General features: G+C 45.2%; 2 protein-coding genes across 2 annotated transcripts; both read right to left on the bottom strand.

The window, feature by feature from the left end:
• Positions 1 to 52,855: 52,855 nt before the first annotated feature.
• On the bottom strand, positions 52,856 to 54,421 carry LOC123040484 (L10-interacting MYB domain-containing protein). Its single transcript, XM_044463322.1, has 3 exons — positions 54,087 to 54,421; positions 53,585 to 53,890; positions 52,856 to 53,494 (listed from the first exon to the last, which is right to left on the bottom strand). Exons 2-3 carry the CDS (start codon positions 53,888 to 53,890, stop codon positions 52,991 to 52,993), a joined length of 810 nt encoding a protein of 269 aa, XP_044319257.1. The 5' UTR covers positions 54,087 to 54,421; the 3' UTR covers positions 52,856 to 52,990.
• A 13,084-nt stretch (positions 54,422 to 67,505) lies between these two features.
• On the bottom strand, positions 67,506 to 70,861 carry LOC123040483 (increased DNA methylation 1). Its single transcript, XM_044463321.1, has 5 exons — positions 68,819 to 70,861; positions 68,410 to 68,722; positions 68,191 to 68,277; positions 67,993 to 68,092; positions 67,506 to 67,909 (listed from the first exon to the last, which is right to left on the bottom strand). Exons 1-5 carry the CDS (start codon positions 70,092 to 70,094, stop codon positions 67,718 to 67,720), a joined length of 1,968 nt encoding a protein of 655 aa, XP_044319256.1. The 5' UTR covers positions 70,095 to 70,861; the 3' UTR covers positions 67,506 to 67,717.
• Positions 70,862 to 72,089: the final 1,228 nt, after the last annotated feature.

Below are 72,089 nucleotides of genomic sequence, written 5' to 3'. Positions count from 1 at the left end.
TATCAAAACCATGGCACTATGTATAACAAACAACATACGGGTAAGATAATTATTATACGAGTAACTATATATCCAAATCACACAACATCAATTTTTTATATAAAATTTGATGAACAAGAGGCTCACCACAAGGTGGTGCCGGCGACGGGACGGTGCGGGCGATCGACGGTGGTTACGACGGAGATTTAGAAGGCACTAAGTAAACCACACCTACATATGCAAACTAAGTGTTATTTTAACCTCAAATTGCATATAAATCAAATACTAGCACATATATATATTTCCTCCCAAATTACTAAACTCACAAATTAATAACTATATAAAGCATTGCAAGAGCTAATCTAGCAATGAGAGATGAAAGGACAAAGTTGCTAACCTTTGTGATCATTTGAATGGATGGGGGCCTTCAAATCTTGACAAATTTTGGGCAAAATGTGTGATGAGCTCGAGAGGAAGAGGGGAAGAACAGAGAGGAGAGGGGAAAGGGGAAGAACAGAGCGAGCTCGGGTGGACGAAGGGTTTATGTAGGACGACCTTTAGTACCGGTTCGTGCCAAGAACCGGTACTAAAGGTGCTGGAGGGGGCCCAGACTGACAACATCCTGCCACCACTCTCATTAGTACCGGTTCGTGGCACGAACCGGTGCTAAAGGTTAGCCACGAACCGGTACTAATGAGAGCGGCCCGGCTAGCCGTTGGAACCGGCACTAATGTATACATTTGTGCCGGCTCAAATACAAACCGGCACTAATGTGCTTCACGTTTGACCCTTTTTCTACTAGTGGGCCCACGCAAAAGGGGGTGACTTATAAGTTTTAAGTTGGGGTGGAGCAACTTATGACTTATAAGTTGGGGTGACTTATAAGAGGGTGTTTGGTTACAGGGACTTATTGGTGTAGGGACTTAAAAAAGTCCCTTTAAGTCTCATCTAAACCAAACAGGAGAGACTTATAAGGACTTAAAGTGGGCATTTGGGACTTATAAAATAAGACTCTCAAGGAGAGTCTTATAGGGATTTATAGTTGTAATATGGTCTTTTAGTCCATGTTAAGTCCTAGGAACCAAACAAGTAGGGACTTTTTAGGGACTTATAACTTATAAGTTGGGACTAAAAAAATCCTAGGACTTATGAACCAAACAGGGCCTAAGTTAGGTCTGTTTGGCAAAATAAGTCACTTTTTTCACTTTTCGACTTATAAGTTGGTGACTTTGAAACCAAACAGGCCCTAATCAATGGCATGTGCATGCGCCGTCTTTATTCATCCCTTGATTAAAGAAAGACAGCGGGTAATCGCACCATTTTGGCGTGTGCTGCGTAAACGCCCGTGCTAGTATGTGTGCCATCAGTGGCGGAGCTGGGGGCGGGGGGCCAAATGCTACAAAATCTCTAATCTAAGTCTCCCTAAAAAAACTCTTCAGTAATTCATCCAAGGCTGGGGGACAACGCCCCCTGGCCCCAACATAGCTCCGCCACTGGACACCAGGGGCAAGGACGGGATAACAAAAGGCACATCTCGGAATCTTCCGGTGATTGGGCCATCTTTCAACATCACCAGGGTCGTGAACGGCCTTGTCGGCGAGCTCCTCGCCGGCCCACTGGACGCCACGACGGGCGAACGGGCACTGGACTGCTGTTTCGAGGTGGCAGCGTTCATCGGCACTGGGTCACCTCCAGTGATCTTCGCCGTGCTGCCCACCATTGGCGGGGTCGTGGCCGTCCTCGTCGTGGTGGCGGCCGCGGTGGGCGTCATCGCCGCCACGGCCGCCGCCACCCAAGCTGCTTCTGCGGGCGTCGTCATCGTCATCACCTGTGGCGTGGCCCTCGCTCACACCAAGGTGGCCGCCTGATGGCTTACTGTAATAAGTTTGTGATGAACCTAATAAAGTGGTGACAATAATCCACTCTAGTAGTGCAAACAAACAACTGGGATCAGTCTAGTAGTGCAAACAAACAACAGCTTTTTGTGGCTTACACTTCTGTAGTGCATCAAGGACGATTGTATGGATCGGTTCATTGGGCTCTCACGACTGGCTCCAACTGGAAAAATTGGTCCCTGTTGGGTGTTTCCTTCCACACGAAAAACAGGTTTTCCATGCCCTTTCCTGAAAAGTTAATTGTTCTTCGCGGAATATTAATTTTTTGAAGTTCACAAATTCAATTTTAAACAATGTACACAAAAATCCGAAAATATTTATTATCTTAAAAATCATTAATTTGGAATTGAGCAAGGTTGTCCGTACACCATGCAATAGCAAGGTTAACCCCTTCCATGAGAGTTGCAGCGTCAGCCTCTAGGGCATTCGCACACCTTTGGATAAACCTGCGGACATGAAGGTAATTGATCCAGTGCTTCTTCAAAGTCTTGGGTTTCAACAAAGTGTTGCTCCGGTAAGATGGGGGGCCTAGAGGCCGTAACGAGCTCTGCTCATGGCGCATTGATGGAGAAGGAATTGGAAGAAAAACCGCGCCGTGACTTGCCATGATGGATCCAACAGGGGATTTGTGAGGCTTGTCCAACGAAGGTACACTCTACAAGAGGTTGGATCCACAATGTGATGATTGTCGGGAGTTAACATAGAGAAGATACCCTCCACAGGGTGTTGCCTCTTGGAGCCAACCATAATCACATTAGACCGAAGACCACAGGGTGTTCCACTCGGGTGCAGAATGGTTGCTTCATCTATTGGCCGAGCAAAACAGCGGTGTAAAAGACATGATTATCATGATCATATGGAGAATATGGGATCCACGTAATGACTTGGTTCATAGTAAGGACATTCCTCCTACGGAAGTGTCTAAGACCTTTTTGAGCAGCTACCTCAATTCAATACAAGACGTGAAGCATCAGCGTACTGAACAAATAATAAAAGGCAAATATTCCGTCGCTTCAGGAAGTGGAGTTTCTACACCCACGAGCAAATGCTCCTGGTGTGAACAGTGAAATAAAAAAAAGTCAAAAAATTCTGAATTTTTTTGTGGTATGCTTATACAAATGTTTGTTGTGCACGTAAAATTTCATCGCGAAATCACATTGGTTAAAGGTGTGGTAAAAAAAAACAATATCGATGCTCTAAAAATGTTACTTACAAAAGCATTTTGGAGCTTTGATTTTGTTTTTTTGGCACGACTTCCATGAATGTGATTTCGTGATGAATTTTTTCATGCACAAGAAACACTTGTGAAAGTATGTCATAAAAAAAATTTCAGATTTTTTTGAATTTTTTTTTGATTTTACTGTTCACACCAGGAGCATTTGCTCCTGGGTGTAGAATGGTACTTTCGGTCGCTGATTCCCTTTAGGCGACCATTGTCCGACCGCGTCCACCTGATCCACCATGAGTACCGCCACCTTCCGGCTGGCTAGCCCTGTCGGTGGATGGCTCTTTCTCGCCGGATGACGGTATGGTCGGTGCAGGCATGGTCCTCAGGAAGTGCACGGGTGAGGTTATTTTTGCTGCATGTCGTTTGTTGCTCTTCTGCAATGATGCACTTGAAGCGGAGATACATGCAATCCGGGAAGGGATGTCTCTAGTCCTCCAATGGTCTAACCTTTGGGTCATGGTGCAGTCAGACTCTATGGAAGCTCTTTCATCTTTGTCTAATGCATCCCTGGCCTGGCCAAGTCACCTCATGGCCACTTGGCCGATGAAATCAAGTAGCTCCTTCTAGAGCGGGAGTTTATTCCGGTTAAGATAGCTCGTTCTCAAAATAGGTTATCACATTGTCTAGCTAATTATACTCGTACGGCTCGTAGTACCGCTTGTTGGTTACAACGAGCTCCTCCTATTATTCATGATCTTGTATTAGCTGACTGTAATCCTGTTGCTATGGAATAAACTCAGTTTTATCCTTGAAAAAAAAACTCCACCGGCAATGAAGAACAAGCAGACCCCACAAATGACACACCAGTACACAGATTCGGGGTTTCCCACGCTCTTGCTGCTGTATCTGTCGACACAGTGCACAGGAGCCCACTGTGATGCCGACCGAACAAGGGAAACTATGGATCTCCTTTTCTCATTTACCCTAGCAAAATCCATTGGTTAGGATAAACTTGGGTTAATTAATGGATATGTATTGGAGAAACGTACCATCATTAAGTGGTGACCAATATATGGTTGTGAACATCGATATTTTTAAATTCAAATATTTGAAAACAAAAATAATGTTAGGACGTGTTGGAAAAATACTCGAGCTTTAGGAAGGAAAAAACAGTGAAAACATTATGTGTTGGATAAATGGAGTACAAAGCCCAACACAACTATCCTCCTTGTATGGGTAAAAAATCTGTACGTGTATATGTCAAATGTTCGTGAGAAAAAGAACTCGCCACCATCCCCTCATGTAAGTGCATCTAGTGCCCCTTAGTGATTTTGGTGTATTGAAGACTTATAGGTTAAGGGACTAATGCGTTTGTGAGTGTACACAGGTCTATAAGTCTATGAGGAGTTTGATATTTACAAGGAAAGTCGACCCCTAAAAATGAATATCTTCGACTGAAGCTTTTGGTATTTCTGAAGACTTTCATGAAGACTTTGAAAGTGAAGAAATTGGTGTATCCGTGAAGACTTGATATTCATGCGAGGAATATGAAGCTTGAAGACTTTCGTTTTCATAGTTTTGCTTTTCTCCTTCTTGAGTCATAGGAAACACCGTACTATTAAAGGGGGTCGAGGAAATAATAAGGAAAAATTTCCAAGTGATGCTCAACTCAAAATCCTACACCTACCAAACCCTTCGAGTGAAGCCTTTGGAAATCTCATACAGTTTAGTCAATTTCTTCAGTGACAGAGACGAAGTTCTTCTGGTCGCTGAGGAATTTGTTCTGACTGAGGAGTTAGGAATTCGCCAGTGCGGATTGCCTACACAGTGAGAAACATGATAGCCCTAAGGAATTTGATAGTCAAATTTCCGACCGTTGCTGTGCTACGCGCCAGCTATCCCAAAATATCTTATCCACCTAACGGTCATATCAGACAAGGGCATTTATGTCTTATCGTGTCGGGCTGCTCCCTAGGCTATAAATAGCCGCCCCCTACAACCACTAGTTGGTTGGCTACTCCAAGAGAAACTGACACTTGTCATTTGAGAGCAACCCATCCTCCGAGGACTTTGAGCGAAAATCATCGAGTGAGGAAAAACCCCAAACCCAAACACCTACAAACCCAAAGTGATTGAGCATTAGTGAAAAGATTGATCATGCGTGGATCCGACGCTTGTTACCTTTGAAGACTGTGCTTCTTCCAGACGGTTAGGCGTCATGGTCTAGAGCATCCAAGAGGAATTGTGGATCGCCGAGTGACCGAGTCTGTGAAGGTTTGGAAGTCGCCTGAAGACTTACCACGAGTGATTGGACGAGGTCTGTGTGACCTTAGTTCAAGGAGAATACGGTGAGGACTTGGTGTCCTGAGCTGCGTGCTCAGCGACTGGGTGTCCGGGACTGTGTGTCCTCGAGTTTGAATACTCAGCCGCTCCAACCAGACGTACAACTGAGACAGTAGTTGGAACTGGTCTACCAAATCATTGTCTTCGCCAACCTTACTAGTTCTATTTCCTCAACTCTTTCATTTCCTCAGTACTGTGTTGAGTGATTGTTCATATCTGTGTTTGAAGACTTTGACTGAAGACTTTCTCAATTTCCTCAGTTCAATTTCTTCAGTCTGTTTGTCTTCATCTTGTGTTATCCTGTGTTTACACTTTCTGTACTCTGTGCTTGTCTTCATTTCATCATGATGACTATGTCTGTATCCTGTTATGCTTACTTCTGAGTACTTATTCCGCTGCAAGTAGTTCTTCGCTAAGGAATTTCCTCACCGGCAAATTCCTCAGTGAATAATTCATAAAAATCGCCTATTCACCCCCCCCCCTCTAGTCGATATAACGCACTTTCAATTGGTATCAGAGAAAGGTACTCCCTTGTTCTGTGTGATTTTGGTTTAACCACCTGGAGTTTTAGTTATGTCGACCGCAGGTATGATCAAGGTCTCCGCTGGGTGTCCTACCTTCGATGGCACGGACTACCCCTACTGGAAGAATAAGATGCGAATGCATCTTGAAGCAATTGACAACGATCTCTGGTACGTTGTGGAAAATGGTGTTACCTCAGTCGCACCTTCTCTGAATGCTGCTGATGTGAAGAGATTCAAGCAACTCGATTCTCAAGCGAAGAATATCATATGTGGTCATCTGAGTAAAGGGAAGTATGGTAGAGTGAGTGTTTTGGAAACTGCTAAGCTTATCTGGGATAGGCTCTCCAAAGTAAATGAAGGAGTCTCAACTCAACGTGAATCTCGTGTTGACGTTCTTCGCAATCTCTTCAACCGCTTCAAAAAACTCGACAATGAAAATGTTTAGCAAACCTTCGATCGCCTCACTGACATCTCAAATGAGCTTCAAGCGCTTGGCGCCACTGACATCACCGACCATGAGGTGGTGAAGAAATTGCTGAGATCACTAGATTCCTCATTTGATACTCTGGCACTAATGATTCAAGAGCGAGCTGATTACAAGTCACTAGATCCCGCTGATATCCTCGAGAGGCTAAATACTCATGAGTTCCAGCTTGCTGAAAAGAGAGATCTCTATGGTTCAAGCTATAGCAAACCACGTGCCCTGAAGGCCAAGACTGTGTCTGAATCTGAATGTGAAGATTCTTGTAGTAGCCTTGGTGATCCTGAAGAATTGAGCCAGGAGCTAGCATTGCTCGTGAAGAAGTTCCAGAAGTTCTCAAGACGTGGTCGCTTTGGAAAATCCTCAAGAAGCAGTGATTCCTCATCAAGTGACTATAAGAGAAGACTTTGCCACAAATGCAAGAAACGTGGTCACTATATTCAGGATTGTCCTCAATGGGAAAAGGAATTAAAGAAGAAGAAATACAAGGATTACAGTTCTGATGACGCTAAGAAGAAGAAGAAATCTTCAAAATCTTCATCATCAAAATCCTCGAAGTCTTCATCTCACAAGAAGAGCAGCTCCAAGAAGGCTCGGGCATTCATTGGCAAGGAAATGGACTCTGAAGCTGAATCTGAGGAACATGAGGAAGAGGAGGCATCTAAGGAGTCAGAGTCTGGTGTGGTGAGTCTGGCTCTAGCTACTGCTTTCGTCAGCAAGTCTATCTTCAACTCTGAAGAAATTGACCGCACCAACAAGGCTGACGAAGATAATGATGACTACGCTCCCACCTATTGCTTCATGGCAAAGGGTGCCAAGGATGATCAGCCCAAAGCCAATGAGTGGGTTCTAGATAGTGGATGTATGAATCACATGACGGGTGACAAGAGTCTATTGATGGATGCTCCTTTATCACCGTCACATCTGAAGCATATCATCTTCGCTGACAAAGGCAAAAGTCAGGTATTGGGTCTAGGTAAGGTTGCGATCTCAAAGGATCGACACATGGACAAAGTCATTCTTGTCGAGTCCTTAGGATACAACCTCATGTCTGTCTCAATGCTTTGTGATCTCGATATGGTTGTTTTCTTTGGCAAGTATCGTTGTGTTGTGATCATGGAAGCTGACAATTCCAAAGTCTTCGAAGGCTTTAGGAGAGGAGATCTATATATTGTTGATTTCTCTACAGGACCACAACCAGCCATGTGCTTACTTGAAAAAGCTTCAGAAGGCTGGCTATGCCATCGACGACTTGGTCATGCTGGCATGAGGAATCTGAACACGCTCGCGAAGAAGAAGCATGTCATTGGCATTGAGAATGTCAAATTCCTCAAGGATCACTTATGCGGAGCTTGTGAAGCTGGAAAGATGGCAAAGGCCAAGCATCCAGCGAAGACTATCATGACCACTACTCGTCCATTTGAATTGCTTCACATGGATCTCTTTGGTCCTAATCATTATTCTGCTGTTTCGAATGATGCATCTCTATATGGCTTTGTTATTGTTGATGACTACTCTCGTTACACATGGGTACACATTGTCACTTACAAACATGAAGTGCAGGAAATCTTCAAATGATTTTCCTCGAGGGCTTCAACCAACTTTGGTGTGAAGATCAAGCACATCAGAACTGACAATGGAACCAAGTTCAAGAATTCCGGTCTTGATGGCTATCTTGATGAACTTGGTATTACTCATGAGTTATCTGCTCCTTATACTCCTAAGCAAAATGGCGTTGTGGAGCGCAAGAACAGAACCCTCGCTGAAATGGCTTGCACTATGCTTGATGAATACAAAATGCCTCGTCGTTTTTGGATTGATGCAATTGATACTGTGTGCCACATCATCAATCAGGTATATCTTCACAAATTCTTCAAGAAGACTGCCTATGAACTCCTCACTGACAAGAAATCCAATGTGAGTTATTTCAAAGTCTTCGGTGCTAAATGTTGGATTAGAGATCCTCATCACAATGCTAAATTTGCACCGAAAGCACATGAAGGTTTTATGCTTGGTTACGGAAAGGACTCGCACACCTACAGAGTTTTCAACAACGTTCTTCACAAGGTTGTTGAAACTGTAGATGTGCGGTTCGATGAAACTAATGGCTCGCAAAGAGAGCACATACCTTCTGTGATAGATGAACCAGCACTTGAGGATTCTATCAAGTTCAAGGCTACTGAGGATGTTATTCCTACCGAAGAATCTATTGAAGAATTCATTCCAGAACGTGATGAAAATCATGCTGGTGCACCTGATGAAAATGCTAAAGAAAATGGTGCTGAAGAAAATGCTGATCAAATTCCTCAATGACAACCAGCTCATCCTCGCATTGCAAAAGAAGTGCAAGTTGAAAAGATCATCGATGACATTCGAGCGCCAGGTCCTCTCACACGCTCAAAAGCTTCTCATTTATCTAACTTTTGTGGGCACTATGCTTTTGTATCTATTACAGATCCCACTAAGGTAGATGAAGCATTTCTGGAGCTTGCGTGGATTCAGGCCATGCAAGAAGAATTACATTAGTTCGAGCTCAACAATGTCTGGGAACTGGTCAAACGTCCAGATCCTCGCAAGCATAATATCATCGGCACAAAGTGGATCTACCGCAACAAGCAAGATGAAAATGGCCTTGTGGTGAGGAATAAGGCAGGACTTGTAGCTCAAGGCTACACACAGGTTGAAGGAATTGATTTCGATGAAACTTTTGCACCTGTTGCTAGACTTGAGGGCTATTCGCATATTACTTGCTTATGCTAACCATCATAATATTATCTTACAACAAAAGGATGTGAAAAGTGCATTCCTCAATGGTAAGCTTGAGGAAGAAGTATATGTTGCTCAACCCCCAGGTTTTGAAGATCCAAAGAATCCTGACAAAGTCTTCAGACTCAACAAGGCCCTGTATGGCCTCAAGCAAGCCCCTCGGGCGTGGTATGACACTTTGAAGGAATTCTTCATGAAGAATGGCTTCACACCCGGTTCACTCGACCCTACTCTCTTTACTAAATCTTATGATGGTGAACTATTTGTGTGCCAAATATACATTGATGATATTATCTTTGGTTGTACTGACCAACATTATAGTGATGAATTTGCCTATATGATGAGTGAAGAATATCAAATGTCTATGGTGGGAGAGTTGAAATTCTTCTTAGGTCTTCAAATTCGTCAACAGCACAATGGCATATTCATATCTCAGGAGAAATACCTCAAGGAAGTTTTGAGGAAATTCGGCATGCAAGATTGCAAAGGCGTCAAAATTCCTATGCCCACAAATGGCCATCTATGCACCGATGAAAATGGTATTGACTTTGATCACAAGGTATACCGCTCCATGATTGGTTCATTATTGTACTTATGTGCATCTAGGCCAGATATAATGCTTAGTGTTTGCATGTGTGCCCGATTTCAAGCTGCACCGAAGGAATCACACCATAAGGCTGTGAAGCACATTCTTCCATATCTAGCTCACACACCAACACTAGGATTATGGTACCCCAAGGGCTCTACTTTTGATCTCATTGGATATTCTGACTCTGACTATGCTGGTGATCGTGTGGACCGCAAGTCTACATCTGGTACTTGTCATTTTCTTGGATGAGCTTTGGTCTATTGGTCCTCGAAGAAACAGAACTGCGTATCTCTTTCTACTACTGAAGTTGAATACATTGCTGATGGTTCTTGTTGTGCTCAATTGCTATGGATGAATCAAACCCTCAAGGACTATGGCGTCAACGTGAAGAATGTGCCTCTCCTCTGTGACAATGAGAATGCCATCAAGATTGCTCACAACCCAGTTCAGCACTCGAAGACAAAGCACATTCAGATTCGTCATTATTTTCTTCGTGATCATGTGTTGAAGGGCGACATCTCCATCGAGCACGTGAAGACTGAAGAACAGCCAGCCGATATCTTCACAAAGCCCTTGGATGAGAAGAGATTTAGCAAATTGCGGTGTGAGCTAAATATTCTAGAATCTTCGAATATTCTTTGAAAAGGACACACATCCTAACACTTATGCAATACTGATGACTTAGATGTGCAACACATGAAGAAACGTTTTTCTTCAACCAATGAAGAATAACACTCTAAGTGTGAAGAAATTAATGAAGAATTTGATTCTCAGAACCCTACGACAATTGTACGCGGTGTCTGAAATCATCATTCTTATACGGTGGGTCACGTCACCACCAAAGTTGAAAATCATCATTTTTGAAATTCCTCAGTTTTTGAAATTCTTCAGTTTTTCAAATTCTTCAACTTTGCAAAATCTTCACTGGTTCCGATGTTTTTCTTCATTGGCTATATATATATATATATATATATATATATATATATATATATATATATATATATGAGTTTATGTCCTCTACAGCATTCACTTATGGCTAATTCTTCAAGTTGCATTTTCTGCTAAGTGAATGTGATCGGTGTTGGGGAACGTAGTAATTTCAAAAAAATTCCTACGCACACGCAAGATCATGGTGATGCATAGCAACGAGAGGGGAGAGTGTGTCCACGTACCCTCGTAGACCGAAAGCGGAAGCGTTATGACAACGCGGTTGATGTAGTCGTACGTCTTCACGATCCGACCGATCCAAGTACCGAACGTACGGCACCTCCGTGTTCTGCACACGTTCAGCTCGATGACGATCCCCGGACTCCGATCCAGCAGGGTGTCGGGGATGAGTTCCGTCAGCACGACGGCGTGGTGACGATGATGATGCTCTATCGGCGCAGGGCTTCGTCTAAACTCCGCGACGATACGACCGAGGTGGAATATGGTGGAGAGGGGCACCGCACACGGCTAAGGAACGATCCGTAGATCAACTTGTGTGTCTATGGGGTGCCCCCTGCCCCCGTATATAAAGGAGTGGAGGAGGGGAGGGCCGGCCCTCTCTCTATGGCGTGCCCTAGGGAGTCCTACTCCCACCGGGAGTAGGATTCCCTTTTTCCTAGTCCAACTAGGAGTCCTTCCATGTAGTAGGAGTAGGAGACAAGGAAGGAGAAAAGAGAAGGGAAGGAAGGAGGGGCGCAGCCCCTCCCCTTAGTCCAATTCGGACTAGGCCTTGGGGGGGTGGCCTGCCCTAGGCAGCCCCTCTCTCTTTCCCGTATGGCCCAATAAGGCCCAATACTTCTCCTCCGTATTCCCGTAACTCCCCGGTACTCCGAAAAATATCCGAACCACTCGGAACCTTTCCGATGTCCGAATATAGTCGTCCAATATATCGATCTTTATGTCTCGACCATTTCGAGACTCCTCGTCATGTCCCCGATCTCATCCGGGACTCCGAACTCCTTCGGTACATCAAAACTCATAAAATTGTCATCGTAATGTTAAGCGTGCGGACCCTACGGGTTCGAGAACTATGTAGACATGACCTAGAACTATTCTCGGTCAATAACCAATAGTGGAACCTGGATGTTCATATTGGTTCCTACATTTTCTACGAAGATCTTTATCGATCAAACCGCATAACAACATACGTTGTTCCCTTTGTCATCGGTATGTTACTTGCCCGAGATTCGATCGTCGGTATCCAATACCTAGTTTAATCTCGTTACTGGCAAGTCTCTTTACTCGTTCCGTAATACATCATTTCATAACTAACTCATTAGTTACAATGCTTGCAAGGCTTAGGTGATGAGTATTACCGAGAAGGCCCAGAGATACCTCTCCGACAATCGGAGTGACAAAACCTAATCTCGAATTACGCCAACTCAACATATACTTTTGGAGACACCTGTAGAGTACATTTATAATCACCCAGTTACGTTGTGACGTTTGGTAGCACACAAAGTGTCCCTCCGGTAAACGGGAGTTGCATAATCTCATAGTTGCAGGAACTTTGTATAAGTCATGAAGAAAGCAATAACAACATACTAAAGGATCAAGTGCTAAGCTAACGGAATGGGTCAAGTCAATCAGATCATTCAACTAATGATGTGATCTCGTTAATCAAATAACAACTCTTTTGTCTATGGCTAGGAAACATAACCATCTTTGATTAACAAGCTAGTCAAGTAGAGGCATACTAGTGATACTCTGTTTGTCTATATATTCACACATGTATTATGTTTCCGATTAATACAATTCTAGCATGAATAATAAACATTTATCATGATATAAGGAAATAAATAATAACTTTATTATTGCCTCTAGGGCATATTTCCTTCAGTCTCCCACTTGCACTAGAGTCAATAATCTAGATCACATCACCATGTGATTAACATCGATAGTTCACATCATCATCTGATTAACACCCATAGTTCACATCGCCATGTGACCAACACCCAAAGGGTTTACTAGATTCAGTAATCTAGTTCACATCGCTATGTGATTAACACCCAAAGAATACTAAGGTGTGATCATGTTTTGCTTGTGAGAGAATCTTAGTCAACGGGTCTTTCACATTCAGATCCGTTATGTATTTTGCAATTTTCTATGTCTACAATGCTCTGCACGGAGCTAATCTAGCTAATTGCTCCCACTTTCAATATGTATCTAGATCGAGACTTAGAGTCATCCAGATTGGTGTCAAAACTTGCATCGACGTAACCCTTTACGATGAACCTTTTGTCACTTCCATAATCGAGAAACATATCCTTATTCCACTAAGGATAATTTTGACCGCTGTCCAGTGATCTACTCCTAGATCACTATTGTACTCCCTTGCCAAACTCAGTGTAGGGTATACAATAGATCTGGTACATAGCATGGCATACTTTATAGAACCTATGGCCAAGGCATAGGGAATGACTTTCATTCTCTTTCTATCTTCTGCCGTGGTCGGGTTTTGAGTCTTATTCAATTTCACACCTTGTAACACAGGCAAAAACTCTTTCTTTGACTGTTCCATTTTGAACTACTTCAAAATCTTGTCAAGGAATGTACTTATTGAAAAAACTTATCAAGCGTCTTGATCTATCTCTATAGATCTTGATGCTCAATATGTAAACAGCTTCACCGAGGTCTTTCTTTGAAAAACTCCTTTCAAACACTCCTTTATGCTTTGCAGAATAATTCTACATTATTTCCGATCTACAATATGTCATTCACATATACTTATCAAAAATGTTGTAGTGCTCCCACTCACTTTCTAGTAAATACAGGCTTCACCGCAAGTCTGTATAAAACTATATGCTTTGATCAACTTATCAAAGTGTATATTCCAACTCCAAGATGCTTGCACCAGTCCATAGATGGATCGCTGGAGCTTACGTATTTTGTCAGCACCTTTAGGATTGACAAAACCTTCTGGTTGCATCATATACAACTCTTCTTTAAATCCATTAAGGAATGTAGTTTTGTTTATCCATTTGCCAGATTTCATAAAAATGCGGCAATTGCTAACATGATTTGGACAGACTTAAGCATCGCTACGAGTGAGAAAATTTCATCGTAGTCAACACCTTGAACTTTGTCAAGAACCTTTTTCGACAAGTCTAGCTTTTTAGATAGTAACACTACTATAAACGTCCGTCTTCCTCTTGAAGATCCATTTATTTTCTATGGTTTGCCGATCATCGGGCAAATCCATCAAAGTCCATACTTTGTTCTCATACATGGATCATATCTCAGATTTCATGGCCTCAAACCATTTTGTGGAATCTGGGCTCATCATCGCTTCCTCATAGTTCGTAGGTTCGTCATGGTCAAGTAACATGACCTCCAGAATGGGATTACCGTACCACTCTGGTGCGGATCTCACTCTGGTTGACCTACGAGGTTCGGTAGTAACTTGATCTGAAGTTACATGATCATCATCATTAGCTTCCTCACTAATTGGTGTAGTAGTCACAGGAACAGATTTCTGTGATGAACTACTTTCCAATGAGGGAGAAGGTACAATTACCTTATCAAGTTCTACTTTCCTCCCACTCACTTCTTTCGAGAGAAGCTCCTTCTCTGGAAAGGATCCATTCTCAGCAACGAATGTCTTGTCTTCGGATCTGTGATAGAAGGTGTACCCAACAGTCTCCTTTGGGTATCCTATGAGGACGCATTTCTTCGATTTGGGTTTGAGCTTATCTGGATGAAACTTTTTCACATAAGCATCACAACCCCAAACTTTTAAGAAACGACAACTTTGGTTTCTTGCTAAACCATAGTTCATATAGTGTCATCTCAACGGATTTAGATGGTGCCCTATTTAACGTGAATGCAGCTGTCTCTAATGCATGATCCCAAAACGATATTGGTAAATCGGTAAGAAACATCATAGATTGTACTATATCCAATAAAGTACGGTTATGACGTTCGGACACACCATTATGATGTGGTGTTCCAGGTGGCATGAATTTGTGAAACTATTCCACATTGTTTTAATTGAAGACCAAACTCGTAACTCAAATATTTGTCTCCGCGATCAGATCATAGAAACCTTATTTTCATGTCACAATGATTTTCCACTTCACTCTGAAATTCTTTGAACTTTTCAAATGTTTCAGACTTATGTTTCATCAAGTAGATATACCCATATCTGCTCAAATCATCTGTGAAGGTCAGAAAATAACGATACCCGCCGCGAGCCTTAACACTCATCGGATCGCATACATTAGTATGTATTATTTCCAATAAGTCAGTTGCTCGCTCCACTGTTCCGGAGAACGGAGTCTTAGTCATCTTGCCCATGAGGCATGGTTCGCAAGCATCAAGTGATTCATAATCAAATGATTCCAAAATCCCATCAGCATGGAGTTTCTTCATGCGCTTTACACCAATATGACCTAAACGGCAGTGCCACAAATAAGTTGCACTATCATTATTAACTTTGCATCTTTTGGTTTCAATATTATGAATATGTGTATCACTACGATCGAGATCCAATGAACCATTTTCATTGTGTGTGTAACCATATAAGGTTTTATTTATGTAAACAGAACAACAGTTTATTCTCTTACTTAAATGAATAACCGTATTGCAATAAACACGATCAAATCATATTCATGCTCAACGCAAACACCAAATAACATTTATTTAGGTTCAACACTAATCCCGAAAGTATAGGGAGTGTGCGATGATGATCATATCAATCTTGAAACCAACACACATCGTCACTTCACCCTTAACTAGTTTCTGTTTATTCTGCAACTCCCGTTTCGAGTTACTACTCTTAGCAACTGAACCAGTACCAAGTACCGAGGGGTTGCTATAAACACTAGTAAAGTACACATCAATAACATGTATATCAAATATACCTTTGTTCACTTTGCCATCCTTCTTATCCGCCAAATACTTGGGGTAGTTCTGCTTTCAGTGACCAGTCCCTTTGCAGTAGAAGCACTTAGGTCCAGACTTGGGCTTCTTCACTTGAGCAGCAACTTGCTTGCCGTTCTTCTTGAAGTTCTCTTCTATCCCTTTGCCCTTTTCTTGAAACTAGTGGTCTTGTTAACCATCAACACTTGATGTTCTTTCTTGATTTCTACCTTCATCGATTTCATCATCATGAAAAACTTGGGAATCATTTTCATCATCCCTTGCATACTATAGTTCATCACGAAGTTCTACTAACTTGGTGATGGTAACTAGAGAATTCTGTCAATCAACATCTTATCTGGAAGACTAACTCCCACTTGATTCAAGCGATTGTAGTACCTAGACAATCTGAGCACATGCTCACTAGTTGAGAGATTCTCCTCCATCTTTTATCTATAGAACTTGTCAGAGACTTCATATCTCTCAACTCGGGTATTTGCTTGAAATATTAACTTCAACTCCTGGAACATCTCATATGGTCCATGACGTTCAAAACGTCTTTGAAGTCCCGATTCTAAGCCGTTAAGCATGGTGCACTTAAACTATCAAGTAGTCATCATATTGAGCTAGCCAAACGTTCATAACGTCTGCATCTGCTCCTGCAATAGGCCTGTCACCTAGCGGTGCATCTAGGACATAATTCTTCTGTGCAGCAATGAGGATAAACCTAGATCACGGATCCAATCCGCATCATTGCTACTAACATCTTTCAACACAATTTTCTCTAGGAACATATCAAAATAAACATATAAAAGCAACAACACGAGCTATTGATCTACAACATAGATATGCTAATACTACCAGGACTAAGTTCATGATAAATTAAAGTTCAATTAATCATATTACTTAAGAACTCCCACTTAGACAGACATCTCTCTAGTCATCTAAGTGAACATGTGATCCAAATCAAATAAACCATAACCGATCATCACCTGAGATGGAGTAGTTTTCAATGGTGAACATCACTATGTTGATCATATCTACTATATGATTCACGCTCGACCTTTTGGTCTCCGTGCTCCGAGGCCATATCTGCATATGCTAGGCTCGTCAAGTTTAACCTGAGTATTCTGCGTGTGCAAAACTGGCTTGCACCCGTTGTAGATGGACGTAGAGCTTATCACACCCGATCATCACGTGGTGTTTGGGCACTACGAACTTTTGGCAACGGTGCATACTCAGGGAGAACACTTCTTGATAATTTTTAGTGAGAGATCATCTTAAAATGCTACCGTCAATCAAAGCAAGATAAGATGCATAAAGGATAAACATCACATGCAATCAATATAAGTGATATGATATGGCCATCATCATCTTGTGCTTGTGATCTCCATCTCCGAAGCACCATCATGATCACCATCGTCACCGGCGCGACACCTTGATCTCCATCGTAGCATCGTTGTCGTCTCGCCAACTATTGCTTCTACGACTATCGCTACCGCTTAGTGATAAAGTAAAGCAATTACATGGCGTTTGCATTTCATACAATAAAGCGACAACCATATGGCTCCTGCCAGTTGCCGATAAGTCGGTTACAAAACATGATCATCTCATACAATAAAATATAGCATCACGTCTTAACCATATCATATCACAACATGCCCTGCAAAAACAAGTTAGACGTCCTCTACTTTGTTATTGCAAGTTTTACGTGGCTGCTACGGGCTGAGCAAGAACCGTTCTTACCTACGCATCAAAACCACAACGATAGTTTGTCAAGTTGGTGTTGTTTTAACCTTCGCAAGGACCGGGTGTAGCCATACTCGGTTCAACTAAAGTGAGAGAGACAGACACCCACCAGTCACCTTTAAGCAACGAGTGCTCGCAGCGGTGAAACCAGTCTCGCGTAAGCGTACGCGTAATGTCGGTCCGGGCCGCTTCATCTCACAATACCGCTGAACCAAAGTATGACATGCTGGTAAGCAGCATGACTTGTATCGCCCACAACTCACTTGTGTTCTACTCGTGCATATAACATCAACGCATAAAACCTGGCTCGGATGCCACTGTTGGGGAACGTAGTAATTTCAAAAAAATTCCTACGCACACGCAAGATCATGGTGATGCATAGCAACGAGAGGGGAGAGTGTGTCCACGTACCCTCGTAGACCGAAAGCGGAAGCGTTATGACAACGCGGTTGATGTAGTCGTACGTCTTCACGATCCGACCGATCCAAGTACCGAACGTACGGCACCTCCGTGTTCTGCACACGTTCAGCTCGATGACGATCCCCGGACTCCGATCCAGCAGGGTGTCGGGGATGAGTTCCGTCAGCACGACGGCGTGGTGACGATGATGATGCTCTACCGGTGCAGGGCTTCGCCTAAACTCCGTGACGATACGACCGAGGTGGAATATGGTGGAGGGGGGCACCGCACACGGCTAAGGAGCAATCCGTAGATCAACTTGTGTGTCTATGGGGTGCCCCCTGCCCCTGTATATAAACGAGTGGAGGAGGGGAGGGCCGGCCCTCTCTCTATGGTGCGCCCTAGGGAGTCCTACTCCCACCGGGAGTAGGATTCCCTTTTTCCTAGTCCAACTAGGAGTCCTTCCATGTAGTAGGAGTAGGAGACAAGGAAGGGGAAAAGAGAAGGGAAGGAAGGAGGGGCGCAGCCCCTCCCCTTAGTCCAATTTGGACTAGGCCTTGGGGGGCGCGGCCTGCCCTAGGCAGCCCCTCTCTCTTTCCCGTATGGCCCAATAAGGCCCAATACTTCTCCTCCGTATTCCCGTAACTCCCCGGTACTCCGAAAAATATCCGAACCACTCGGAACCTTTCCGATGTCCGAATATAGTCATCCAATATATCGATATTTACGTCTCGACCATTTAGAGATTCCTCGTCATGTCCCCGATCTCATCCGGGACTCCGAACTCCTTCGGTACATCAAAACTCATAAAACTGTCATCGTAACGTTAAGCGTGCGGACCCTACGGGTTCGAGAACTATGTAGACATGACCTAGAACTATTCTCGGTCAATAACCAATAGTGGAACCTGGATGTTCATATTGGTTCCTACATTTTCTACGAAGATCTTTATCGGTCAAACCGCATAACAACATACGTTGTTCCCTTTGTCATCGGTATGTTACTTGCCCGAGATTCGATCGTCGGTATCCAATACCTAGTTTAATCTCGTTACTGGCAAGTCTCTTTACTCGTTCTGTAATACATCATTTCATAACTAACTCATTAGTTACAATGCTTGCAAGGCTTAGGTGATGAGTATTACCGAGAAGGCCCAGAGATACCTCTCCGACAATCGGAGTGACAAAACCTAATCTCGAATTACGCCAACTCAACATATACTTTTGGAGACACCTGTAGAGTACCTTTATAATCACCCAGTTAAGTTGTGACGTTTGGTAGCACACAAAGTGTCCCTCCGGTAAACGGGAGTTGCATAATCTTATAGTTGCACGAACTTTGTATAAGTCATGAAGAAAGCAATAGCAACATACTAAATGATCAAGTGCTAAGCTAACGGAATGGGTCAAGTCAATCAGATCATTGAACTAATGATGTGATCCCGTTAATCAAATAACAACTCTTTTGTCTATGGCTAGGAAACATAACCATCTTTGATTAACAAGCTAGTCAAGTAGAGGCATACTAGTGACACTCTGTTTGTCTATATATTCACACATGTATTATGTTTCCGATTAATACAATTCTAGCATGAATAATAAACATTTATCATGATATAAGGAAATAAATAATAACTTTATTATTGCCTCTAGGGCATATTTCCTTCAATCGGACCCTTCCCCCTCTATGCTATACTCAATCCAATCTATTCACAAATTCTTCATGTGCACTCTATTTGAAACTCGTTCAAAATCTTCACTGTGTCCTTGACAGCTGAAGAATTTGCGAACAGAACTTTAAAACTAATCTTATCCAAATTTTTGGTTTTACCGCTCAAACCGTTCAGGATTCCACGAAAGACTTATCTATTCACCCACGATCTAACACGATCTCCACTTCTCAGTACGTGGGTGACACATGTCAAGCGAAGAGAAGGGTCAGGGGCACGTTCGTCCTAAATCTTCGGGCGAACAGTTTTAACTGCGACTATAAATACCCCCTCTTCCCTTCCTCACTTCCTTTACCCCGCTCGACCGCTCTCTCTCTCTCTCGCTCGAGCTCCTCAAACCCTAGCGCCGCCGCTACTCCATCGTCGCCGGTGAGGAAGAGCTTCACTGCCTCGACCTCGTCGCCGTCGTACTCGCGCCGACCGCGGAAATCTTCACTCCGCCGCCGCCGTAGCTGTCTTCCTCCGCCAAGTTAGGGCGTGGAAGATCTACACCGACGAACTTCACTGTTCTTCTTCCCAGTTCATCGTGTTCTTCATCAAGGGTAATTAAAAGGTACTTTTACTACCCCTTTTTGATTCGAAATTTCACAACAAAATCTTCAAAGGTGTTTTATTTTCAAATCCTCACACACCAAACACCTCACTAGTCATCTGTTCTTGATTCGTTTCTCTAAGCATCATTTTTCTTCAAGATTCCTCAATTGTGTGGATCCTCGATCTATACAACTCTGGAACCTAAGACAAAGAACGCTTAATGAAATTCTTCAAGGCTCATCTGGTCAAATTCCTCAAACTTGTTCTTTTTGAAAAACCTTCTGAGAACGCATATGACCTCTCCAAATTCCTTGCAACTATACTCTGTTCACAGGTACTCATGTCCGCTGCTGAATCACTAGGTTCTCATCAACTTAACTCATTTGCAGTGTTCCTCGAAGAAAAGTTGCATACTTCTTCAGAGAATTCCATTGTTCAAATTCCTCATCTGAAGAATATGGCTGATGGTAAGAAGCCGCAGAAAGGAGGAAAGAAGCCTGAGGTCATGACTGCTTTTGAAATCCCTGAGGACATCTATGCTGATTATTGCACACCTGATGAGGCTAAATACGGAAAAGAAACTAAAAATCAGCGCAAGGTGCGCATACAGTAGATTGAATGGAGATGGGCAAGAGAATGGAGGGAGTACAGATATGTGACTCCAAAGTATATGAAGAAATTCGCACTTAATCCTCCATGCCCAAGAGCTCCATTGGCACCTGGCCAAGAAGCTGACCTCACCAGCATCAATCGTGGTGAGGACTTTCCTGAAGAATGGGTCAAACGCCAAGCTAAGTTGGCAAGACAAGCCAAAGAAGCAGTGAAGAAATTTAATGAAGACTCTGCTGCTGCTACTGCCACTGAGGCCTTTGTCAAGCCAAGAAAATCAATGGCAAAGAAGCCCGCTCACAAGCCAAGTGCTTCACTAACTATGCCCTCACGGCCAAGTTCCTTAGCAATGCCCTCACGGCCAGAATCTTCAGAGCCCTCACGGCCAGAATCTTCCAAGCCCTCACGGCCAGTTCCAACTACTGCTCCTGCTCCTCCAAAGTCCTCAGCTGCTCCGGCAAAGTCCTCAACACATGTACATCTGGCAATGTGCCAAAGGACTACATGCATCTCTATTGCCTCTGGTGCCTCAGCGAGTTCCTCAGCTGCACCAAAATCTTCATCAGGCCCCACTCTGCTGAAGACTAAGGCAACGGCTGGTCGAGGTCCTCGGCCAAGTCCGAAGAAGAAACAGGTTGCCTTCCAAGTGCCATCAGACGATGAAGCTGATGATGATGAACTTGCAGAAATCATCAGAGACCGACAAGCAAGGGCCGCTAGAGCCAAAGGCACAAATGTGCCACTGCTTTTGGATCCAAGGGCGATCCTTGATTACATTGATCTCTGGCACAAGGACCCAAACACTCCTATGCCTGATTTCAATCTGACTCCTGGTCAAAGTCACATGCTGACCCATTTCATCACTGAAGAGAAATGGACATTTGAGAAGGCTAGGCAGATCAAGAAGACTCAGTTCAGAAAAGCGAAGTTCCTGAAGAATAACGTTGTCAATATGACACCTGATGAACTCCTGAAAATCCAAGCTAAAATCAAAGCCCTCGGCGATGATTTCAATGCTTACTATGCTGATTGGCAAGGAGCCAAAGTCAGGTTTATGAAACTGAATGAGAAATTCACAAATGTTGCAGCCCCATCACAACAAAAAATTCCTCAAGCTGAAGCGTCTGCTCAGCCAACTGAAGAACATGCCAGCACCGCTGATGACATTCAGACTACTGAAGAAAATGCTAGTTCCAGGGCTGATGACTCCATTCCATCCGCTGAAGAAATTGCCAGGGCATCCACTAGTGGTGCGGCTGAAGGAACTAAAGAAGTCAGGGCAACTGCATCAGTTGCGCCTGAGGAAATTCAACCAGATTCCTCAGCTCCTCCTGCGCCTACACCAACTCCAATTCTTGCATGTGCATTCGATGTGAAGAAGACCAAGGCTGCAGAGCGAGCTGCAGTGTAGAAAAGGAAAGCATCAAGTGCTTAAAAATCTTCAGCTCCAAAGAAGATGAAGCCTATGACCAGCTCACTGGAAAATCCGATTGATGTTGTTCCAATTTCCACCATGCCATCAAAGGACCTTGTTCCTTTTGATGAGGAATATGTGATCCCTAGCAGATCTACTGAAGAACCTCAATATGCTGCTTCGTCGGAGCAGGTTGATGAAGAAATTGAAGTGGATGCGATCCCTTCAACGCCTGTTACTTCCTCGCCAATGCCTCAGTTCACAGCTGAAGAGGCTGGCGTTGAAGAAATTGAAAATGAAGACGTGGACATTGGCTGCACAACGCCCGTGATGAATGGTGACTTTTGGGAAAGTCAGCACCCCAATTCTCCACTCTTCACCCCACTGCAACAAATACCTCAGTCCCTTGCACCAACAGTTCAAATGGGCTCTGAAGAAACTCATCCCACCTCATCTGTTCATGAAGACATTCCAGCCGCTAGTGCTGATGAAGCTGCTGTTGTTGAACCTTTGAACACGCAGACTGCTACTGAAGAGGAACCAGAAATTCCTCAGCCTGAAGAACCTGAGATTGCGATTCCTGAGGTTGTGATGCAACTCACTGACACTCCAGTACCCAAGACAACGGATCCATTCTCAAAGAAGCAAAAGTTCAAGGCTGAAGATTTCTTCAGCGAGCATGTGTTCTTCACTGACTACAACCCCAATGACTCTGCTCGCATAAGGAAGAGGCGTTTCTGGACTGCTAGTCAAGCCAATTTCTATTCCTCAGTATTGTTCAACAAATACAAAGTCTTCGATCATGAACACATTCCTCATGTAGACATGGAGTCTCTGCCGTGCTTCGAGCCAGTCCTCAGTGTTCTTCACGATGCAGGACTGCTAAATTTCTGCACTGACATCTGTGATTGGAATGAAGAACTCATTCTTCAGTTCTATGCAACGCTGCACATCACAAGAAACTCTGAAGATGTGAATTCATGGGTGCTGGACTGGATGTCTGAAAATACTCACTACAAGGCACCAGCAACTGAATTGCTTCGTGCCCTCCCACTCAGTCCTCCCCTTGACAGTGCTCGTTGCGTCTACAGTGAACCTGAGCTTTCAAATCATTTCATGCAAGTGCTGATGAAGCCTTTGAAGCCAGGGCAGGCTCCTCGAACCAAATTCCTCGTCAAGGAATTACTATATGTGCCTCGGACTGTCTATCGAATTCTGACGAAGACAATGAGTCCTATCAAAGGCCACGACTCAAATGATGAAGAAGTCGTTGGCATCATGAAGAACATGCTTTTCAATATCATTCATGGCGTTCCCGTCAACTTCCATGATTTCTTCATGAGGACTCTGGCGAATATTGCAATGTCACCTTTTGAGCTGAAGCCGTATGCACAATGGATTATGAGATTCATCAGGACAAGGGCTTCACTGAATTACAAAGCTGACACTTTGAACCATGGCAGCTACTTGCCTCCGATTACAGTCCTCAAACGGACATTTTCCTCAGTTGATGACAAAGGAAAGGCTACCGCTGTGATAGATGAAGGCATTCGTCCATTGGATGGTCAATTTCGCAAGGCTGCATCCTACTCCACCAATGATGACTCTACCGCACATGACTCTGCCGCAAAGCAAAATCCTCAAGCCACAGCACCCAGGGTGATGACTGATCGTGAGTTACTCCTCAGTCTTCATCAGAAGGTTGATCGCAATCATAAATGGGTCAAGCGTCAGTTTGGTTCAATTCTTCACAACATGACCTCAACACATAATGCAGTGAAGAAAAACCACTACTACCTCCATGAAACATTCAACCATACCTAGGTTGTTCTATCACATGTCTACAGCGCTGAAGATCTAAAGAATATGGGTCTCAAGAAAGAATTTGACTGGTCTGCATCTCCACCGAAGAAATTCAAGAAGGTCAAAGTTCCTTCCTTGGTGGCAAGCTCCTATTCTTCATCCCGTGAGACTGATGAAAATGAAGACTTAGACGACACTGCGGCAGGCCCTACTACAACAACCGACCCCAACAACGCTGGCGCTCCTCCATCAACTTGATATTCTTTAGGGGCGTTAGTCCTCAGTTTCGAACCATTTGGTCATTCGATGACAAAGGGGGAGAAATTTGAGTTAGCCTTCAAGCGGGTCTATTATATGGGCATTTTTTTGCTAAGTTACAACTCTCATTCTTCTGAAACTTTATTGGATCGAGTTGTAATTTTAAACCCTATGGTGCTCTGATGCTTTTGATGCACTGTGATCTGATACTCCTGATGCGTTATTCTGCATGCTTGTTCTTCATTAATATTATTGCACGCATGCTGAATTTCATTAGGCACCATATTTCATCATGCATTTCAAATTCTTCATATTATATGTCAAATGCGAGTACGAATTACAAGATATAGGGGAGATCTCCATGATTCAACTCTTCAAGTGGGCATTGCTTCAAAAGTAAATTCCTCACTATGCACATCTTCAGGGGGAGTTCTTCTATATCTTGCAATAAAATTCCTCAATATCAGTACTTACACTTCACATGTTTATCCCCGTTGAAAACTTAACCTATATTGTCATCAATCACCAAAAAGGGGGAGATTGTAAGTGCATCTAGTGCCCCTTAGTGATTTTGGTGTATTGAAGACTTATAGGTTAAGGGACTAATGCGTTTGTGAGTGTACACAGGTCTATAAGTCTATGAGGAGTTTGATATTTACAGGGAAAGTCGACCCCTAAAAATGAGTATCTTCGATTGAAGCTTTTGGTATTTCTGAAGACTTTCATGAAGACTTTGAAAGTGAAGAAATTGGTGTATCCGTGAAGACTTGATATTCATGCGAGGAATGTGAAGCTTGAAGACTTTCGTTTTCATAGTTTTCTTTTTCTCCTTCTTGAGTCATAGGAAACTCCGTACTGTTAAAGGGGGTCGAGGAAATACTAAGGAAAAATTTCCAAGTGATGCTCAACTCAAAATCCTACACCTACCAAACCCTTCGAGTGAAGCCTTTGGAAATCTCATACAGTTCAGTCAATTTCTTCAGTGACAGAGACGAAGTTCTTCTGGTCGCTGAGGAATTTATTCTGACTGAGGAGTTAGGATTTCGCTAGTGCGGATTGCCTACACAGTGAGGAATATGATAGCCCTGAGGAATTTGATAGTCAAATTTCCGACCGTTGCTGTGCTACGCGCCAGCTATCCCAAAATATCTTATCCACCTAACGGTCATATCAGACAAGGGCATTTATGTCTTATCGTGTCGGGCTGCTCCCTAGGCTATAAATAGCCGCCCCCTACAACCACTAGTTGGTTGGCTACTCCAAGAGAAACTGACACTTGTCATTTGAGAGCAACCCATCCTCCGAGGACTTTGAGCGAAAATCATCGAGTGAGGAAAAACCCCAAACCCAAACACCTACAAACCCAAAGTGATTGAGCATCAGTGAATAGATTGATCCTGCGTGGATCCGACGCTTGTTACCTGTGAAGACTGTGCTTCTTCCAGACGGTTAGGCGTCATGGTCTAGAGCATCCAAGAGGAATTGTGGATCGCCGAGTGACCGAGTCTGTGAAGGTTTGGAAGTCGCCTGAAGACTTACCACGAGTGATTGGACGAGGTATGTGTGACCTTAGTTCAAGGAGAATACGGTGAGGACTTGGTGTCCTGAGCTGCGTGCTCAGCGACTGGGTGTCCGGGACTGTGTGTCCTCGAGTTTGAATACACAGCCGCTCCAACCAGACGTACAACTGAGACAGTAGTTGGAACTGGTCTACCAAATCATTGTCTTCACCAACCTTATTGGTTATATTTCCTCAACTCTTTCATTTCCTCATTACTGTGTTGAGTGATTGTTCATATCTGTGATTGAAGACTTTGACTGAAGACTTTCTCAATTTCCTCAGTTCAATTTCTTCAGTCTGTTTGTCTTCATCTTGTGTTATCCTGTGTTTACACTTTCTGTACTCTGTGCTTGTCTTCATTTCATCATGATGACTATGTCTGTATCCTGTTATGCTTACTTCTGAGTACTTATTCCGCTGTAAGTAGTTCTTCGCTAAGGAATTTCCTCACCGGCAAATTCCTCAGTGAAGAATTCATAAAAATCGCCTATTCACCCCCCCCCCTCTAGTCGATATAACGCACTTTCACCTCAATATACAACGTTATTTTTTTCTCGAATACGCACGAATGTGCGTACTATCTCTACCTAATAATAAAGTAAATTGGGTTTCCGCGGTCCGTCACGCACTTTTGCAGAAAACCCCCTATATTTTTCATGAATTAACCCGCAGTACACACTTAATAAGTAATAACTGAACCGTTATTTTACATTTCTACGAAAACCCCCCTGACGTATTAGATAATTCACCCGCCGATCATATATAAGTCAAACAAATGTTTTTCTAAATTATTAATATCTTTTAAACCGTAACTCCAATTTTAACATGTTATATATGAAAATTGATTAGAAAAATATGTAGAATCAGAATATGATGTTATTTTGTTTGTTAAATATTTCTTAAATATTATTTTGGAAGATATTTAAGTCAAACAAATATTTTTCTTAATTATCCATATCTATTAAACCGTAACTCCAATTTTAACATGTTATATATGAAATTTGAATAGAAAAATATGTAGAATTTGAATATGATGTTATTTTTATCTATTAAATATTTGAAAATATTATTTTAAAAGAAAACTTGTAACCTATAGGGCACGTCCGTTTTTCTTTCGTACCACGACGATCTGGATTGCAAATAAACAACCACTAAAATCATAAAGAGACCAAAGAAAACATTGATAACCACACATGAGCACCTCTGAAAAAACTGGCAGGGGAAAAACAACATTCAAACACACTTTGGTTTGTGTGAACATTGAGGCCACTGAGGGTGAGAAGGAGGATAAGCGGCAACATAAAAATGATGCCTCGCTAAAATAAAGTGCATGAACATATTATGGTTATTTGGTTAAGAGTGTGTTATTTTTTTTTCTTCCGTTGCAACGCACAGGCTCTTTTGCTAGTATATTAAAGAAGAAGAGCCAAGACAGCTCATACAACGCCTTTCAGCAACGTGCTAGCAGCTAGCTGGATTAAACACCAACAATGCCTCTATGTATACATGGTTGTTCATTTCCGACCAACATTATGCGTAGCCTAGCTGCACTAACCAACAAGGCCACTCCAAATTCAGAGGAAGCAACAGCAATGAAATTAACCAAGCATCGCAGTTGAGCAACACTGCATCAGAACATGTTTTTAGAGAGCACCGCACCACAAACTGAGAGGACGTTGAAATCCTTCCATTCCATGTTTTGTTTTCTTGAGAGCAACAAACTTGGAAAACCGGCAAGGCTAACATGTGTCTTACCTCCCTCCTTCGTTCTTTCATTGTTGTCGAGCAATCAATCCCTGACAGTAAAGGAAGCAGGGTCAGATTAAGGATGTCGATACGAAATGCTATGATTCATCAACATGGTCTGCTTGCTCTCAAAATCAACTCTCTGGAGTTGTCCATATTACAGAACCTTCAGACCGCCACAAGTAAATTTTGAATTACAAGTTACAGTGATTCAATCAGAAAACAAAAATGACTAAAAGATGACGCAGCTCGATGGCGCCACGCCGACCTGAGCGCAGCTCGATGACGACGGCCCGGCCAGAGGAAGGAGAGTGGATCTGGGCGCGCCGCGTCACCTGCTCGGGCACGGTCGAGGTGGATCTCCCTCCCTCTTCTCGTGGTCGGGTAGGGGAGAAGAGGCGTTCCTCGGGAGGGAGCGGGATGGGGAGAGGAGGCGACATGGCTGAATGACTGACTTTGTTCCTCCCAAGTCAAGTCTTCCTTCTTGATTATGATTATTATTGGTGGTCATTTGGATTACCATCTCAATCAATCATCTCCATCTCTTCTGATTGGTCACGCGGAACCTCTCACGGATCGATCCCTCCCACCGTCGAATGTGGGATAGGAGAATTCCTTCAAAGAAAGGGTGAGGATTGATTCCCCCCTCTCTCTTCATCGTGGGGTTGAAAGGATGTGATCCGTGTGTTAGTGGTTGGGTCGATGGCTGTGTGGGCTCTCCTTTCCTTTCGTTTCGGTGGGAAGAGAGTCCTTCCAGTCTTTTCTGATCGGTCGCTCGCGGCTACCCACGGATTCCATCCCTCCCAGATCGGTCGATCTCATCCGCAATTCACATGCACAACGTGAATTCATGAGCTGAGTCTCTCACATCAATATGTTAGTGGTTCTTTGAAAAAAATTTATCTCTTATTAGTTGAGAAACTTGCAATGCTTTCATCCATTATAATAATTCTTGAATGGACATAGGTACAAAAAAATTCTATCCGTGAGAAAGCCTCCTAAGGGCAACATCCAAAGTGGACCCTTAAAACGTCCACACACATTTGGACCGTGTTGTCCAGGCACAGTTCGCCGTCCAACGCGGTACCTATCAGTCCGCAGAGCGATCCGGACGTCTGTTTTCCTGCAAATCTAAACCAAACAAAGGGTCTGATGCGGGAGTCCGGATATCCCCATGACGAATCAAAATCCATCACGTACCCACGCACTGTGTCCTCTCCTCTCTTCTCTCTCTCTCCTTACATGAAATGGCAGAACTGTGTCCACGAGATTAAATTGTTATGTAGTCATGGGTCTTGAACATTCCGATACTGACAATTCATATCTCATGTGACGAAATCCTACACCACATCTGGCGTCGGTGTAGGTACCCACATGGTGAATCTTGTAATGTTAAAAAGACTTTTAGGTGTAGTTGAGCCAATATAGTTAGAGGGAGAAAGTTTAGCCAAGTAAGGAGAATTGGATCAAATCCATAATTGTCTCTGTCAACTCTTTTCTTTCTTTGGTCCTTCACTACCGGGGCTAATAGCCCTGCAATCGAAAATGTGAGTAAGTTTTTTTTTGGTAGTGAAACAAATGTGAATAAGTTACATTGATCTCATATGTGGACGGGCGTCATACTCTAGTGTCCATGGTGACCGTGCATATGAGATGCAAGATGAAAGATGGCCCATATGTTGACGAGGACGCCGGTGAGACGGGCATGTTGCCGGCGTGCCTCCGTCTGACCAGCCGTCCTACGGCAGTGAGAGCAACCTGGCGCGGAGAGGAAACAAGCAAGGCCCTACGACGGCTAGAAGCGAGGGAGTGGAAAAGGGGCGGGGAGGTTATTTTTGTCATGATGATGAATCAGAAGATGTGTGCTTCCCCTCCAAAAAAAGAAAAAGAAAAAAAGAAGCTAGTTATTTTTTCAAGGTATTTACTAGCTAGTTATTACTCCCTCCGTTCCTAAATATATTTTTTAGAAGAAAAGGGCTACGCCCCTGTTCCATTTCATGTAGAAATGAAACAAAAGATCAAGAGTATATTACATCAGGTAGCTCATGACGGACAGCAGGCACGCTGCCGCAGTAAAACGAAAGCGTCACAACGCTACTACAAAGCCAGAACATAACTAAAAGCTAGAAAAGGAAATAGCAAACAGCAGCTACTGCTCTGCGAAGGTAGACGGTGATACTACAGGCTCACTGCCAAAGACCAGGGCTAAAAGGTGTCTCCACACCTCAGCCAGGATCTGGCCACAGCAACAGAGGAGGGCTTCTCACTTTCTTCTCCAACTCTTTCGTAGCCCACACCAGCTTGTCCCTGGCACATCCTGAGGAGAGGCACTCCCACGTAGATAGATTTGACGCCGTTCTCCTCCGGATAGCCTGCAAACCAGGCCAACCAACATTATTGAAAACCATGTTGTTGCGAGTTTTCCAGATCGCCCACAATCCAGCCGCATGGACAGTGTTGATCGCAGCAAACATGTCCCCCCTGAGCCAGTATGAGGAGATAGAAATCATATTGATGTCTTCTCTCACTCCAGTAACGGCACAGATGGCTTTCCAGAACTCAACAGCAACAACACAGGCACTGAATAAATGAAAACAGGATTCTTGTTCAGAACAAAACACACAAGTAGGATTACCTACCTCCTGTCTTTTGCTCAAATTGTCTCTAGTCAGCAATTTATTATTGACCAAAATCCTAAGAAAAAATTGAATCCTGGGGGGAATTTTAAGGTTCCACACAGCAGGAGAACTAGTAGGTAGTACTCCTCTGAAATTGATAAATTTATAAATGGATTTAACTGTATAGACCCCTTTAGAATTCGGATTCCAAACAGGGGAGTCATCCTCATCTATCAATTGTATGGAACTAGCAATTTCTATAAGCTCAAACCAAAGGGCCATCTGTTCCTGGGTGAAACATCTCCTAAAAGTGAGCTTCAAGGTATAGCCATCCCAGATTTTATCTATGGTGGCATTATGCTCATTAGCTAGGTTATAAACATCCCAATACTGGGTAGCCAAAGTAGCATTGCCAAACCAATGATCCTCCCAGAATCTAGCCCTCTTGACATTACCAATCTTCCAAGAAAAGCCAATTTTGGCAGCTTGTGCTGCCTAAAGCACCCCTTTCCAGAAAAGGGGAGGCTCCAGTAGTAGAACAAGCAAAAATGTTGCTATTCTGGGGGTTATATTTGGAATCAATAATATTCTTCCAAATTTTGCCCTCAGAGTTGTAGTACCTACTAATCCAAGAAGCTAATAGGGCCAGATTCATGTCCCCAATGTCAGTAATACCAAAACTCCCAAACTCTTTCCTCGTATTCAAGGAGTTCCAGGCAGTAAAATGATACTTGTGATGGCCTCATAATCATCCCAAAAGCAATGAGCTAATTGGGAGTTAATGAGTTTAATAGCCCACTTAGGGAATTTTATGAAACCCATCAGATAGGTTGGGATACTAGCTAAGCAGGCTTGGACTAAAATGAGTCTCTTGCCAAAGGAAAGCAGTCTCCCCCTCCACCCAGCAGCTTTCTTGATGATCTTATCAACAGTAGGTTGAAGGTCCTCTCTTCTGATCTTGCTAAAGTGTAGAGGGGCACCCAAGTACTTAATAGGGAATGAATTAATTTTACACCTTAATATTTGAGCAAACACTAAAGCCTCATCTCTATGAATATTAATAGGAACAAGGTCACATTTATGAAAATTACTCCTCATGCCAGAAATTTGCTCAAAGCAAGACAAAAGCCATTTAAGATTTTTGGCATGGTCCAGGTTCTTATCTAGGAAGAGCAGATTATCATCAGCGTATTGCATGCTAATGACGCCGGCAGGATTTGAGGGGGGGGGGGACACCAGCAATTAAGTTTTCTTTAGCAGCTTTGATCAAAATTCTGGTGAAAACATCAGCAACTAGGTTAAACAATAGGGGGAGATAGGGTCCCCTGTCTAGCTTCTTTACCATCTATGAAATATTCACTGTTGGTGTCATTAATTCTGACACCAACAGGTCCATTGCAAAGTAAGGATTCAATCTTATGCATCCATTTAGGACCAAAGCCTCTCTTCCTCAGCATTTTTAGGAGGAATTCTCTATTGATCATGTCATAGGCTTTTTCATAGTCTAATTTAAAGCAAAAACCAGACATCTTGTTAGTGGCTACTGCATGAACTACCTCATGAGCAGCCACTATGCTTTCAAGGATAAATCTACCTTTTAGGAAAGCAGTTTGGTTAGGTGAGATAAGAAAGTTACAAACAAGGCCAAACCTATTGGTGGCACATTTAGCAAATATTTTAAAACTACAATTAATCATGGCTAGAGGCCTGAACCTATCAAGCTTAACAGCATTAGGTTCTTTAGGCACTAATGTAAGGAGGGAAAATTGAGTATGTACAGATCAAGTTCTCCAGCCTCCCAATCTCTGAAGAGAGCAAACAAATAATTTTTGATTAAATCCCAGTATTTTTGGTAAAACATGAAAGGGAAATCATCTGGGCCAGGTGCTCCCTCAGCATAAGAGCCCAAGACAGCAGTCTTGATTTCCTCCTCAGAGAAGGGTTTTTCAAGTAAATTAAAGTGCTCAGGAGAAAGCATACTATCTTGATCCCAAAAGTCATCTTTGAGATCAATGTCAATAGTGGGAACATAACCAAATAACTTTTTATAATACTCTACAGCTATTTGGATAATACCTTTGGTATCCTCCACAGGGCCCGAAGGGGTTTCTAGCATAGCAATCTGCTTCTTCCTCCTCTTCTGGTTTGCCACTGCTTTGAAATACCCAGTGTTATGTTCACCCTCCAAAATATCTTTCTCCCTGGATCTCTATCTAGCTTTGATCTCCTCCCTTCTCCAAATCTCATTCAACTCACCTGCAATATTTTTCATATTATTCTTAGAGTTAGGAGATAATGGTTGAGATTCAGCTAAAATATCTAAGCAATTGTATTCAGCTATTAGAGACTGCTTATTCCTGTTCTGGTTTGCTTCATAGTTAGCACACCAACCTTTAGCAGCTTTCCTAGTAACCCTAATTTTAAATTGCCAAACATCTATGGCTTTGGTGGCATTGCATTCAGTGTTCCAGGCTTTATGAATAACATCATCAAAACCAGGAATTTCTAGCCACCATTTCTCAAATCTAAAGAATTTAGAAGAAGATTCAGGGAGCCCAGTGGCAGTATTCAACACCAGAGGAGTGTGATCACTCCCCACTCTGGGTAGGGCTTTGATAGAGGCCCCAGGGAAAAGCTCATCCCAATCTACCGAATGGATCCAAGGGCGATCCTTGATTACATTGATCTCTGGCACAAGGATCCAAATACTCCTATGCCTGATTTCAATTTGTCTCCTGGTCAAAGTCACATGCTGACCCATTTCATCACTGAAGAGAAATGAAAATTTGAGAAGGCCAGGCAGATCAAGAAGGCTCAGTTCAGAAAGGAGAAGTTCCTGAAGAAACACGTTGTTCATATGACAACTGATGAACTCCTAAAGATCAAAGCTGAAATCAAAGCCCTCATTGATGATTTCAATGCTTATTATGCTGATTGGCAAGGAGCCAAAGTCAGGTTTGTGAAACTGACTGAGAAATTCACAAATGTTACAGCCCCATCACAACAAGAAATTCCTCAAGCTGAAGCTTCTGCTCAGCAAACTGAAGACCATGCCAGCAACGCTAATGACATTCAGGCTGCTGAAGAAAATGCTAGTTCCAGGGCTGATGACTCCATTCCAGCCGCTGAAGAAATTGCTAGGGCATCCACTAGTGGTGCGCCTGAAGAAACTGAAGAGGTCAGGGCAACTGCATCAGTTGCGCCTGAAGAAAATCAACCAGATCCCTCAGCTCCTCCAGCGCCTACACCAACTCCTATTCTTCCATCTGCATCAGATGTGAGGAAGACCAAGGCTGCAGAGCGAGCTGCATTGAAGAAACGGAAAGCATCCAGTGCTTCAGAATCTTCAGCTCCAAAGAAGATGAAGCCTCTGACAAGCTCTATTGAAAATCCCATTGATGTTGTTCCGATTTCCACCATGCCATCAAAGGACCTTGTTCCTTTTGGTGAGGAATATGAGATCCCAAGCGGATCTGATGAAGAACCTCAATTTGCTGCTTCGTTAGAGCAGGTTGATGAAGAAATTGAAGTGGATACGATCCCTTCAACGAATGTTACTTCCTCGCCAATGCCTCAGTTCACAGCTGAAGTGGCTGGCGTTGAAGAAAATGAAGATGAAGACATGGACATTGGCTGCACAACGCCCGTGATGAATGATGACTTTTGGGAAAGTCAGCACCCCAATTCTCCACTCTTCACGCCACTACAACAAATACCTCAGTCCCCTGCACCAATAGTTCAAATGAGCTCTGAAGAAACTCATCCCACCTCGTCTGTGCATGAAGACATTCTAGCCGCTAGTGCTAAAGACTCTGTTGTTGTTGAACCTTTGAACACACAGACTGCAACTGAAGAGGAACCAGAAATTCCTCAGCCTAAAGAACCTGAGATTGCGATTCCTGAGGTTGTGATGCAACTCACTGACACTCCTCTGCCCAAGCCAAAGGATCCATTCTCAAAGAAGCAAAAGTTCAAGGCTGAAGATTTCTTCAGCGAGCATGTGTTCTTCACTGACTACAACCCCTATGACTCTGCTCGCATAAGGAAGAGGCATTTCTGGACTGCTAGTCAAGCCAATTTCTATTCCTCAGTACTGTTCGACAAAGACAAAGTCTTCGATCATGAACATATTCCTCATGTGGACATGGAGTCTCTGCCGTGCTTTGAACCAGTCCTCAGTGTTCTTCACGATGCTGGATTACTAAATTTCTGCACTGACATCTGTGGCTGGAATGAAGAACTCATTCTTCAATTCTATGCAACGCTGCATATCACAGGAAACTCTGAAGATGTGAATTCATGGGTGCTGGACTGGATGTCTGAAAATACTCACTACAAGGCACCAGCAACTGAATTGCTTCGTGCCCTCCCACTCAGTCCTCCCCTTGACGGTGCTCGTTGCGTCTAGAATGAACCTGAGCTTTCCAATCATTTCATGCAAGTGCTGATGAAGCCTTTGAAGCCAGGGCAGGCTCCTCGAACCAAATTCCTCGTCAAGGAATTACTATATGTGCCTCGGACTGTCTATCGCATTCTGACAAAGACAATGAGTCCTATCAAAGGCCACAACTCAAATGATGAAGAGGTCGTTGGCATCATGAAGAACATGATTTTCAATATCATTCATGGCGTTCCCGTGAACTTCAATGATTTCTTCATGAGGACTCGGGCGAATATTGCTATGTCACCATTTGAGCTGAAGCCTTATGCACCATGGATTATGAGATTCATCAGGACAAGGGCTTCACTAAATTACAAAGCTGACACTTTGAACCATGGTAGCTACTTGCCTCCGATTGAAGTCCTCAAACGGACATATTCCTCAGCTGATGACAAAGGCAAGGCAACTGTTGTGATAGATGAAGGCATTAGTCCATTGGATGGTCAATTTCGCAAGGCTGCATCCTACTCCACCAATGATGACTCTGCCACGCATGACTCTGCCGCCAAGCAAAATCCTCAAGCCACAGCACCCAGGGTGATGACTAATCGTGAGTTACTTCTCAGTCTTCATCAGAAGGTTGATCGCAATCACAAATGGGTCAAGCATCAGTTTGGTTCAATTCCTCACAACATGACATCAACACACAATGCAGTGAAGAAAAACCAATACTACCTTCATGAAACCTTCAACCGTACCTGGGCTGCTCTATCACATGTCTACAGCGCTGCAGATCTGAAAAATATGGGTCTCAAGGAAGAATTTGACTGGTCTGCACCTCCACCGAAGAAATTCAATAAGGTCAAGGTTCCTTCCTTAGTGGCCAGCTCCTATTCTTCATCGCGCGACACTGATGAAAATGAAGATTTGGACGACACTGCGGCAGGCCCTACTACGACTATCGACCCCGACGCTGGCGCTCCTCCATCAACTTGATATTCTTCATGGGCGTTAGTCCTCAGTTTCGATCCTTTTGGTCAGTCGATCACAAAGGGGGAGAAATCTGAGTTATTCTTGAAGCACGACGGTGGCCTAATTTTGAAGAAATTGTTGATCTCTCATGCTTCACTTATATTATTTTGAGAGTCTTTTAGAACAGCATGGTATTTTCTATGGTTATAAAATTGGTCCTAGAATGGTAGGCATCCAAGTTGGGTAAAATAAAAATATCATAGAAAGTGCATTAAACACTAGGATCAATTTGATGCTTGATAATTGTTTTGAGATATAAAGGTAGTAATGTTAGAGTCATGCTAGTGGGTAATTATGAAATTGAGAAATACTTGTGTTGAAGTTAGCAAGTCCCGTAGCATGCACGTATGGTAAAAGTTGTGTGACAAATTTGTTGCATGAAGTACTCTTTTGATTGTCTTCCTTATGAGTGGCAGTCGGGGACGAGCGATGGTCTTTTCCTACCAATCTATCCCTCTAGGGGCATGCGTAGTAGTACTTTGCTTCGAGGGCTAAGTAGATTTTTGCAATAAGTATATGAGTTCTTTATGACTAATGTGAGTCCATGGATATACGCACACTCACCTTTCCACTTTGCTAGCCTCTATTATTGTAAGTGCATCTAGTGCCCCTTAGTGATTTTGGTGTATTGAAGACTTATAGGTTAAGGGACTAATGTGTTTGTGAGTGTACACAGGTCTATAAGTCTATGAGGAGTTTGATATTTACAGAGAAAGTCGACCCCTAAAAATGAATATCTTCGACTGAAGATTTTGGTATTCCTGAAGACTTTCATGAAGACTTTGAAAAGTGAAGAAATTGGTGTATCCGTGAAGACTTGATATTCATGCGAGGAATATGAAGCTTGGAGACTTTCGTTTTCATAGTTTTATTTTTCTCTTTCTTGAGTCATAGGAAACACCATACTGTTAAAGGGGGTCGAGGAAATATTAAGGAAAAATTTCCATGTGATGCTCAACTCAAAATCCTACACCTACCAAACCCTTCGAGTGAAGCCTTTGGAAATCTCATACAGTTCAGACAATTTCTTCAGTGATAGAGACGAAGTTCTTCTGGTCGCTGAGGAATTTGTTCTGACTGAGGAGTTAGGAATTCGCCAGTGCGGATTGCCTACACAGTGAGGAACATGATAGCCCTGAGGAATTTGAGAGTCAAATTTCCGACCGTTGCTGTGATGCGCGCCAGCTGTCCCAAAATATCTTATCCACCTAACAGTCATATCAGACAAGGGCATTTATGTCTTATCATGTCGGGCTTCTCCCTAGGATATAAATAGCCGCCCCCTACAACCACTAGCTGGTTGGCTGCTCCAAGAGAAACTGACACTTGTCAATTGAGAGCAACCCATCCTCCGAGGACTTTGAGCGAAAATCATCGAGTGTGGAAAAACCCAAACCCAAACACCTACAAACCCCAAAGTGATTGAGCATCACTGAAGAGATTGATCCTGCGTGAATCCGACGCGTGTTACCTTTGAAGAATGTGCTTCTTCCAGACGGCTAGGCGTCATGGTCTAGAGCATCCAAGAAGAATTGTGGATCGCCGAGTGACCGAGTCTGTGGAGGTTTCGAAGTCGCCTGAAGACTTACCACGAGTGATTGGACGAGGTCTGTGTGACCTTAGTTCAAGGAGAATACGGTGAGGACTTGGTGTCCTGAGCTGCGTGTTCAGCGACTGGGTGTCCGGGACTGGGTGTCCTCGAGTTTAAATACTCAGCCGCTCCAACCAGACGTACAACTGAGACAGCAGTTGGAACTGGTCTACCAAATCATTGTCTTCACCAACCTTACTGGTTCTATTTCCTCAACTCTTTCATTTCCTCATTACTGTGTTGAGTGATTGTTCATATATGTGTTTGAAGACTTACTCAATTTCCTCAGTTCAATTTCTTCAGTCTGTTTGTCTTCATCTTGTGTTATCTTGTGTTTACGCTTCCTGTACTCTGTGCTTGTCTTCATTTCATCATGATGACTATGTCTGTATCCTGTTATGCTTACTTCTGAGTACTTATTCTGCTGCTAGTAGTTCTTCGCTAAGGAATTTCCTCACAGGGAAATTCCTCAGTGAAGAATTCATAAAAATCGCCTATTCACCCCCCCCCCCCTCTAGTCGATATAACGCACTTTCAATTATATCGCTCAACTTTCGCCGATATCATGCACCCATTATTTACCTTCCTCAAAATAGCCACCATACCTACCTATTATGGCATTTCCATAGCCATTCCGAGATATATTGCCATGCAACTTTCCACCGTACCGTTACTATGACACGTTCCATCATTGTCATATTGCTCATTGCATGATCATGTAGTTGACATCGTATTTGTGGCAAAGCCACCTGCATAATTTTCATACATGTCACTCTTGATTCATTGCATATCCTAGTACACCGCCAGAGGCATTCATATAGAAGTCGTATTTTGTTCTAAGTGTTGAGTTGTAATTCTTGAGTTGTAAATTAATAAAAGTGTGATGATCTTCATTATTAGAGCATTGTCCCAAGTGAGGAAAGGATGATGAAGACTATGATTCCTCCACAAGTCGGGATGAGACTTCGGACTTTATAAAAATAAAAGAGGCCAAAGAAGCCCATGAAAAAAAGAGGCCAAAGAAGCCCACCAAAAAGAAAAAAAAAAGAAAAGAAAAAAAAGGAGAAAGAAAGAAAAAAAAGAAAAACAAATGAGAGAAAAATAGAGAAGGGACAATGCTACTATCTCCTTTTCCACACTTGTGCTTCAAAATAGCACCATGATCTCCAAGATAGAGAGTCTCTTGTGTTGTCACTTTTATATACTAGTGGGAATTTTTCATTATAGAACTTGGCTTGTATATTCCAATGATGGGCTTCCTCAAAATGCCCTAGGTCTTCGTGAGCAAGAAAGTTGGATGCACGCCCACTTAGTTTCTTTTGTTGAGCTTTCATACATTTATAGCTCTAGTGCATCTGTTGCATGGCAATCCCTACTCACTCACATTGATATCTATTGATGGGCATCTCCATAGCCCGTTAATACGCCTAGTTGATGTGAGACTATCTTCTCCCTTTTTGTCCTCACAACCACCACCATATACCACCATAGTGCTATGTCCATGGCTTGCGCTCATGTATTGCGTAAGAGTTGAAAAAAGCTTAAGCGCATTAAAAAGTATGAACCAATTGCTTGGCTCGTCATCGGGGTTGTGCATGATGGGAGTATTTTGTGTAATGAAAATGAAGCATGGCCTAACTATATGATTTTGTAGGGATAAGCTTTATTTGGCTATCCTATTTTGATAAGACATGATTATTTGTTAGTGTGCTTTGAGTATTACTATTTTTATGTTTTATAAGCTTTTATTTTGAATCATTTGGATCTGAACATTCATGCCACAATAAAGAAAATTATAGTGAGAATTATGCTAGGTAGCATTCCACATCAAAAATTCTGTTTTTATCATTTACCTACTCGAGGACGAGCAGGAATTAAGCTTGGGGATGCTTGATAGGTCTCCAACATATCTATAATTTTTTATTGTTCCATGCTATTATATTACCTGTTTTGGATGTTTATGGGCTTTACTTTACACTTTTATATCATTTTTGGGACTAACCTACTAACCGGAGGCCCAGCCCGTATTGCTGCTTTTTTGCCTATTTCAGTGTTTCAAAGAAAAGGAATATCAAACGGAGTCCAAATGGAATGAAACCTTCGGGAGCGTGATTTTTGGAACAAATGTGATCCAGAGGACTTGGAGTGCAGGTCAAGAAGCTCTCGAGGCGGCCACGAGGGTGGAGCCCCCCCCCCCCTCAGGGCGCGCCCCTATCTCGTGGGCCCCTCGGGCGTCCACCGACGTACTTCTTCCTCCTATGTATACCAATATACCCTAAAACCATCGGGGAGCAACCGAAAAACTATTTCCGCCACTGTAACCTTCTGTATCCGCGAGATCCCATCTTGGAGCCATCGTCGGCGTTCTGTTGGAGGGGGAATCCACCACGGAGGGCCTCTACTTCAACCCCAAGGCCTCTCCGATGAGTTGTGAGTAGTTTACCACAGACCTTCGTGTTGGGGAACATTACAGAAAATAAAAAATTTCCTACGGTTTCACCAAGATCAATCTATGAGTTCATCTAGCAACGAGAGAGAGGAGTGCATCTACATACCCTTGTAGATCGAGCGAAAGCGTTCAGGAGAACGGGGTTGAGGGAGTCGTACTCGTCGTGATCCAAATCACTAGAGATCCTAGCGCCGAACGGACGGCACCTCCGTGTTCAACACACGTACGGTCAGAGTGACGTCTCCTCCTTCTTGATCCAGCAAGGGGAATGAGAGGTTGATGAAGATCTAGCAGGACGACAGCGTGGTGGTGGATGCAGCAGGGATCCCGGCAGGGCTTCGCCAAGCGTCTGCGGGAGGGAGAGATGTAGCAAGGGGGAAGGGAGGCGCCAAGTGCAAGGGTGCGGCTTCCCTCCCTCCCCCCTCTTTATATAGGGACCCTTGGGGGGCGTCGGCCCTAGGAGAATGAATCTCCTAGGGGGGGCGGCGGCCAAGGGGGGTGCCTTACCCCCAAGGCAAGTGGAGGCGCCCCCTCCCCTAGGGTTCCCAACCCTAGGCGTAGGGAGGGAAAGGGGGGAGCACCAGCCCACCAGGGGCTGGTTCCCCTCCCACTTCAGCCCATGGGGCCCTCCGGGATAGGTGGCCCCACCCGGTGGACCCCCGGGACCCTTCTGGTGGTCCCGGTACAATACCGATGACCCCCGAAACTTTCCCGAGGGCCAAAACTCGACTTCCCATATATAATTCTTTACCTCCGGACCATTCCGGAACTCCTCGTGACGTCTGGGATCTCATCTGGGACTCCGAACAACTTTCGGTTTGCTGCATACTAATATCTCTACAACCCTAGCGTCACCGAACCTTAAGTGTGTAGACCCTACGGGTTAGGGAGACACGTAGACATGACCGAGACGGCTCTCCGGTCAATAACCAACAGCGGGATCTGGATACCCATGTTGGCTCCTACATGCTCCTCGATGATCTCATCGGATGAACCACGATGTCGAGGATTCAAGCAACCCCATATACAATTCCCTTTGTCAATCGGTATGTTACTTGCCCGAGATTCGGTCGTCGGTATCCCAATACCTCGTTCAATCTCGTTACCGGCAAGTCACTTTACTCGTACCGTAATGCATGATCCCGTGACCAGACACTTGGTCACTTTGAGCTCATTATGATGATGCATTACCGAGTGGGCCCAGAGATACCTCTCCGTCATACGGAGTGACAAATCCCAGTCTCGATCCGTGTCAACCCAACAGACACTTTCGGAGATACCCGTAGTATACCTTTATAGTCACCCAGTTACGTTGTGACGTTTGGTACACCCAAAGCACTCCTACGGTATCCGGGAGTTACACGATCTCATGGTCTAAGGAAAAGATACTTGACATTGGAAAAGCTCTAGCAAACGAACTACACGATCTTGTGCTATGCTTAGGATTGGGTCTTGTCCATCACATCATTCTCCTAATGATGTGATCTCGTTATCAATGACATCCAATGTCCATAGTCAGGAAACCATGACTATCTGTTGATCAACGAGCTAGTCAACTAGAGGCTCACTAGGGACATGTTGTGGTCTATGTATTCACACGTGTATTACGATTTCCGGATAATACAATTATAGCATGAATAAAAGACAATTATCATGAACAAGGAAATATAATAATAATCCTTTTATTATTGCCTCTAGGGCATATTTCCAACAGTCTCCCACTTGCACTAGAGTCAATAATCTAGTTACATTGTGATGAATCGAACACCCATAGAGTTCTGGTGTTGATCATGTTTTGCTCGCGGAAGAGGTTTAGTCAACGGATCTGCGACATTCAGATCCGTATGTACTTTGCAAATATCTATGTCTCCATCTTGAACATTTTCACGGATGGAGTTGAAACGACGCTTGATGTGCCTGGTCTTCTTGTGAAACCTGGGCTCCTTGGCAAGGGCAATAGCTCCAGTGTTGTCACAGAAGAGAGTGATCGGCCCCGACGCATTGGGTATGACTCCTAGGTCGGTGATGAACTCCTTCATCCATATTGCTTCATGCGCTGCCTCCGAGGCTGCCATGTACTCCGCTTCACATGTAGATCCCGCCACGACGCTCTGCTTGCAACTGCACCAGCTTACTGCTCCACGATTCAACATATACACGTATCCGGTTTGTGACTTAGAGTCATCCAGATCTGTGTCGAAGCTAGCATCGACGTAACCCTTTACGACGAGCTCTTCGTCACCTCCATAAACGAGAAACATGTCCTTTGTCCTTTTCAGGTACTTCAGGATATTCTTGACCGCTGTCCAGTGTTCCTTGCCGGGATTACTTTGGTACCTTCCTACCAAACTTACGGCAAGGTTTACATCAGGTCTGGTACACAGCATGGCATACATAATAGATCCTATGGCTGAGGCATAGGGGATGACACTCATCTCTTCTTTATCTTCTGCCGTGGTCGGGCATTGAGCCGAGCTCAATCTCACACCTTGCAATACAGGCAAGAACCCTTTCTTGGACTGATCCATATTGAACTTCTTCAATATCTTATCAAGGTATGTGCTTTGTGAAAGACCTATGAGGCGTCTCGATCTATCCCTATAGATCTTGATGCCTAATATGTAAGCAGCTTCTCCAAGGTCCTTCATTGAAAAACACTTATTCAAGTAGGCCTTAATGCTGTCCAAAAGTTCTATATCATTTCCCATCAAAAGTATGTCATCTACATATAATATGAGAAATGCTACAGAGCTCCCACTCACTTTCTTGTAAACGCAGGCTTCTCCATAAGTCTGCATAAACCCAAACGCTTTGATCATCTCATCAAAGCGAATGTTCCAACTCCGAGATGCTTGCACCAGCCCATAAATGGATCGCTGGAGCTTGCATACCTTGTTAGCATTCTTAGGATCGACAAAACCTTCCGGCTGCATCATATACAGTTCTTCCTTAAGATAGCCGTTAAGGAATGCCGTTTTGACGTCCATCTGCCATATCTCATAATCATAGTATGCGGCAATTGCTAACATGATTCGGACGGACTTCAGCTTCGCTACGGGAGAGAAAGTCTCATCGTAGTCAACCCCTTGAACTTGCCGATAACCCTTAGCGACAAGTCGAGCTTTATAGATGGTAACATTACCATCCGCGTCCGTCTTCTTCTTAAAGATCCATTTGTTTTCTATCGCTCGCCGATCATCGGGCAAGTCTGTCAAAGTCCATACTTTGTTTTCATACATGGATTCTATCTCGGATTGCATGGCTTCAAGCCATTTGTTGGAATCTGGGCCCGCCATCGCTTCTTCATAGTTCGAAGGTTCACCGTTGTCTAACAACATGATTTCCAGGACAGGGTTGCCATACCACTCTGGCGTGGAACGTGTCCTTGTGGACCTACGAAGTTCAGTAGCAACTTGATCCGAAGTACCTTGATCATCATCATTAATTTCCTCTCCAGTCGGTGTAGGCACCACAGGAACATTTTCCTGAGCTGCACTACTTTCCGGTTCAAGAGGTAGTACTTCATCGAGTTCTACTTTCCTCCCACTTACTCCTTTCGAGAGAAACTCTTTTCCAGAAAGGATCCGTTCTTGGCAACAAAGATCTTGCCTTCGGATCTAAGGTAGAAGGTATACCCAATGGTTTCCTTAGGGTATCCTATGAAGACGCATTTTTCCGACTTGGGTTCGAGCTTTTCAGGTTGAAGTTTCTTGACATAAGCATCGCATCCCCAAACTTTTAGAAACGACAGCTTAGGTTTCTTCCCAAACCATAATTCATACGGTGTCGTCTCAACGGATTTAGACGGAGCCCTATTTAAAGTGAATGTAGCTGTCTCTAGAGCGTATCCCCAAAATGATAGCGGTAAATCGGTAAGAGACATCATAGATCGCACCATATCCAATAGAGTGCGATTACGACGTTCGGACACACCGTTACGCTGAGGTGTTCCAGGCGGCGTGAGTTGTGAAACGATTCCACATTTCCTTAAGTGCGTACCAAATTCGTGACTTAAATATTCTCCTCCACGATCTGATCGTAAGAACTTTATCTTTCGGTCACGTTGATTCTCTACCTCATTCTGAAATTCTTTGAACTTTTCAAAGGTCTCAGACTTGTGTTTCATCAAGTAGACATACCCATATCTACTTAAGTCATCAGTTAGAGTGAGAACATAACGATATCCTCCGCGAGCCTCAATGCTCATTGGATCGCACACATCAGTATGTATGATTTCCAATAAGTTGGTTGCTCGCTCCATTGTTCCGGAGAACGGAGTCTTGGTCATTTTGCCCATGATGCATGGTTCGCATGTGTCAAATGATTCATAATCGAGAGACTCTAAAAGTCCATCAGCATGGAGCTTCTTCATGCGCTTGACACCAATGTGACCAAGACGGCAGTGCCACAAGTATGTGGGACTATCGTTATCAATCTTACATCTTTTGGTAGTCACACTATGAATATGTGTAACATTACATTCGAGATTCATTAAGAATAAACCATTGACCATCAGGGCATGACCATAAAACATATCTCTCATATAAATAGAACAACCATTATTCTCGGATTTAAATGAGTAGCCATCTCGTATTAAACGAGATCCAGATACAATGTTCATGCTCAAAGCTGGCACTAAATAACAATTATTGAGGTTTAAAACTAATCCCGTGGGTAAATGTAGAGGTAGCGTGCCGACGGCGATCACATCGACCTTGGAACCATTCCCGACGTGCATCGTCACCTCGTCCTTCGCCAGTCTCCGCTTATTCCGCAGCTCCTGCTTTGAGTTACAAATATGAGCAACGGCACCGGTATCAAATACCCAGGAGCTACTACGAGCACTGGTAAGGTACACATCAATTACATGTATATCACATATACCTTTAGTGTTGCCGGCCTTCTTGTCCGCTAAGTATTTGGGGCAGTTCCGCTTCCAGTGACCCTTCCCTTTGCAATAAAAGCACTCAGTCTCAGGCTTGGGTCCATTCTTTGACTTCTTCCCGGCAACTGGCTTACCGGGCGCGGCAACATCCTTGCCGTCCTTCTTGAAGTTCTTCTTACCCTTGCCTTTCTTGAACTTGGTGGTTTTATTGACCATCAACACTTGATGTTCCTTTTTGATTTCTACCTCTGCTGACTTCAGCATTGAAAATACTTCAGGAATAGTTTTCACCATCCCCTGCATATTGTAGTTCATCACAAAGCTCTTGTAGCTCGGTGGGAGCGACTGAAGGATTCTGTCAATGACCGCCTCGTCCGGGAGGTTAATGTCCAGCTGGGACAGGCGGTTGTGCAACCCAGACATTTTGAGTATGTGCTCACTGACAGAACTATTTTCCTCCATCTTACAACTATAGAACTTGTCGGAGACTTCATATCTCTCGACCCGGGCATGAGCTTGGAAAACCATTTTCAGCTCCTCGAACATCTCATATGCTCCGTGTTGCTCAAAACGCTTTTGGAGCCCCGGTTCTAAGCTGTAAAGCATGCCGCACTGAACGAGGGAGTAATCATCAGCACGTGACTGCCAAGCGTTCATAACGTCTTGGTTCTCTGGGATGGGTGCTTCACCTAGCGGTCCTTCTAGGACATATGCTTTCTTGGCAGCTATGAGGATGATCCTCAGGTTCCGGACCCAGTCCGTATAGTTGCTGCCATCATCTTTCAGCTTGGTTTTCTCTAGGAACGCGTTGAAGTTCATGTTGACATGAGCGTTGGCCATTTGATCTACAAGACATTTTTGCAAAGATTTTAGACTAAGTTCATGATAATTAAGTTCATCTAATCAAATTATTTAATGAACTCCCACTCAGATTAGACATCCCTCTAGTCATCTAAGTGTTACATGATCCGAGTCGACTAGGCCGTGTCCGATCATCACGTGAGACGGACTAGTCATCATCGGTGAACATCTCCATGTTGATCGTATCTTCATACGACTCATGTTCGACCTTTCGGTCTCTTGTGTTCCGAGGCCATGTCTGTACATGCTAGGCTCGTCAAGTTAACCTAAGTGTTTTGCATGTGTAAATCTGTCTTACACCCGTTGTATGTGAACGTTAGAATCTATCACACCCGATCATCACGTGGTGCTTCGAAACAACGAACTGTCGCAACGGCGCACAGTTAGGGGGAACACTTTCTTGAAATTATTATGAGGGATCATCTTATTTACTACCGTCGTTCTAAGTAAACAAGATGCAAAAACATGATAAACATCACATGCAATCAAATAGTAGTGACATGATATGGCCAATATCATATAGCTCCTTTGATCTCCATCTTCGGGGCTCCATGATCATCTTCGTCACCGGCATGACACCATGATCTCCATCATCATGATCTCCATCATCGTGTCTCCATGAAGTTGCTCGCCAACTATTACTTCTACTACTATGGCTAACGGTTTAGCAATAAAGTAAAGTAATTACATGGCGTTAAATCATTGACACGCAGGTCATACAATAATTAAGACAACTCCTATGGCTCCTGCCGGTTGTCATACTCATCGACATGCAAGTCGTGATTCCTATTACAAGAACATGATCTCATACATCACAATATATCATTCATCATTCATCACAACTTTTGGCCATATCACATCACAAAGCAATTGCTGCAAAAACAAGTTAGACGTCCTCTAATTGTTGTTGCATCTTTTACGTGGCTGCAATAGGGTTCTAGCAAGAACGTTTTCTTACCTACGAAAAAGCCACAACGTGATTTGTCAACTTCTATTTACCCTTCATAAGGACCCTTTTCATCGAATCCGCTCCAACTAAAGTGGGAGAGACAGACACCCGCTAGCCACCTTATGCAACTAGTGCATGTCAGTCGGTGGAACCTGTCTCACGTAAGCGTACGTGTAAGGTCGGTCCGGGCCGCTTCATCCCACAATACCGCTGAAGCAAAATAAGACTAGTAGTGGCAAGAAAGTTGACAACATCTACGCCCACAACAGATTTGTGTTCTACTCGTGCAAAGAGAACTACGCATAGACCTAGCTCATGATGCCACTGTTGGGGAACGTTGCAGAAAATAAAAAATTTCCTACGGTTTCACCAAGATCAATCTATGAGTTCATCTAGCAACGAGAGAGAGGAGTGCATCTACATACCCTTGTAGATCGAGCGGAAGCGTTCAAGAGAACGGGGTTGAGGGAGTCGTACTCGTCGTGATCCAAATCACCGGAGATCCTAGCGCCGAACGGACGGCACCTCCGCGTTCAACACACGTACGGTCAGCGTGACGTCTCCTCCTTCTTGATCCAGCAAGGGGGAAGGAGAGGTTGATGAAGATCCAGCAGCACGACGGCGTGGTGGTGGATGCAGCAGGGATCCCGGCAGGGCTTCGCCAAGCGTCTGCGGGAGGGAGAGGTGTAGCAAGGGGGAAGGGAGGCGCCAAGTGCAAGGGTGCGGCTGCCCTCCCTCCCCCTCTTTATATAGGGACCCCAGGGGGGCGCCGGCCCTAGGAGATGGATCTCCTAGGGGGGCGGCGGCCAAGGGGGGTGCCTTGCCCCCCAAGGCAAGTGGAGGCGCCCCCTCCCCTAGGGTTCCCAACCCTAGGCGCAGGGGGGCCCAAGGGGGGGCGCACCAGCCCACCAGGGGCTGGTTCCCCTCCCACTTCAGCCCATGGGGCCCTCCGGGATAGGTGGCCCCACCCGGTGGACCCCCGGGACCCTTCCGGTGGTCCCGGTACAATACCGGTGACCCCCGAAACTTTCCCGATGGCCGAAACTCGACTTCCCATATATAATTCTTTACCTCCGGACCATTCCGGAACTCCTCGTGACGTCCGGGATCTCATCCGGGACTCCGAACAACTTTCGGTTTGCTGCATACTAATATCTCTACAACCCTAGCGTCACCGAACCTTAAGTGTGTAGACCCTACGGGTTCGGGAGACACGTAGACATGACCGAGACGGCTCTCCGGTCAATAACCAACAGCGGGATCTGGATACCCATGTTGGCTCCCACATGCTCCTCGATGATCTCATCGGATGAACCACGATGTCGAGGATTCAAGCAACCCCGTATACAATTCCCTTTGTCAATCGGTATGTTACTTGCCCGAGATTCGATCGTCGGTATCCCAATACCTCGTTCAATCTCGTTACCGGCAAGTCACTTTACTCGTACCGTAATGCATGATCCCGTGACCAGACACTTGGTCACTTTGAGCTCATTATGATGATGCATTACCGAGTGGGCCCAGAGATACCTCTCCGTCATACGGAGTGACAAATCCCAGTCTCGATCCGTGTCAACCCAACAGACACTTTCGGAGATACCCGTAGTATACCTTTATAGTCACCCAGTTACGTTGTGACGTTTGGTACACCCAAAGCACTCCTACGGTATCCGGGAGTTACACGATCTCATGGTCTAAGGAAAAGATACTTGACATTGGAAAAGCTCTAGCAAACGAACTACACGATCTTGTGCTATGCTTAGGATTGGGTCTTGTCCATCACATCATTCTCCTAATGATGTGATCTCGTTATCAATGACATCCAATGTCCATAGTCAGGAAACCTTGACTATCTGTTGATCAACGAGCTAGTCAACTAGAGGCTCACTAGGGACATGTTGTGGTCTATGTATTCACACGTGTATTACGATTTCCAGATAATACAATTATAGCATGAATAAAAGACAATTATCATGAACAAGGAAATATAATAATAATCCTTTTATTATTGCCTCTAGGGCATATTTCCAACACTTCAGGTCCATAGTTATTAGCTAGATGGCTTCTTCTCTTTTTTGGATCTCAATACCATGTTCTCCCCCTCTCGTGTGGAGATCTATTTGATGTAACTCTTTTTGCGGTGTGTTTGTCGAGATCCGATGAATTGTGGGTTTATGATCAAGTTTATCTATGAGAAATATTTGAATCTCCTCTGAATTCTTTTATGTGTGATTGAGTTATCTTTGCAAGTCTCTTTGAATTATCGGTTTGGTTTGGCCTACTAGATTGATATTTCTTGCCATGGGAGAAGTGCTTAGCTTTGGGTTCAATCTTACGGTGTCCTTTCCTAGTGACAGCAGGGGCAGCAAGGCACGTATTGTATTGTTGCCATCGAGGATAAAAAGATGGGGTTTATATCATATTGCATGAGTTTATCCCTCTACATCATGTCATCTTTCTTAAAGCATTACTCTGTTCTTATAAACTTAATACTTTAGATGCATGCTGGATAGCAGTCGATGTATGGAGTAATAGTAGTAGATGCAGGCAGGAGTCGGTCTACTTGTCACGGACGTGATGCCTATATACTTGATCATGCCTAGATAATCTCATAATTATTCGCTTTTCTATCAATTGCTTGACAGTAATTTGTTCACCCACCGTAATACTTATGCTATCTTGAGAGAAGCCTCTAGTGAAACCTATGGCCACCGGGTCTATCTTTTATCATATAAGCTTTCAATCTACTTTTATTTGCATCTTTACTTTTCCAATCTATATCATAAAATATCAAAAAATACTTATCTTATCATATTATCTCTATCAGATCTTACTTTCGCAAATGGCCGTGAAGGGATTGACAACCCCTTTATCGCGTTGGTTGCGAGTTCTTTGTTTGTTTGTGTGGGTGAGTGGGACTTGTGGGGAGCCTCCTACTGGATTGATACCTTGGTTCTTAAAAACTGAGGGAAATACTTACGCTATTGTGATGCATCACCCTTTCCTCTTCAAGGAAAACCAACGCAAGCTCAAGACGTAGCACGCGACGGTGTGGCGCCGCTCGAGGCCGCGCTCACAGATGAACTTTGAGGATGTGTGGACGTGCGCGCAGGCGCAGGAACTCGCGCATCCACCGCGGCTAGTAACCGATGGCGACCGTCGGGAACACCATAGGCAGCAGCGCTGCCTCCTCATCACTGAGTCGGATGAGCAAGCCATGGCGGAGTGGCGCCAGCGCTACTCGCGGGACATCGCCGACGAGAACACCTTCTGGGCGGAGAGGATAGCAAAGCGGTGCGCGGAACGGGCTGACATGCGTCGGCGAGAGGCACTGGTGATATTGTGGTGCGACCTGGGACAGGCATCATTGTTTGACGACAACGATCCTCGGTGGGAAGACGCATTCCTGTCGACGTCGGACGACACCAGCGAGGAGGAGAACGACTTGGAGTAGTTTCTAGTTTAGTTGCACCGTAGTTTTTATCTATTTTATTATTTTATTTGTATCGGACTAGTTTGTGGTGTTTGGTTGAACTATGCTATTTGTCTCGTTGAATTTTATCTATATGTTGTTCCAAAATATCGTTTGTATGTGTTCTGGTTGCTCGCGCGCGCCGATTTTTTACAGCGCCTGTTGGAGCAGCTCGCGCATGCAATATTCTACAGCGGCCGCTGGAGCCAGCGTCTTGCCACGCGCAAAAAACCGCTCTTTCCACGCTGTAAAATGTGTTTTTGCGCGTGGCGTGTTGTGCGGCTGTTGGAGATGCTCTTGGTGTGTAAAACTACTCGCGGTGTCAGTGGATATCAGCGTAAGCAGCAGGCTAGATCATAAAATAACCAATATCATGCACATATGACAATGTATGTACATGGTAAATGCAGGAGCTGGTTTTGTATACGGAGGACATTACAATTTATTAATTTATTGAACAAGAGCCAAGGGGAGGCGCCCCTTCAGACACTGTTTACAACAAGGTGCCTAGCTTTGAAAGCATAGGACATTGAACTCTACTATATGTCTCCTGATACATTTCATTGTTACTCCTCATTTCCAACGCCCATGTCAGAGGCGCAAATTCTTCGAAGCTGCTTCTTGTGCAAGCCTGAGGTTGCCCACTAATCAGGTGGTTGCCCTGCTGTGAACCTGTGTGGTAAGTGGTAACCTTAGCAGCAAGCTAAAGTGCCCTGACCTCCACCTGCAAAGGGGAAGAAGCTGCTCTGCTAGTTGAAGAAATGAGGATAGCGGTCTTTCACCCTGCTTCTTTGGATTGCAATGCCATTCCGATTGCTTGTATTCTTTGTCCCTGCAGCATCTGGGTAGACAGACCTACAATCTGTAATTATTGTTGAATCTGGTCAGATTGAAGTTCCCTGCTTAGGAACACTATTAATTACTCCTAGTTGTTTCATTCTGCATCGAAGATGGTTTCAAGGAAGAGTTTTTATGATATGCAAAAGTAGCTACATAGGTGCATTATCCTTTCCCCGAAAAAGGTTGTCATTCCTGGACTTCCATATACACCATAGTAAAGCATGATATTATCAAGTGATTGGAATCTAGTATAGCTTTGACAATTGCAGGAATGTTGCCAAAGTTCCGAAGAAAGAAACATATTCAGATCTAATGTGGCTTCAAGGAACAATGTGTCCAGACTTCAGAGAACCAGCAGGCCGCTTTGGCAGAAGGGCATAGGAAAAATATATGTGTATCATCTTCTCCCATCTTACACCTGGAGCAGTATGTCTTTATGTGCGAAGATAATCTGCATACCCGTTGGCATTGCCCTTCAAACAAGTCTCCATGCATAAGTTTGCACTCGAGGCGCCATTTGTTTGTTGCTCCTGAACTGTTTTAAAATTTGTGTAGTGACTGAAGGTACAACCTTACATTGATGCTCCCCTTGTACCTGTAAATCTTGCAAGTGTGTCCTTTATTGGCAAATCTTGCAGATAGTGTATAAATTAAGTTAGCATTTCAAGCTTTTTGGCCTAGAAACCAAAGATCCTTAACCCGAGCTGGATATCTGAACTGCCCTTGTTGGGTGACAGCTTTCACGAGGATGACTCAGGCCCCTTTTGTTTGGGCTACAGATTCCTGAAAATCACTTTGCTATGGATTCCTGAGAATCAGTTGTGGCTCTGGATTCCTGAGAATCGGAATCTGACTGTTTGTTTACCCTGTTGTTTGTCAACTTTAGGAGTTGTGGGTGTTGTGAAATGTCAGTAACACCCTCGACTACTGACTATGATGTTTATATGCAGATTAAAGCACAAGTTATATGTTTTGACTTGATAAAGTGAGAACTAGCACAAAAACATAATATATAGAATATTTATTTCGAGAAATGACATGATGTATGAATATATCATCCTAAACATGCATATGAAACGTAACATCCAAAAAAAGAATCAACCCTCGTAGTCTTTCATACGAAATATATCATCCTAGTACGGGCCAACCATCATAGTCTTACATACATGCACATATCATCCAAAATATGTACTAACCATCAGTCTTACATACGTACACATATCATCCAAAATATGCACCAATCATCAGTCTCATCAAGTAATATGTGAAACTATACTTGATCCGCCATCAATCCATCAGCAATCGCCTCACGAGTTGCTTTCATGGTCGCATCATCACCAACCACAATATGGGACACATGTCGCGTGGGTAGGGCCGGGGTTGTAAATTCCCTGGCATGTAGTTCTCATCACGATCACATTTGTCAAACTCCAAGTCTCTCAAATTGCTTTCTCTAATGCAATTATGAAGTGTCATGCATGCAATGATGATTCGAGCTTGCTTCTCAGGAGGGTAACTTGGCATTTTCTGTAAAATAAGCCATTTCATCTTCCAGACACCAAATGAACGCTCAATAACATTGCATAGAGATCAATGTGCAAAGTTAAATGTTTCTTTTTTTCCCATTCGGTGGGAGACCTTGGCGAAATTCTGGCACATGGTACTTTTGCCCTTTGTATGGAGCTAAATATCCATCACAATTGGGATAATCCGAGTCAACAAGATAGTACCTCCCTGCATAAAGTACTAGTTTTACACAAGGGATGAACAAGCTAACTAAAACAACATTGTCATGCGCATGTAAATGAAATGGATACCTATCGGTGGATGTGGAAACCTATCTGCATACTTCACCAAAGTATCTCTGAATATCCTTGTGTCATGTGCTGACCCTGGCCATCCCGCGACAATAGAAGTGAATCTCATGTCAAAGTCACACACTGCCATGATATTCTGTGTTGGGTATCCATGTCGACCAATATGGTTGACGATCTCATCATTTGGAACTATTACAGGAATATGCGACCCATCAATAGCACCTATGCAACCATCAAAGTGATGTGCGAATCTTGCATCTCGAAGCCTATCATGTACAACTCTGAACTCTCGATCACTTGGTCGAATGATGTCTACAGCCATGTCATTCAAGCATTTCAATACTTCATTGAATTTGCGATGTATAACTTCGGTTGATCTCTTGAAACGATTCTCCACTTGACTTACGGATTGAGGGCCCCCAATCGTCCAGAGAAACATACCCAATGCTTCTTCTGAACTCATGTTTCTTGTTCCTTTCAAGCCATATGTGTGTACAAGTGTACGATGCAACCTATCAAAACAAGGCTTGTACATCCTGAACATGTTATAGCAATCTAAAGTGACAAAGCATGAAGGGAAATATTGTTCATCAGGTCTCAAGTGACATAAAAAGAAATGAAATATAGTTCAACAAGTCTCAAGCGACATAACATAAAGGAAGGGAATAACTTATTCATGATCACACGTCTAAAGTGTAATCCTAATGCCTATTTTGCTCTTCATACATCCTCCTAAGACAATTCATCTTCCCTTCGCTAGTCTTCATATTGTTAAAGAAACAACGATTTTCAAACTTCGCAAACAACTTGGTTGCTATGAAGTACTCATCACTTGTTTCATCAGCTCCACATGACAGAACTTCTTCCATAATCTTTTCAATTTCAGTAGCAACACTATTCTTATGTGAGTTCATTGCAACATCTTCACTAATCAAGTGGTCAACCATGCGCTTGAAGTCCCTTTGAATAGGATTCTTTTTACTAGAGCTTCCATCTATCTTCCATGGCCCCTTATTTGCCTTCTTGGCTTGTGTAGTCTGCACTTCTACCTCCTCGGTTTCATCTTCTTCAAGATCAAGCACTTCATGCTCACCACCTGGCATCATAGAAGTTCCTCCTATAACATTGATCTTCTCATACATGATGCTCATTTGGTTCAGATTTTCAGGACCACATTTACGAAACTGCAAGATGTCCTTGTTTTCCTGCATAAGTAATTCATTTGGCACTTGTCAACAAAAAAATCTAGTGCAATATTAGCCACAAGACAATTTGATCTTACAAAGATGACTTACTTCACCGGCCTTCTTCCACCATTCGTCATCAGCAATCACGGTGTTCGTTTCATCATTCCAACCAAGTCCAGTAGATGTATTCTTTAGGATCAGCCAATCCCTATACAAGGTCCTCAAACTGCCCCATTTATTTTTGAACTGCAGCCTACTGTAAAGTTTTCCGGTCTGCTGAAAGAAGCCAACTTCTACATTCTTGTATCCAACAGGGTTCAAAATTTTGGTAGGCCTATTCCCCTTTTCCTTCTCCTTAGCAGTGAGATTGCAAAAAATGGTGGTCATTTCTGGACTCCAATTAGCTTTTGACATCTATAACATATGACATTCATAAGGGCAATTTACATATATCCAGCGAATCATGGACTATTACTAAATCTGACATTTTACTAAATCTGAACAATGCTACTGCTCCAATCAAGGCCTATTACTGAAGCAGTTCGTACATAAGAACATAATTCAGAGCATCAAGCAAAAAATAAATTTTTTGGGACTGATGAACAATTACCTTCTCAAAGGTAGGAGATGGGGCAGGGCTGGTGCAGTCGGGCAGGAAGAGGTGGAGTCGGGGCAAGGGGGGCCTCCAGTGTGGTGCAGCTGAAGCTCCGGCGTGGTGCAGCTGAATCTCCGGCACCGGCGCAGGTGGAGCACAGGGGCGGACTGAGAGCGGGGGTAGCAGGTGCTAAGGGATGGCGGCGTGACGGATCTGATGCGGCCGGTGTATGGCCGGGGCGGCGGAGACCGGATCCACACGCCTTGTCGGCGACGCGGCCGGCGACGGTGGTGGCGGGCGAACCCTAGAGAGCCATCCCCTCTTTGTTTTTCTGCCTCTGTTCGGTAGGTGTGGATGTGTGCGAACGAAAGGATGACCCTGTCGATGGAGAGGTTGGGTTGGGCATGCGGTGGCATTTCCATCGTAATAACGGGTAGAAGTTGGCCCATATTTCGAAGGGGGTAAGTGGCAGCTCGGGAATCAGCAAAATCGCTGATTCCAGCTTCCGACCGCATCCAGTGCAAGTTCGAGAATCGATTCTAGGCATCTTATGTTGGAATCTGCCTGTTTATTTGTGAATCCGATTTTGACTGTGCTAGAATCCAAGAATCACTATCTCTAGCCCAAACAAAGGCTACCTCAAGTTCCTTGCCATTGTTTCTGTTCTTTGTTGTCAGTTTGATGTTTATTTATATTTTATATCATCAGGATGGAATTGTTTTTGTTTACTGAACTTGTCCCTTGTTGCACATACCATGTTTTTCAACAAATATAGGACCACCGTTAGTTATTTAAATCTTGTAGAAGGTCCACCCGGACGAGAGCAGGTGCTCCTTGGCCCTCCACCGTAGCTTGTCGCCGCCTGGGGTCCGGACACTGCCAGCCATGAACTCGATGTACTCCGTGATGTCCATGATCGTCTAGCACCGACGCGAGACACAGATGGGATGCTTTACCAAACTCGAGCTTTTCTGACTGATTGCGGGTGTTCGCATCGAGGGGGGGAGGGGGGCATGGCCCCCCTTTCTAAAATTCCTAAATGATTTGCACTATGTATTTAATACTATTGATGTAGAACTTTAATGCTAATGTGAGCAGCAGCGACGTCGGCTGTGCTGCGCCCTGCCATGATGCCCTCAGTTCTCCTTGCATGCCCATGTGGCGTCCTATCGGCGACATGCCGCCCTTACAGCGGCCCGTCGCTCGGGTCTACTTATTCCCTCGCATGTGTGCTAGGAGCAAGCTTTGCGTTTGCTTCATCTACCCCTTAGTCTATTGCTTGCTTTCGTTTCCTATCAGTAGTTTGTTCTCGTCTAAGTGTCCGGTGTACTTCTACCTTTATGAGTAGCACCACTCTATCTGTCTGTTCGTGGAATGTAAGAGGACTTGGTGATATGTCTAAATGCGCTGACATTCTCTCCAAGCTAATCAGCATTAGCCCCCACAGATGGGATTCTTTACCAAACTCGAGTTTTTCTGGCTGATCGCCTTGTTGGAATTATGATGATGTTTACACTAAATGATACTCCCTCCTTTTTTTGCGAGAATTATACTACCTCCTTGACAAATTACTGTGCATATAATAATTTTTAGAAGTCAAACTTTGTAAACTATGACCAAGTGTATAAACCCTCTCCATGTCCTTAGCAAAGTCAATGTTTGTCATAACTTGCGATTGTGAACTTGAAAACATTTTGTAGAAGCCAAGAAATATGCACTAAACAACCCCAAGCATTAGACATAACTTTTCCATTTGGTTCATTAGGAGGTGGCACACTCCTTGCCAATAATATGTGAACTGGGTCCGACAAGCGGCGCAACTTCCTTTCTATAAAATCTGCACCTACGAGGATATTGTTGGAAATATGAGCAATTTACCGAATGATTTTATTAACAAAAATACTAGATAAAGCATGACTAAAATAGCAAATATAAAGCAAGTCATGCAATCTGACAGAGAGAAGGTAAACATCGTCTGCATATATGAACTTGAGGTAAACACATCTAGAACAGACACTAGATGAAGTTGCTTATACAAAACAGAACCTAACATACGTGGGGCAGAAACTAGAGCCAAGAACTGTAGGAGGACTTCTAACAGAAAGGAGAAGAACACGTACGGCACAGCAGCAGCAGAAGCGCTGGACTTGGGGTCGGTGTCCTCGCCTGCCAAGTTGTCAAGGAGGTCGTGGACGTCGGGGAAGAAGTCGTCATCGGGGAAGTAGTCGTCGGCGACCGGATCGTCCGTGATGAAGCAACCAGTAGTCGCGCTGAGCGCTCCCCAAAAACCTTATCACCCTTCTCCCGTACAGGACTCAAAAGGCGCGGTCTTAGAGGCCTACTGTCCCGACGCGCGGTGCACGCCGCAAGCCGGGATGAGGAAGACAGCAGTAGCGCAGAATTTGGAACTGTGTGGCGAGAGGAAGAGAACCTTCTGATGTGTCTCTCGGGAGAGGAGCGACCTCTCTTATATAGGCACAGCAGAGGGACGCGAACAGGCTGCGCCGGGAGGTGAAGCAACGGAGGGAGACGAAGTGAACAGGCAGCACGCGAAGAGGTGCACCGTTCGTATTCATTATCCACTACCGCAAAACTTTTCAGCTCCCAGGTGACCTTTCGTATACCCGTAGTGCGTGGCAAAAATTAGACATCGGCTCGGCTCATTCCCACAACCCGTGGCGCATCGTGACGAGGCGTGGCGAGGCGGGTGGCGGAGGAGGAGCACGCGTGGATGTCCCTCTTGTTCTCATGCTCATACAAGTGGGGAAGGAGCCTCCCTTATAAAGAGGTCCAACTCCCTCTAAACTAGCAATGTGGGACTAAACTTTAGTAGTATCCCTTGCCTTGCACAAATGGGCTAAGTGGGCCTCTAGGATTTATTAGGAATTTCTAAAATAGTTATTGGGCTGCCCCAATATAGACTAAATTCCAGCAATCCCCCACCAGATCCCAGAGGCACACAGAAATTTGCCTTTGGTTCCAAAACACTGTTTTATATACCGGTACTGCAGTGGAGACTGTTAAGTTGAACTTCCACCTAGAACTCTATGCTACACTAGTAAGCAACTTGAATAGTGGACTGGGCCTTGAACTACAAGTTTTCTGTGAATCTAGCTTCACATAAAGCCTTGACCGATACGTGGCTACTGTGGGTCTTCCCCGCGGGTGGAGCTTATGCGTCATACTCCGTGACCTTTCATGAGTTTACTAGAGAGAACCCTACTCTCATAGATTGCATCGTTTAACAATCAGACTCATATAGGTGCGTTCTTCAAAAGATGTTCTGCAGGATAACATCTCTGCTTCAATAAGCCACTTAGAACACATTAAGATATACATCAACCTGCCATGCAGATTAGGAGAGTATTGCATCTTCATGGAGTGGTATTGTGAATAGTAGGGATACTCTCCTCTCAGTTGACCAACAGCTTGTCTTCCACATCTAATTCACGGGATCTCCGATCACAAAGAATAGGTTACCACTGTAAACAACTCATATTGTGGGTCTCATACCCATCTCCCTCGATGCATTATCTATCACATTACGCGATAGACCCTTAGTAAAAGGATCTGCCAGATTTTTAGATGTTTGGATATAATCCAACGCAATAACTCCGGAGTTTTTCATTTTCCTGACAGACTTTAACCTTCTCTGAACGTGTCTTGATGACTTCATGTTATCCTTTGAGCTGCTCACTTTCGTGATCACAGTTTGATTGTCGCAGTTCATAAGGACACCCGGTATAGGTTTCTCAACAACCGGCAAGTCATTCAAGAGTCGGTGAAGCCAATCTGCTTCAACCGTAGCTGTATCTAGTGATGTGGGTTCTGCTTCCATTGTTGACCTCGTTAAGATGGTCTGCTTGCAAGACTTCCAAGAAACAGCGCCACCTCCATGAGTGAATACATAACCACTCGTGGCCTTTATCTCATCAGCATCTGAGATCCAGTTTGAGTCACTATACCCTTCAAGCACCTTTGGATGCCCAGTGTAGTGAATTCCATAATTCGCAGTGCCTTTCAAATAACGCAAAACTCTCTCTAGAGCTTTCCAATGCACATCTCCTGGTTTTGAAACAAATCGACTCAGTTTGCTAACAACAAAAGAGATGTCAGGTCTTGTAGCACTTGCTAAGTACATAAGCGAGCCAATAATCTGAGAATACTTCAATTGATCTCTAGCAATTCTTCGATTCTTTCGAAGCAGCACGCTAGCATCATATGGTGTTGGAGAAGGCTTGCAGTCACTATAGCCAAAGCAACTCAAGATCTTTTCCACATAGTGAGATTGAAGCAATGTAATCCCACCATCATCATCTCTCAACAACTTGATGTTCAAAATGACATCAGCCACTCCTAAATCCTTCATCTCAAAATAGCGAGATAGGAAATCCTTGACCTCCTTAACAACATTCAGATTTGTTCCGAATATTAGTATGTCATCAACATACAAGCAACGCATAACTCCCTCGCCCCCACCATGGCGATAGTACACACATTTGTCAGCTTCGTTCACAACAAAGCCTGCAGCTGTTAAAGTTCTTTCAAACTTCTCATGCCACTATTTGGGTGCTTGCTTGAGTCCATACAAGGACTTCAGCAACTTGCACACTTTCCCTTCCTGACCATCTACTACAAACCCATCTGGTTATTCCATATAAATTTCCTCATCCAACTCTCCATTTAGGAAAGCAATCTTAACATCCATTTGATGAACGAAAAGACCATGTGAGGCAGCTAGTGAAAGTAGAACTCGAATAGTGGTCAGTCGAGCCACAGGTGAGTAAGTATCAAAGAAGTCTTCACCTTCCTTTTGGGTATAATCCTTAGCCACGAGCCGAGCCTTGTACTTTTCAATAGTACCATCAGGCCTAAGCTTCTTCTTGAATACCCATTTGCATCCTATAGGTTTGCACCCATAAGGACGATTAGTTATCTCCCAGGTTTCATTCACCAAGATGGAATCCATCTCGCTACGAACCGCTTCCTTCCAGTAGTCTGCATCCTCCGATGCATAGGCCTCCGAAATAGAACTGGGAGTGTCATCTATGAGATACACAAGAAAATCATCACCAAAGGACTTTGCAGTCCTTTGTCTCTTGCTCCTAATAGGAACTTCATTGTTCTCCTCCACGGGACTTTCAAAGTGTTCCATCGAAATGGCAGGTTCGGTAATTGTAACTGGTTCCTGATTCGATGAACTAGGCATCTCCTGATTAGATGAGGTAGACATATCCTTCATGGGAAAGATATCTTCAAAGAAAGTCGCATCATTCGACTCCATGATCGTACCGACATGCATGTCAGGTACCTCAGATTTTACAACCAAGAATCTATAGCCTATGCTATGAAAAGCATATCCCAAGAAAACACAATCCACAGTTTTTGGTCCCAGCTTCCGCTTCTTTGGAACTGGTACATTGACTTTCGCCAAACAGCCCCATGTTCGCAGATAAGAGAGTTTTAACCTTTTCTTCTCCCATTCCTCGAATGGAGTTATCTCTTTGTTCTTTATGGGGACTCGATTTAGGACATGACATGCTGTCAATATCGCCTCCCCCCACCATGCCTTGGAGAGACCCGATGTGTCTAACATGGCGTTAACCAAATCAGTTAGAGTACGGTTCTTTCTTTCGGCCACCCCATTTGACTGAGGTGAGTAGGGAGGCGTCCTCTCATGGATTATACCATGTTCCGCATAAAAAGCATTAAATTCATTGGAAAAATACTCTCCACCACGATCAGACCTAAGCCTCTTGATTTTTCAATCAAGTTGGTTTTCCACTTCAGCTTTATAGATCTTGAAAAAGTTCAAAGCCTCATCCTTAGATTTCAGAAGATACACACGGCAGTATCTAGTGGAGTCGTCAATTAACGTCATGAAATATTTCTTTCCACCTTTTGTCAAAACACCATTCATTTCACATAGATCTGAATGTATTAGTTCTAGTGGTGCAAGATTTCTCGTCTTCGCAGTCATGTGAGACTTACGAGGTTGCTTAGCTTGCACACACACACTTGACACTTAGATCCCTTGACAGTGGTGAAACTAGTGATTAAGTTCAACTTCTCTAGTCGCGACATGCAACCAAAGTTAACATGACAAAGACGTGAATGCCACACATTTGATTCACTATTGTTGCAAATATGATTAACAACTTTATTGCAAACGTCTGATAAGGATAAACGAAACAAGCCTCCTGACTCATAGCCTTTACCAACAAAGGTTCCATACTTGGAGATTACAAATTTATTCGACTCAAAGACAAGCTTGTAGCCATCTCTACACAGAAGAGATCCGCTAACAAGATTTTTATTGACGGAGGGGACATAATGCACGTTCTTCAGCTGCACGATCTTTCCCGAAGTAAACTTCAGACCGACCGTGCGAACACCACGAATAGAAGCACTTGAACCGTTGCCCATCAGCATAGTTGAAGTCCCTGCGGTCTGATAAGACGAAAACATGGAAATATCACCGCATACATGCACATTAGCACCCATGTCAATCAACCAATCAGGAGAATGACATACTGAAAGAATAGTGGGAAATATACCATACCCAACATCTTTCATGTCAGTGTCTCCAATGACAACATCGGTCTTGCCGCCTTTCCCAGGATGACGCTTGTCATAGCGATTAGGGCAACTAGGAGCCCAATGATCAGGATCTCCACACACATGACAAGCATCTTTCTTCTTGCCATTCTTCTTCTTGAAGTTCGTGTGTTGCACAGCCTTGTTCTTCTCATCAAACTTTGCTTTACCATCAAACTTGCCCTTGTTCTTGAACTTGTGGGGCTGGAAGTTCTGCTTCTGTACCACATTGGCACTAGATCCTCCCTCAATACCTCGAGCACGTGTGTCCTTTGCTCTCGCCTTTTCTTCCACATCAAGAGTACCAATGAGATCTCGAACGGAAAACTCCTGTCTCTTATGCTTCAGTAAGGTAGCAAAGTTCCTCCATGAAGGAGGAAGCTTAGTGATGATACCCCCGGCAACAAACTTGTCTGGTAGCATGCAATTGAAGTGCTCAAGTTCTCTAGCAAATGACTGTATCTCATGAGCCTGCTCAACCACGGAGCGCTCTTCAGTCATCCTGTAATCATAGAATTGCTCCATGATGTACAGTTCAGTGCCGGCATCTGAGACCCCAAACTTGGCCTCGAGTGCGTCCCACATATCTTTTCCATTATCAATTGACACATAAGCATCAACTATGTTCTCACCAAGAACACTCAAGAGAGCAGCCTTAAACAAGGTATCCATTTTCTGAAAAGCTTGTGCCTATTGGGCATCTTGCTCTCCTTCAGGTTTGCCAAGAGTGGCGTCATAGCAGCTCATGGTCTGAAACCATAAGACTTCTCTCACGCGCCACCTCTTATAGTGGATACCCTCAAACATAGGAGGTCTCATGGAAGCAGCAAAACCACTCGGGGTAAATTGCCTATAATAAGGTTTTTGGATTGTTGGAAATATGAGCAATTTACCGAATGATTTTATTAACAAAAATACTAGATAAAGCATTACTAAAATAGCAAATATAAAGCAAGTCATGCAATCTGACAGAGAGAAGGTAAACATCGTCTGCATATATGAACTTGAGGTAAACACATCTAGAAGGCACAACAGAGGGACGCGAACAGGCTCGTTCCCGCGACGCGTCGTGACGAGGCGGGCGGCGGAGGAGGAGCGCGCGTGGATGTCCCTCTTGTTCTCATGCTCATACAAGTGGGGAAGGAGCCTCCCTTATAAAAAGGTCCAGCTCCCTCTAAACTAGCAATGTGGGACTAAACTTTAGTAGTATCCCTTGCCTTGCACAAATGGGCTAAGTGGGCCTCTAGGATTTATTAGAAATTTCTGAAATAGTTATTGGGCTGCCCCAATATAGACTAAATTCCAGCATATATATTGATATATTTAGCATTTGCAAGACAAAAGGTAATTCAGGCAATACATGCGAAAAACCTAATCAAGTATTGGGAGTACCTGAGCGTGTCCACGGTTATTAACTAGCCACCTTTTTCGAGATCCACCATGTAGAATCCCCATAAATAGAGCCATCTCAGCTCTGATCCACACACCAATGGCACATGTGCAATGAGAGGTGAAATTAAGGTTAGTCTCGGGCAGGGCACTGCAGTAGTATGAATTGATGGAAAGGGCATGCAATATATTTCAACAACGATGACCATCATATAGTTCAAAGTAGGAAATAGCCATCTAGGGGCTTTCTAAAATTCCAAAATGAGTTGCACTTTATATTTAATACTAATGCTTTAGCAATTATACTCCCTCCTTGCCAAATTACCTTGCATAAATATATTTTTAAAACTCATACTTTCTAAATTTTAACTTTGTTTATAACCTTCCTTGTGTCCTCCGCAGAGTTAAATTTGTCATAATTTGCGGTTGTGAACTTGACAACATTTTGTATAAGCCTACAAATTTGCTTTGCCATTTTGTGGTCGTCGTATAAACCCTCCTCGCCGTTGCACGTGCACTCGAACCGCAGAACCCCTAGCTCACACAATCACCCCGCCTCCAATCTCAATTCTGAAGCTCTTCCTTGCCTAAGGCCAACTCCACCGCGTGACCCCAAACGGACGTCCGTTTTGTCCGGATTATGTCCGTTTGGATAGGGATTTGGGGTAGTGTCCGGGCGTGTCCTGGGATGCGGTGGCCGTGCGCCCAGCGCGCGGCCGCATCCATTTGCCCCATCTTGTCCGCGTATACTTAAAAAACTAAAAGCAACATTTCAAATGCCAAGCCCTAGTTCAGGCCAGCGGCGGCCCCGGTTCATCACGCCGGCAACAGAGCCAGCGGCCTACACGTCCATCGCCGGCATCAGCCAGCGGCCGGCAACACAGCCAGCCTCCAAAATGAATAGTTCTCCTCGTCGGCAACACAACCAGCGGCCGGCAACACAGTCGGCCTCCAAAATGAATGTTTTCTCGCCGGCACACTACCAGCGGCCGGACGGGCGGCACCCATGCCAGCCTAAAAAAGAACGGCCACGCCAATCGGACAACCTAGTTCAGGCCTTCGGCGTCGAGCATCTCCTTCTGCCTGGCCTCGAACCAGGCCCTCGTCTTGTCGCTCATCTTCCACAAGTCCACGCTCATGATCGCAAGGGCCACCTTCTTTGCTTTGGTGGTGGCATTGGTGGCCTCGATGTCGAGCTGCCTCTGCCTGGCCTTGACGTTGTCGGCCTCGATGTCGAGCTGCCTTTGTCGGGCCGCCTCCTCCATGTTGAGCTGCCTTTGCCGGGCCGCCTCCTCCATGTCGATCTTCCTCCTCTTGGCCACCTCCTCCATCTCAAGCTTCTGTCTTTGAAGGTCTAGGTATTGCTTCATTTGCTCGTCCTTGCTTTGCCGCTTCTTCTCGTCCCTCACATCCTTTTGAGACATCATGCCATGCAAAGTCTCATGCAAGGCCATGTATGAGGCGTCACGTATTTCGTCCACCTTGGAGTTGGTATTGCCCCTCGGCCTCTTCAACGCCTCGCCATCTCCACCTCCGGCAAACTTGGCCGTCTTTAGTCCTCTCTTCCTTTGTAGTTCACGGTATTGGTCCTTGAACTTAGGGCACATGTTGATGAGTGTCCAACAATGCGTAAGAGTGAATGGCTTGTCATTGTGCAGGGCCTTGAATGCCTCCAAAGATTGGAATGCCTACACCACGTGATCAACAACAAGTGAACATGCAAGCATATACACGGCCGAAGTCTCATGGCCGTAGCAAGGAAAGGGCTAGAAAAAGGAGATCATACCATGTCCCCAACACCGAGACCACTCACGGACCGTGCTTCAACGCTCTCAAATGCGGCGCAATACTTGTTGCACTCTTGTTGGATGAACAACCATCTTTTTTGAATCGAGTCGATGCCACGGTTGCTTGTAATTTGGAAGGGCTCAAACATCTTCCTTTCATGGAATGTTTTGTGGACTCTCGTCCAAAAAACAATGCCCTTTTGTTGCGCGCCGGTCCTCGGATCTTGGCTAATCTCCATCCAAGCTTGGCAAATCAACTTGTCCCCATCTTGTGTATATGAACCCGCGCGAATGCACTTCCTCTTCTTTTGTGCCTCCGCTCTTTGGGTGAGCTCGTCGATGAACAATGGCGCACCACTAATATCAATGTCATTGCTTTCTTCTTCTTCATCATCACCTTTGACATAGATGTCATCGTCTTCATGCCACGAGTCACCATGGTCGTAGTCAGCACGGTCTTGCCCACCTTCATCAGGGACGTACTCGGCGCGGCCATCCTGACTTTGGGTCTCATCGGGGTCGTAGGCACGGCCATGCCCACCGTCGAAGATCACGTCCTCCATGTAGCGGTTGTAGAAGGGGTCGTCGACCGCTGGCGTTGGGGTTGGCATTTCGTCAAACAAGACGCGGGGGGCCGGCATGGTGCCCGTGAACGGTGCTCGTGCCTGCTTTCTTAGCATCTCGACGGACGGCCGCCCGCCGCTACTGGACCCAGGCGTGATGTTGAGGTCGATGACGACCGCGGGGCGCGGTGTGGACAGCGCGAACACGTCCGGCGACCCCGAGAAACGGGCCTGGCCGTCGTGCCTTGGCGGAGGGAAGCAGGGCGACATGGGCGCGGTGCGCGACGTCGGCGGCTGGCAGTGCGTAGGCCGGGCGACCGACGAGCCTGTCCTTGCTGGGCCGACAGCCGCTGCAGGGAACCCGGCAGGACGGCCCATGCCAAGCATGAGGATGGCGTGCGCTTTGTTGACGAGGTCCTCCTTCTCGTCGGCAGCGGCCTTGCGCCGCGCGGCCTCCAGCTCCTCGCGCTGGGCGGCGAACTTGGCCGCGGCGGCATTGACCTTGACGACCGCTCTCCGTTCCCTCCTCTTCGCCGATTTCGCGTCCAACTTGGCGATCTCCTCCGGCGTGCACTCCGACCGAGGCTTCCTTGGCGCCTTTTTCTTCACCTTTGCGGGCGGGTCGACGGCCAGGCCGTCGGAACTCGGCGGGGCGTCGGCCATGGACCGGGGAGAGAGGGGGTGGCGGGAGGCACGTGGGAGGGTTTGGGGCAAATGGCGCCAAATGGGCGTGGGGGGAGTTTTGGTTTCTCCCACCGACAGGCGGGCCAGGGGAGGACAAGCGTGCGCGTCCCGCCCGTCCGCGCGCTGTCCGTTTCACCCCAAACCGAGCGCATGTTTGGGCCGGGGATGGGTCAAAAACGGACGGAATCCGGACATTTTGTCCGTTTGAGGCCGCGCGCTGGGCCGCCTCTTTTGTCCCTTTTACCCCACACACAACACACACGGATCATGTGGCAGCGAAGTGGGACATACCCGTACTCGCAGGAGTAGCAGACACGGTTTACAACCAGGATTCAAAAATCATGTACATTGAGATTGCCTAGCTTTGAAAGCATATAAGGGCTTTGAACTCCACTGTGTACCGAGCTACAACATTTCATTGTTACTCCTGAATCGTGATATATTCTACTCCCTCCGTTCCTGAATACAAGTCTTTTTAGAGGCAAATGGACTACAACATAAAGATGTATATAGACATATTTTAGAGTGTAGATTCACTCATTTTGCTTCGTATGTAGTCCCTTGTTGAAATCTCTAAAAAGATTTATACTTGGGAACGGAGGGAGTAAAAGAAATTGATGCACAATTGTGAGCTTCCCTGTTGAGTTCTCTATATATATGAATCACTTGGGTTTGCATAGTAGCATCTGTTGTAGCAAAGAAACCTGTGAAATCGATGTATAATCACTTTTTCCGATCGATCCCTAGTAGACTTTCAACCGATGTGGAAAGCTAGAATCCCTCTTAAAACTAAAATCTGGCTATGGATGATCTGGCACAATGCCATAGCCACTAAAGACAATATGAAGAAAAGGAAGCGGGTGGGTGATTTCACATGCAGTTTCTGTGAGGAATTTGAAACTATAAATCATCTTTTTTTTTTCTCTTGCTCAGCTGCTGCTTACATGTGGAGTACGGTATGTAATAATTTTGGGATTCATGATAGACCCATCTGCTTCACTCAATAATTTACTTGGGTGGGTGTTAACTTCCATGTTGTTTGGACGGCTGGTCGATCGTTTCCTGTAGTGTATAAATAGGTTAACATTTCAAGCTTTTTGTCCTAGAAACCAAACATCCTTAACCTGAGCTGGATATCTGAATTGCCCTTGTTGGATGCATGATAGCTTACATGAGGATGACTCGAGTTTTTTTTTTTAGAACGAAGACGCACGATGCGTCCGGCTTTAAATTAATAAAGCCCACCAGCAGGCAGCATCCATAGGTAATACATAACAGGGACAACAGTTTTAACAAGCTAAAAGGGCCGAAGCCAAAAAACAAAGGACAAGCAGCTGACCGCCGCCAGGAGATATAACATAAATAGCAGTGCGACAGGCAGCCAGCCAAAGGGTAGCCAAAAAAGCTCCAAAAGCATCAACTTAGGCTCGGGCCTCCACTTGGATCGTGCGGATCCGCTCCATGGCTTCCCGCATCCGATCCGCATCACGCCGTTTCCCCAACGGAGTCCATGTCTGTAGGAACACATGGCATTTGAAAATAATGTCAGCAGGGTGGTTAGGGAACTTGTGTTCGATCGTCATCTTATTGCGAATGGTCCAAAGAGACCAGCACAGCGCCCCTACGCATCGCCACAATACACGACCGAAACTGCCCCTATACGCAAGAAGGAGCCTACGCAGGTCCGACGTCGAGTTGGGGTTCCAGGTTTGGTCGAAAGCCGAACGGACGGCACTCCAGGCGAAACGGGCCAGGTGGCACTTGAAAAAGATATGGTTGGCATCTTCATGCTGACCACAGAGCGTGCAAGTACCATCCGAAGGGCCATGTCTAATGGCAATGTTGTTGGAAGAAGGAAGGCGATCTCGGAAGAGTTGCCAAAGAAAAATTTTGATCTTCAGAGGGATGGCCGCTTTCCATAGCCCCCTAGCTATGTCTAGTGACGGTCCTTCGGTCATCTTGTTGTAGAGTGATTGGACCGAGAACTTCCCAGAGTTCGTGAGGGACCAAGAGACCGTGTCCTTCTCGGGGAGAAGAGTGAAGCCTTGCACCTTAGCTAGGAGCCCATCCCAGGTGGCGCGTTCATGAGTGAGGAGTGGCCTTTTGAAGGAGATGGCGGGAGGGTTACATCTAAGCGCATCGGCCACCATAATGTCAACGTTGGTAGCCAGTTGGTAGATGGCAAAATGGCTCTGCCAGAGGGGCTCCGGACCAAGCCAGTGGTCGAGCCAAAACCGCGTAGAAGCCCCATTATTAACATTGAACTTTGGCTCCGAGAGAGGATGACTCGAGTTCCTTGCCATTGTTTCTATTCTTTGTTGTCAGTTTGATGTTTCTGCATATCATCAGGATGAAATTGCTTTTGTTTACTGGACCGGTCTGTTGTCGCACATGCCATGCTTTTCAGCAGATTATAAATAATAGGATCTCCGCTAGTAATTTCCTTCATAAAAGTCCAAATTACTGCATCAGTCACACGACAGAAAATGGACTTTAACTTTTCACCTACATCCTACATCATACATGTGCAGCACTAGTACCAAACTAATGTACAACCGGTCTGTCAGTGTAGCGATCCTCTCCTGAACTCTTGATTTCTAGCACATAGTAGCAGCATGTTTCATCTTCATGGAGTCGCGGCGCTGACGATGAACTTGTGGCACATTGTGGTTCCCTGAAAGCACATGACGGTGTGCTCCGCGATCTCCATCCTGTCGGAATGGCTCATGGCCTGGAAACCGAAGGATCCGGTCCATGTCGGTAGAAGCTCGGGCACCGCCGGCAGCACGAGCCTCTCCACCCCTAACTCGCCAAGCAACTGCAAGTTCAGTAAACATGAAATGTTTAGCTCTGACGATGATCATGGAGGACAATTCTTGGACGATCAAACTTCAGACGTACCTTCTCCAGTTGGTTTATGAGGAGGCGGCACATCCCTTGCCGGCGATGCACGAACCGGGTCCCGACGAGCGGCAGCTCCGCGACCTTCCTCCCGTACACCCTGCACCAACAAAGGACGATTTATATTCAGCATTTGCAAGGCAAAATGTATTTCATGTAGTACTACATAAGAAGAAGATGATCAAGTAGCCGGGGTACCTGAGCGTGCCCACGGTTATGAGCTCGCCGCCTTTCTCGAGACCGACCACGTAGAATCCCCGGAAATTTAGCCGTCTCAGCTCCGATCTGCACAATCATCCAAGAACTGTCAGCAAGACATTCAGATTTACTTACTCTCTGTTGAAGACGATGTCGAAAAGACATTCAGATTTCCACAAATGAAATGAGATGTTGAAAAGAAAATTCAGATTTGCTTACTCTCTGTTGAAGACGATGTCGTGGCTGAGGTCGGTCCGCGTCTGCGGCTCGATGAGGGTGATGAAGCATTCATGGAGCACGTCGAACGCCGCGCACAGCTTCCCGTGCTCCTCCGCCGCCATGGCCTCCTCCTCGGGGAGCTTCGTTGATCTCAACACGGTGAAGGTCACGCCTTCCGCTGATGTAGGCATTGATCTGCCAACCAGCCCTTGCAGACGCTGGAAAATGTTCGAGCAGTCATGGCCGCAGAGCCATGGCCCTTCCGGGCAGCACTCGAGCTGGTCGCCCCTGCCCCTGACGCAGCCGGCATGATCTGTAAAATTAACAGAGATGAATAAGCATCTACGTAGTTGATTCGATGCACATTGTAGATTCTCGGAGTAATTTGGGATGTGTTGAATGTACTTACACTCTCGCTCGCATTGGTCGCAGTAGATCACCGTCTTGTCGGTGAACTGGCCGTCGTCGAGCTCGAACTCGCTGGAGCCGCAGACGGCGCACCGGCAGGAAGGGCAGAACCACTCCCCGTGCGGGGTGGCGTCGAGGCCGACGCAGCCGTGGTGGAACGTCGACGGGCAGCAGTCGCAGATCAGCATGTCACCGAAGTCGGCGCAGACGGAGCACACCCAGTCGCCGTCCCCCAGCTCGGGCGGGCATCTGCGCTTCAGCCTCGCGCGCGGCGACGGCGAGCCCATGGCCCTGCTGCTGCCGCCGCCGTGGGCGCGCATCAGCTGCACCAGACACTGCGACAGCGACCTGCCGTCGTTGAGGTACACGCTCGCCGACGGGCGGTCATCGCCGCATCCGCCGCCAGCGTGCGCCGCGAACTCCGCCACGGTGAAGGCCTTGCCGCCGCAGCCGCACGCGCACCGTATGGTCCCTTGCGCGGTGACCGTGCCCTGCTTCGCCGGAGGCTCGTCCCTGGATCGCTTGTAGGACATCTTGGCCGTCGGGGGGAAGATTTTCTTGTCCATGAGCACCGCGAGGATCGTCCTCGCGCGGGTCGGCCGGCACGCCGCCGCCGCCTCTGCCTTGTCGCCGTCTTTGGGCCTCGGCCGCAGCACGCGCGACGGCGACGCCGCGGGAGACGCAGAGCTTTGGGGAGACGCCGCGGGAGACGCAGAGCTTTGGGGAGACGCCGCGGGAGACGCCGACGCCGACGCTTTCTTCCTCTTCTTGGCGGCGTACTTCTGGAGGGCGTCGTCGGCGTAGAGCGCGGAGACCCTCCTCACCTTCCTGTGCCTCGCGCGGCACTCGCCGGCGAACGGATTGCCGACGGCCGGCCCACACCCGTCCTCCTCGCCGTCGCCAAACCCCCTCTTACAGCCGCCATTTTCCGCACCGATCGGGCCTATCACACGAGCGATCTCCTTCCCCATCCCCTTCCCGGACGAACAACCCGGCGACGCGCTCCTCTTCCTACGCGGCTTCCCGCGAGCGGCCGCGGGGGTCCTCGGCGGCGCGGTGGTGAAGAGCTGGAACTTCTTGCAGGCGACGATGAGGGAGATGTAGGAGGCGCCGTGGGGCGCCCGGTAGCGGAGCTCCTGGCGGCCGTCGCACTTGGCGAACTTGTAGAGGGTCCAGCCGGACGCGAGCAGGTGCTCCCTGGCCCGCCGCCGCAGCTCGTCACCCCGCGGGCCCCGGCCGCCGCCGTCCATGAACGCGACGTACTCCGCGATGTCCATGATCGTTCGTCCGGCGCCGGCGCGGGACACAGATGCGATGCTTCCGGCCGGCGGACGCGGTGGGAAGATGAATACTGCTACCAAACTCGAGTTTTTCCGGCGGATCGCGGGTGTTGGCGTCGGTTACGAGCCGGTATATCGCGCGAGCGAAACACCTCGTGCGAGTCGGACACATAAGCCTCGGGGATTCTGGTTTTAAGGAAATCTTTTTTGGTAAGAAAACAAAATCTCGTGAAAAGAAAAGTAGGAAGATGGCCGGAGTAGAGTCGGAGACGGCGGCGACCTGCCGCGAGCCGGACTCGGAGACGCGTCTGGCCATGGCGACGACGGCCAGTGCTGTTGCCATGATGGTGCCAAATAGTGTCGAAAGTGCTACTAAATGTCAGAATTAATCCGAGGTGTGCCGTCCATCTGTCGAGGATCAGACAATCACAGAGGCATGACACCGAGATCTGTTAACGAGGTACGTTGAGTTGGGCTACATCCCGGGGTTGTACTATGGGCGCTCCGACTCCGGCCACCCGGGTGCCGGCACATGCCGCCAGCCCCCCTTCCGTGTTTGGGTTATTATGACGGCGTAGATTATATCGTGGGTCTACCTTCGCATATATACGAGGGTTAGGATACAAGTGTTTTATTAGGATACGACTTCATACCCTGTTTTCACACAATTTGAATCCAAGTCCAACTATAACCTGCCTTATACCAAATATTCGATAGAACTCTATTAGCCGCGGCCAAGGGGACATGGGTCATGTCTACAACACCGACAACAATGAAGGCGACGTGGAGACTGAGCATGACGCACTAAGATTGAGCCGGCAAACGACACAGTCCGCCGCGACGGGCGACAGTGCAGGTGTTGTCGAGGATGAGCCCTCGTCGAAGTCAATGATGATCCCGCCCAACGAGGCGTCAACAGGAGACAATGAAGAAACTTACATGAGGTACGTGTGCGGTGAGGCTCAAGGACGTTGAAAAAGAGGGGATTCAAAGGAATGGCTAGACCGATGAAAGTAGCAGGAGAGAGGCGTTAGGCGTGGGTGACGGTGGAGAGGCTCGACCCATGATGTTTCTCTTTAGGCGTTGTCGCAGTACGGGTTGCGAAGGGGCTCATTTGGCTTGGAGGATTTCTACGGGATTTTCACTAATGGAAGTTTTCCCTACATTTAGCATTCACTCTTTTAGAAATAGAGGTATCATTAGATGAGACCACATGGCAAACTTTCTAAGTATCAGAGTATGCAGGATACCCTAATCCTCTACTTTTCATTTTGATCAGGTTTAAAAATCCTATAAACCTAATGAGCCCTGAAAAGACAAAAGAGCCTGGGTGTGGATATGTGCTGCCTACTGCGAGGCACATGGTTGCCTCACGTACAGGGCGCCTGTGGTGGGCTGCCCCCGTGAGACGTGGCTCGTCCTGCTAATGTCACTCGAGTTTTTTTCTTCTTTTATTTTAAATTAAATGCATATTTTTCAAAACTTAAATTAACTTACAAAATTTAGAAAGGAATTTTTTTTAAAATGTTAACATAGTATAAAAAAATTGTTACCGCATTCAAAATAAATGTTGAAAAAGCGTTCCCATGTTTCAAAAAAAGTCTGGTTTTGTTTTACAAAATGTGTATGTGATATTTATGGAAATATTTTCATGATTAAAAAAATGTTCATGACATTTAAAAATATTATATACAGATGTAGAAAATGTCCCTATAAGTTAAAGAAAAGTTGCGAATCAACCTGTGGTTGAGTTGGTTAGGTGAACAGTGGTATCCCCAACCCATCAGGGTTCAAATCCTGGTGCTCGCATTATTTCTGGATTTATTTCAGGATTTCCGGCGATGCGCTTTCAGTGGGAGGAGACGTTCTCGTCGACGACGAGGCGCCTACGATGACTTCGTAAATTTCAAGATGATATGCCGGCTCAGTCTCTCGGAGGTGCTCATAGGGGTAGGGTGTGCGGTGTGCGTTCATAGGGGTGAGTGTATGCGC

This window comes from Triticum aestivum, chromosome 2B, assembly GCF_018294505.1.
Source record: "Triticum aestivum cultivar Chinese Spring chromosome 2B, IWGSC CS RefSeq v2.1, whole genome shotgun sequence".
In the NCBI taxonomy this organism is placed as follows: domain Eukaryota; kingdom Viridiplantae; phylum Streptophyta; class Magnoliopsida; order Poales; family Poaceae; genus Triticum; species Triticum aestivum.
Note: the sequence above shows the minus strand (reverse complement) of the source record. Positions and strands in the feature narration are given on the sequence as shown.

Bases quoted from the DNA above. Each gene is read 5' to 3' on its own strand.
- LOC123040484 (XM_044463322.1), bottom strand. From the start codon at position 53,890: ATGTCAAAAGCTAATTGGAGTCCAGAAATGACCACCATTTTTTGCAAT. The intron at 53,495-53,584 runs GTAAGTCATCTT...TTACTTATGCAG, and splicing joins GGTGGAAGAAGGCCGGTGAA to GAAAACAAGGACATCTTGCA.
- LOC123040483 (XM_044463321.1), bottom strand. From the start codon at position 70,094: ATGGACATCGCGGAGTACGTCGCGTTCATGGACGGCGGCGGCCGGGGC. The intron at 68,093-68,190 runs GTACCCCGGCTA...TTGTTGGTGCAG, and splicing joins ATAACCGTGGGCACGCTCAG to GGTGTACGGGAGGAAGGTCG. The intron at 67,910-67,992 runs GTACGTCTGAAG...CTGAACTTGCAG, and splicing joins TCATAAACCAACTGGAGAAG to TTGCTTGGCGAGTTAGGGGT.